The 72,089-nt window shown below is 48.3% G+C and overlaps 1 long non-coding RNA gene across 1 annotated transcript; it reads right to left on the bottom strand.

The window, feature by feature from the left end:
- Positions 1 to 7,397: 7,397 nt before the first annotated feature.
- LOC140391447 (uncharacterized) lies at positions 7,398 to 47,524 on the bottom strand. Its single transcript, XR_011935074.1, has 2 exons — positions 47,425 to 47,524; positions 7,398 to 9,023 (listed from the first exon to the last, which is right to left on the bottom strand). It is a non-coding gene; the product is annotated as an uncharacterized lncRNA (long non-coding RNA).
- Between the last annotated feature and the right edge of the window lie 24,565 nt (positions 47,525 to 72,089).

A 72,089-nucleotide genomic window follows, 5' to 3' on the forward strand; every position in this document is an offset into this window, starting at 1 on the left:
GTGGCGCTGATGTACTGAGTCCGCAGCCGCCATGCCGGGTTCCCGACAAATAACAGCATGAGAGACCCACGCAGGCAGGAACCCGGCCGGTCAGGGCGGAACATAGCGGGGGGAGGGTCTCAGGCAACATCCTGAGGCTGTCGATACGGCGTGCGGGGTACTCCTAGAGTACGTCGCTTGGGAGGGGGCAGAGCATTACGAATGCAGCACCGCCCCCGATTTCAGCATGAATGTTGATACTCCGGCCAATTGCCGAATGCGATTTCGGCATCGGCAACCGGAGAATCCCACCCATTGAGTTGTGAATAGCCATGTCAGAAATTGTTTACCAGAGATCAGTGGGGCTATACAAATGATAACTTCTGAAGGCAAGGAAATTGAGAGAGGTAGACAGCAGAATCCACAGAGGGGAATATCAAAGAGATTGATCAGTATAAGCGCGAGCACCCTCATTAGGGCAGGAGGCTAATTCTCCATCCAACAGCTAGACCAGCAGTTTCAGCTGTAATCCAAGCCATGGAGGTCTGTTCCATCTAACATTTAGAACCAGGAAGGGTTTCAGATACTGTCCTCTAAAAGACGTAGTGTTGTGCCTTCGCTGAGCCAGGAGGAGACATTTTCCTAGCCTTGGTCACCTAAGTGGTATTGTGTGGTAATTATTAACTGGATTTGTCCAGGGAACATGGGTATATTTTGGGAACAAGCGAGTAACTTCAAATAACACAGTGTGTGTTTAGTTATTCATATACTTAAGTGTCATAGCATAGTCTTTTGTTGTGTGTCTTTTTTACTTTAATAAATATTCGTTATTCATTGTTTACACAATGACTGGACTGGTTCCTCACTGGGTTCTACATTGTTCCTCACATTATTCCAAACATATATACACCACTTAGAACCAGTGTTTCAAGTTATCCTGTGGGGTTTTGAGACACTCTCGCTGGTAACATCAATGGGGTTCTTAACATTTTAGAGGGGATGCCAAAAGAGTTTATATGAATGGTTCCAGGAATGGCAGATACAAGGAGAGATTAGAGAAGCTAGGGTTGTTCTTCTTTGAGATGGGGAGGTTGAGAGGAGATTTGATAGCGGGGTTCAACATTATGTGTCTGCATGGGTCTCACCCCCAAAACCCAAAGATGTGCAAGGTAGGTGGATTGGCCATGTTAAATTGCCCCTTAATTGGAAAAGAAAATGGATACTCTAAATTTAAAAAAAAGGGTAGAGAACCACAAGGTGGTTTAAGGTGAAAGGCAATAGAAACAACAGTGACATGAGGAAAAACTCGTACAGTGAGTGGATTGAATCTGGAATGCACCACCTGAGAGTATGGCTGAGGTAGATTCAATCATGGCTTTCGTGAGGGGGTTGGACAATTATCTGAAGAGAATGAAATGCCGTGTGGCGGGGAAAGAGCAGGCAAGTGGGATGAGCTGAACTGCTCTTGTGAAGGGCTGGCATGGACACAATGTGCTGAATGGTCTCCTCTGTGCTGTAGCCAGTCTATGATTCCATGATCATTTCTCTTTTGACCTCCCACCATTGCACACTTTTTCATTTGGATTAATGCATCAAGTTTGCTCTCTCAAGGTCGTCGGCATCAATAACTTCGATTTTTCCAATAATTTTGAATTCTGACAGCAGTGAAAACAGGCATTTGTGGTGAATATGGGAGAAGAAAACTCTTTATCATCTGTCAAATGCTCACCTCCTTCTGTTGAAAGAAGATCTTTGTTTAACAAAATGCTGATGTGATCCAACACATTAGTATTCCTGCTAAACAACCAGCACGACCGTGCAAGTATTAAACAAATTTAAACAAGAGCTGTCCAAAATGAGCCACACACTATTGTGCCGAGGATTGAGTGAATTCCAGATAATTAACATACTTGAGATACGTCCTGACACAAATCCAAGTGAACATCTGTTTTCCATTCTCATGGTAGAGATTAAAAAAATTAAAGATGTGCTCCTCTGACAACCTGAAAGATACGCAGCTTTTTTCTGCTTTCTGAACATTCACGGTTGCCATGCCTTAATCATAGCATGCACGGTTTAAACAGAGTGAAGCAGTCTGCAATTCCAACTTCCTTCTGCCTTGACAATGCTCCTCCACAAATCCTCTGGGAGCTGAAACAAATCTCATCTGGCAAAGCAAGCAAATTGGATTGATAGAGAAATCGAGAACTTAGCACTCCATAAATCGCTTTGTACTCCCTGGTATCCCCAAATCCTGAGTGTGCTCCAAACTTCATGATGTGCTGTCGCTCGAGTATGGAATCTAACCCAATAAGCCGGTCCAACTGGGACATTAAAATTAGCACAGGCAGCAAAATCTAACTGCATTCAACATTGCTCAATAAACTATCAGCCATGACTTTACCATAATAAAATGTTACAGAAGAACAGTTGACATTGGCTATGAATTGACCAATAGCAGACCTTCTGGCTGGAGGTTTCCAGCCCTTCGTGCCGGCAACTTCTTGCGCTCTCTCCTGGAAAATCCCGGCAGAGTTTTGACGAGACGTTTGAGTGGCACGGGGAAGTAGATAATAATAATAATCTTTATCATTGTCGCAAGTAGGCTTACATTAACACTGCAATGAAGTTACTGTGAAAATCAAGAGGTTTATGAAGAGAACCCCAGACTCAGCAATGTGCTGGCTGAAGGTTTGGTAGTGATGGAGCAGAGGTTGGGAGGAATATTGAGTAAACCAGAATCAGAGAGCCAAGGATGCACACCTATGATTTCAAATAAAGACAGAGTGTCGGACTCAGCAGATCTGGCAGCGTCTGTGGAGAGAGAAACAGTTGAAATGGAAACATGTTGGGTTTTATGCTGTTGGAAAAGGAAAAGTTAATAGAACAAAAGGGAAGTTCTAGGATAGAGTCGAGGGTGGGAGAAATTAAATAACAAAGATATCATCGTACAAAAGGCAAAGGGAGTGGTAATGGTTGTAGTATAGAAACAAAGCATTAGTCCACAGTAGGTGTGAATAGCAGAATAAAGATCAGGGGCTGGATTCTCTGCTCTCCGATGCCGAAATTGGGGAGACCTGATAGAGGTCTACAAAATTATGAGGGGCATAGACAGAGTGGATAGTCAGAGGCTTTTCCCAGGGTAGAGGGGTCAATTACTAGGGGGCATAGGTTTAAGGTGAGAGGGGCAAGGTTTAGAGTAGATGTACGAGGCAAGTTTTTTATGCAGAGGGTAGTGGGTGCCTGGAACTCGCTACCGGAGGAGGTGGTGGAAGCAGGGACGATAGTGACATTTAAGGGACATCTTGACAAATACATGAATAGGATGGGAATAGAGGGATACGGACCCAGGAAGTGTAGAAGATTGTAGTTTAGTCGGGCAGCATGGTCGGCACGGGCTTGGAGGGCCGAAGGGCCTGTTCCTGTGCTGTACATTTCTTTGTTCTTTGTTCTTTGAAATCGCGTTCGGTGACGGGGCGGAAAATCTGTTTTGACGCTAATATCGGGAGCGGCGCTGGTTTTCTGATTCTCCGCCCCCCTGAAAACAGCGTACTCTTGCGCCGATTATCCATGGCCTCAGGCCATTGACTGAGGCCCGCGATGCTCCGTCCCCGACCGGCTGAGTGCCCGACGGCGTGGGTTATATGACTCAGTCTGGGGCCGCCACAGTCGGGGGAGTGCCGATCAGTGGGCAAGGGGGGCTTCATTCGGGGCTGCAGGCACTGTGGGTGGGCAGTCCGGGGCGCGTGAGCGGCCGAAGTGGGGCACTACTTTTGTGGTCTGGGTCCACGGGCTGAGTCCGCCATGAAGCATGGCGGAACCGGACGTGCTCAGGGCCGTATCGCCAGCTAGAGCTGCGAGCTCTACACTGCCTCCCTGCTCGCCCCCAGCAAAATGGTGAATCAGTGGCCATTTTGTGGCAGTTTTCCTGGCATAAAAGACCACTGTTTTCACGCGGGAGTGGGGACTTAGTCTCCAAAATGGAGAATCCAGCCCTAGCTCTGTCAGAAACCAAAATCATGAAAACAAGACACAGACTGGCAGCTAGCAGGACAAACACCAAAATGGAGGACAGAGTTTATGATCTGAAGTTGTTGAACTCAGTGTCACGTTCAGAAGGCTGGCAAGTGTTTATTTGGAAGGTGGGGTGCTGTTCCTCAAGCTTCACTGGAAAACTGCAGCAGGCCGAGGGCTGAAATGTGAGTGTGGGAGCAAGATGGTGAATTAAAAGTGAAAGAAACTGGGCGTTCAGGGTCATTCTTGCGGACTGAGTGCAGACATTCCACAAAGCGTTAGTCAGTTTGCGTTTGGTCTGCCCAGTGAAGAGAATACCGCAACTAAATTGAACGACATACAAGTAAATGGCTGCTTCATCGGGAAGGTGTATTTGTGGCCTTTGCCAGTGGGAGGAGGTAAAAGGGCAGGTGTTACATCTGTGATTGCATGAGGAGGTACTATGGGATGGGGATGAGGTGTTTGACGTAATACTGGAGGACACTAGGATGTCGTTGAGTGAACAGTCTCTTTGGAACACTGACAGAAAAGGGAAGGGGAAGATGTGTCTGCTGGTGGTATCATGCTCGGGGTGGGGTAAATAGCAGGGGATGATCCATTGAATTTGGAGGCTGGTTGGGTAGAAAGTGAGGACAAGGGGAACCCTATTGTGGTTTTGGAAGGGACGGAAAAGGGTGAGGGCAGAAGTGTGGGAAATGGATCAGTCATGGACGACGTTCCTGCCAAACATGTTCAGGGGGTGTCTTTGGTTGAGGAAAAAAGAAGACAGGTCAGGAGCACCATTGTGGAATATGGCATCAGCAGATTAGACGGACAGAGACAGAGAAACTGGGAGAATGGTGTGTTTATAACCATCTATGTATGATTGACAGCTTACGACCACATCAAAAGCAGTTAAGTGTTTTCTGCTGAGAAAAAGAGGAAGTGAAAGCACTTATCTCCTAGATGTTTATAAACATTACGGTCAGGTTCAAAACAGGCTACTTGAGATCAATTCAAGCATGAAGGGAAATGAAAATAAACAATCTAGACATCTGCCTGTATAGGAGCTGCCAATTACAGTCTAGTAAAAGCTATGGCAGTAAATGCAAAAACTAAGCAGAAACTGCGTAAAACAGATCGAGGTAATTTGTAGAATTCTATTGTAGCTGTTCAAAACAGAAGTGGTGATTATATATCTAAATTGTTCGCTTTCAAAGTTACTGGGAGCAATAATAATTGCAATAAGCAATGAGATTATGTTGAAATTACAAAGCCAATGGTCAGATGTGCAACATAGTATTGGAGTCATTAAATGCATCATGACTAGCTCATAAATCAATACACCCAAACACTAGGCATATGATACTGTAATCAGTAAAGGAATGGAGTGTCCTGTTTAAAATCAATGGACCTTAACAGCAGATCTATTGACATCACTGAAATCCACAAAGCATTATCACACAGAAACATGGGGCAAATTCTCCCCCAACGGCGGGATGTCCGCCGACTGGCGCCAAAAACGGTGCTAATCAGACGGGCATCGCACCGGCCCAAAGGTGCGGAATGCTCCCCACTGCGCAGGCGCGGGAAACTGTCGGCGGTTGCTGACGCTCCCGCGCATGTGCCGCATTTCCCCGCCAGCTGGCGGAAATGGCGTTTGTTGCCCCGCCAGCTGGCGGAAATGGCGTTTGGTGCCCCACCAGCTGGCGAGGAAATGCGGCACATGCGCGGGAGCGTCAGCGACCGCCGACAGTTTCCCGCGCCTGCGCAGTGGGGAGAGTCTCTTCCGCCTCCGCCATGGTGGAGGCCGTGGCGGAGGCGGAAGGGAAAGAGTGCCCCCACGGAACAGGCCCGCCCGCGGATCGGTGGGCCCCGATCACAGGCCAGGCCACCGTGGGGGCACCCCCCCCGGGGTCAGATCGCCCCGCGCCCCCCCAGGACCCCGGAACCCGCCCAGGCCGCCTGGTCCCGCCGGTAAATACCAGCTTTGATTTAGGCCGGCGGGACAGGCAATTTCTGGGCGGGACTTCGGCCCATCCGGGCCGGAGAATTGAGCGAGGGGTCCCGCCAACCGGCGCGGCCCGATTCCCGCCCCCGCCCAATCTCCGGTACCGGAGACTTCGGCGGGGGCGGGATTCATGGCGGCCAACGGCCATTCTCCGACCCGCTGGGGGGTCGGAGAATGACGCCCCACGATTTTTATGGGTTTAGAATTGTGTATTTGGAGAAGATATGAAACTGTCACGTTCCATGTCAAGTTACTTGTGATGTCATCTGTTATTCTCATTATGTACACTTACTTTTTAAATGCATTGAAATAGTCACAAAAAATATGTCTGGAAATCAGCTTCAGTTTACAAAGACCAGATAAGCATTTTAAAATACCTCAAAGTCGAAGTGGGTTTGAAAGAGACAACGGTGATTTAGCCCAGCTACAATTACTTAAATGAACAAGCAGATTAATTATTTTTTCCAAATTGTTTTTCTGGGAAATTTGCAATATTGACAACCGCTGGGCATTAATCCTCCATTAGACAATCTTCCCAGACTCCAGAGAGGTTATCTTATTGTGAATTTATATGCAACAAAGAGCTCCAGCAAGGATAATCCGAGATTTAGGGCACGATGCAACCACCGCCAATCCCGTCGCGCCGGGTAAATAGCGGGAGAGGCCAAAATCAAGATTTGTGCTGGACGTGAACCATTTTTAAATTCACTCGGCCCACTCCCGATGGTGAGTTCTCTGGATCTCGCCCCAAAACGGTGAGAAGGCCATTAAGCCTAATTTGCATTAATTCAATCTCATTAGTGAATGCAGCTTCTCCCCAGCGAGAAGTCATGCAAACATCATTTAGTACTCCTTAACAAAAACTGGAAGCCAGTCTAATGGCTACCGAATGGAAGTGAGAAGGTGAGTTATCTTTCCATTTTCCGGCTTACAGCTCAAGGCACTGGATCATGATACTGGCCGTGATCTCGTCATTGCAGCCAGCATTAAACACCCTGCCAAATCACCCAAAATGACACAAACCTTTTGGGTGAATCGCGCTCTTAGTGACATAATCGCAGCAAAGATGATATCGGGATGGGGGGTAAATAAAGAGCCTTGGTCAATAACTCTTTTGATAGCTGATCAGAAATGGACTCCATATCAATTTCTGCCTCCACTCCAAAGCAACACGACACAATGTCTAGGTTAATATTTAAAAATAAATCATAGCACAGATGTTCCTAACAAATTTCACGATACCATTAGAAGTAGTCGCCAATATACTAATGGATGGTATGAGCATCAGAGACACCAAAACAGAGCCCTGTAGAAGTCTGCTAGATGTTGCTTTTTTGTCTAGAGCCTCTTGCATTACCAACACAGTAAGGAAGCAGGCAGTTTCCATGAATAAAGATTGAAACAAACCACATAATAAAAATAATGTTGTAATTTATTTTTATTTTGCCCATATAATTTTAAGAAAAGCAGCTGATTTTGAAAAACATGAAGAAAAGTAAAATCACACTCCCCATAAAAGTGATTCCATCGTAACATTCAAGCCTGGGAACTGTGTGATTGTCAATGTGGATTGTGGAATTTGTATCATGTCTTATTCCTGATTCCATGTGCTAACCAATTTAAAATGTGTATCTGGTCAGGGGTTGTTGATGGCTACTGGTGCAATATTTTTGTGTGAATGGGAACTCTTAGACCACCTCACGGCCTTAAATTGGGTAGTGGCTACTATTCCGAATCATGCCACAGCAAGTAGACATAGATGAGATTGTCATAAAACATCCAAATGACTCAATTATTGTCTTTCAGAAAAGAAAGCTTGCCACCAGCTCTACCTTGATCTGATTTGCATGTGAATCCAATTCCAAACTATATAGCGAATTATAAACTCCCTCCTTGCATTAAATGCTGATTTGTGCAGTCCACATCTGAGAATAAGTATAATAAACATAACGACAAGGTATTTCATATCGCGGGGAACTACAATTTTGGATTTTCAAATCCAGTCTGTTCTTACATTTATATGAAGTTTGGAAAAAACAGGTCAGTGTGCTAAATTTTAAAATCTGAAAGGTTTTGGCAATGACCATCCAATTCTTCATTTCCATGGATTCCAATCCACACAAAAAATGGCAATAATCCTTCAGAAAATATCTCTGACATGACAACTGCACTTGTCTTTGGGTTGTGCTATACCCGGTCAACTAATTCTTGATGATCAGTAACTGACTTCATTAGTCAGTGTGTAGAAGACTGTGTGCCAAAGAAACAAATCCGCGTGTTTCCCAACCGGAAACCCTGGATGAACAGGGATATCCACTGCTGGTTGAAGTCTCAGTCTGAGGCGTTCAAGTCAGGTGACCCTGACATGTACAAGAAAGCCAAATATGATCTAAAGAAATCCATCAAAGATGCCAAAGGACAGTACCGGACCAAGCTCGTGTCCCTGGCCAGCCACACGGACCCCCAGCGACTATGGCAAGGTCTGCAAGGCATAACGGGCTACAAGATGGAGGCATGTAAAATCACCGGCTCCAATGCACCTGTCCCTGATGAGCTCCAACGCATTCTATGCGCGCTTTGAACAAGAGGTCAGGGAGAGCAAGCCCTCCACCCCAGAAGCCTCGGATTAACTTGTATCTGAGATCACCATTGCAGACGTCAGAGCAGACTTCTCGAAGGTCAACCCTCGGAATGCCACTGGCCCAGATGGGTACCCGATGGGCACTCAGGTCTTGTGCGGATCAGCTGGCGGGGGTATTCGCAGACATCTTCAACCTCTCTTTACAACAATCCGAGGTCCCTATCTGCTTCAAGACGACGACCATCATCCCTGTACCAAAAAAAACGCCAAGCAGTGTGCCGTAATAACTATCGCCCAGTGGCTCTGACATCGATCATCATGAAGTGCTTCGAAAGGTTAGTCATGGCACGAATCAACTCCAGCCTCCCGGATTGCCTTGATCCACTACAGTTCGTCTACCGCTGCAACGGGTCCACAGCAGATGCCATCTCCATGGCCCTGCACTCTACCCTGGAACACCTAGATAACAAAGACACCTATGTCAGACTCCTATTTATCGACTACAGCTCAGCCTTCAACACCATCATTCCTACGAAACTCATCTCCAAACTCCGTGGCCTTGGCCTCGTCTCCTCCCTCTGCGACTGGATCCTGAACTTTCTAACCCACAGGCCACAATCAGTAAGGATAGGCAACAACACCTCCTCCACAATCATCCTCAACACCGGTGCCCCACAAGGCTATGTCCTCAGCCCCCGACTATACTCCTTATACACCAATGACTGTGTGGCCAAATTCCCCTCCAACTCGATTTTCAAGTGAGTCGGATTTCAAACAATGACGAGACAGAGTACAGGAATGAGATAGAGAATCTGGTGAACTGGTGCGACGACAATAATCTCTCCCTCAATGTCAACAAAATGAAGGAGATTGTCACCGACTTCAGGATGCGTAGTGAAGCATAGTCCCCTGTCTACATCAATGGGAACGAAGTAAAAAGGGTCAAGAGCTTCAGGTTTTTAGGTGAGCAGATCACCAACAACCTGTCCTGGTCCCCCATGCCGACACTATAGTTAAGAAAGCCCACCAACGACTCTACTTTCTCAGAAGACTAAGGAAATTTGGCATATCAGCTATGACCCTCACCAACTTCTACAGATGCACCATAGAAAGCATTCTTTCTGGTTGTATCACAGCTTGATATGGATCCTGCTCTGCCCAAGACCGCAGGAAACTACAAAAGGTCGTGAATGTAGCCCAATCCATCATGCAAACCAGCCTCCCATCCATTGACTCTGTCTACAGTTCCCGCTGCTTCAGAAAGACAGCCAGCATAATTAAGGGCCCCACGCACCCCAGACATATTCTCTTTCACCTTCTTCCATCAGGAAAAAGATACCAAAGTTTGAGGTCACGTACCAACCGACTCAAGAACAGCTTCTTCCTCACTGCCATCAGACTTTTAAATGGACCTACCTCGTATTAAGTTGATCTTTTCTCTACACCTTGCTTTAACTGTAACATTATATTCTGCAGTCTCTCCTTCCTTCCCTATGTACGGTGTGCATAGTTTGTACAGCATGCAAGAAACAATACTTTTCATTGCATACTAATGTGACAATAATAAATCAAAATTTAAAAAAATACCGTATTTTCTTACTTGAACATCTCACCTGACTTTTAACCAAAACCTTGGGCTGGATTCTCCGCCCCGCCGTGCTACATTTCTGTTTCACTCCGCCGGCTGATCAATGGGGTTTCCCATTGTTGGGCAGCCCCACGCGTCGGGAATCCCCCGGGCTGCCGGCAAAATGGAGCATTCTGCCGTCGGGAATCCCACCCCTTGTTTTCCCTTTCAAGTGGATGTAAAAAATCTCAGGGAACTGTTTCAAAGAAGGAGTTCTCCCTGATGTTCTAACCAACATCTATCCTTCAACCTTCATAATCCAAACAGATTACTCGGGCATGATCACATCGCTATTGGTGAAATTTTGCTGCGTGCAAATTAGCTACTTTGTTCCCTACATTAAAACTGTGATGACATTTCAGGAGTACTTCATTGGGTGTGCAGTGACTGGAAGGTTCTGAGGTCATGGAAGTCATTTTTTAAATGCAAGTTCTTTCTTTTACGAAGAGGTAGGTTTCAAGGATGGTTTTAAAGGAAGTGGGAGAGACGGAAAGGGTTAGGAGAAGAAGTCCAAAGCTTAGGGTCTAGTTGGTTGGATGTGCTGCTTATTACGATCCAGGACCAAACCCCGACAATTGCTAGAATACCAGTCAGAATATTTTAGTTTAATTTTGTAAGACTGTGAGGAAAGAATACTTTGCTTCAGGAGCGATTTCACACAAAATAGGGCTCTGATATATTAAAACAAACTTTATTACTAACATAGCATTACTAACTTTACCTTCAAAAAGACAAATAGATATAATTACCATTTATACAATGCTTAACAATATGATGAAACAATCCTAACTGCTATCTTTATTTCCACTCAAACAAAACCCATATCAGGTCACAAACCACTACTAAATACAATTAGCAGATTCCGGAATATTTGCTGTAAGGAGATGTCTTCGATAAACCACTTTGCGAAAGTGACATCCTTAAGGATCCAGCTTGCAGATTCTTACCTGCCTCAAACTACAGTTTACACTGCCAGCTTAACACTGCTCCTGTCCTGTACAAAGACAAGCCTTTAACTCACTGTCTTGAGAACAGCTGCTTGACTGAAAATAGTTCAGTCAAATCTTTGACTGAACTATTTTCCCAGAAACTGCTAGTCTGTCCACAGGCAGATCTAAACTGAACTGTATTGAGATCAGCTTCTTGGCTGTTTACATCCTAACATATAAAACTAAACTTCTTCAAACTACAAACTCAACAGAGACTGTTTCCGCCCCTGGATCCTCCCATTAACTGCATAATGTTACTAAAACTAAAGGTAATGGCCGGAATTCTCCGTCCGGTTAAGACAGCAAGACTATCCAATCTCCCTGCAGTGAATGGAGTTTTGGCTGAGCGCCAAATTCTCCGTTCTCGCTGGTAGCGGTGGCGGACATACTCAGATCACAGAATCCCGGCCAATGTCTCTAATTATCTACCCACAGAAAACCCTCTCAATATAAACACAATTTCATTCTCCCAACTTCAACAAACAATATCCACAGCTGGTTTAGCACAGGGCTAAAGAGCTGGCTTTTAAAGCAGACCAAGGCAGGCCAGCAGCACGGTTCAATTCCCGTACCAGCCTCCCGAACAGGCACCGGAATGTGGTGACTAGGGGCTTTTCACAGTAACTTCATTTGAAGCCTACTTGTGACAATAAGCGATTTTCATTTCATTTCATTTTCATTTCAGCTGGAAAGAATTATGATCTTCCTTTTATGATGCTTTAATTGCACCTCAGTCTTCAAAAAATGTCTGCTGCCTTTTAAACCTGGATTTTTAAAAACATGGCTGCAGCAGTCACTCACTAATCCAGGATCTTAAGCCTTACTGCGCCAAACACATATAATACAATGTATCTGAAATTCCTACATTCATCACAGGCTGCCATTGGTTAGTCGAAGAGAGTGGGACATGTAAAAGAGACCACAGTTGATAGGGTGTAGAGCTGGAGGTGATTACAGGGATAGGGAGAGGCGAAGCTATGGAGGAATTTGAATAACAGGATGCTAACTGAGGCATTGGTAGATTGGAGACCAAAGGAGACCAGTGAATACAAGGATAAAAGGCGAGTCGGTACTGATTAAAATGCAGTCTGTCAACACCGAGGGATTGGAGGAGTTCAGAGAGATATAGACCTCGGCATGTGCATGTGAAATCTGATGTCATGTCTTTGGATATAATAAAATAAGCATTATATGTTACAGAACCACAAGTGTAATTGATATAGTCCATCGCTGATTATGTGCTAGCTTTATCCAGAATTCCAAAGGTTAATGCTATTATTTCTGTAGATAAAAGCTTTTTCATGTCTCACATGTGTTGGGGCCAACTACAGATTGCTTCAGAAAAATATTTTCCTTCACTGATGTAAGTTTACTGAGACTGTCAAATGTACATTCTTGACCACAATTTATTAAGCATTAGAACGTCTTAAGTGCTTTGGTTTTTGCTTTTAGAACTTGGTCACAAATATCAGTTAAAATTAAAAATTAAAAATTAAATGTGATTGTCAGATCCAAAACACTAAGTCAATAGTTCAATGTGTAAATGATTTTCTGTCTTTTTTTCTTCCCTTTTAGAATAGACATGGGGCTGGATTCTCTCATCCCGCGGCAGAGTGTCCACGCCGTTGTAAACACCGTTGCGTTTAACGATAGCGTGAACAGGCCGCTCCCAGGACTCATTCTGGCCCCTACAGGGGGCCAGCACGGCACTGGAGCAATTTACGCCGCTCCAGCTGCCGATCCCAGCGCGAACTGGGCACATGCGCAGTGGCGCCGGCATTAATGTGTGCATGCACAGTGTCCTCCTTCAATGCGCCAGCCCCGACGCAACATGCGCAGGACTACAGGGGCCGGCGCGTAGGAAATGAATCACCCAGCCAGAGAGGCCGGCTCGCCGATCGGTGGGCTCCGATCGTGGGCCATGTCGCATTGGAGGCCCCACCCGGGGTCGGAGTCCCCCTCCCCCCCCCCCTCCCCACAGGCCGCCAGCGAACCCTTCCACGCTGAGTTCCCGCCAGCGGAGAGCAGGTCTGGATGGCGCCGGCAGGACTCAGCGTTTCCACGACGGCCGCTCGGCCCGAGAATCGGCGGGCCGGCCGCGTAGTGCGGCCCGCGACCGGCGCCGCTCCAACCACACCAGCGGGAGTATCACGTGCTGGCGTCGGGGCGGCGTGGCCCGGCCCAGGGCTGGGAGAATCCCGCCCGAGGAGTCCACTTCAGGACAAGAAAAAGTTAAAGACTCACCTTATTGGTACTAGATGGTTTCAACTAATACTGTGAAGAAATCAAACTTTATTTATTTTCTTTCAGTCTATATTGAAAGATAACTTTTTGGTGTACCGAAGGCTTTAACATGACAGGTTGAAGGCCTGTCTCATGCCTGTTTCAATACATCAACTATTAAGAAACTCATATGGGATCTTTCATTTCAATGTTTGAATTCACTTGAAGATGCTACTGGATTCTAATCGTACTGTGTGATTCAACTATAGGTTTGAATAATCTGCAGCTGTACACTCATGTACAATAGACTGGGATTTACATCTGCTGAATGACCTGACATCTAGTGTGCAAAATTGCTTCGAGGTTCTGCTGGTATCCCATCGTAATTCCTTCAGCAGACTGGCATAAACAGAGAGGTTGGTAGAGATATGATTACAACAGGTTTCCGTTGTTCCCGAGTAAAAATAAAAAATGTGATTTATTTCCTTACACTGAGGCCGAAAAGGACGAGATTGAGATTGGGTCCAAGCAACGCCTATCCAGTGGCAGCTGGGCACTAAATCCTTTGACAGTATGTGGTAGGCACGTGATGGAGACATGCCTGTGTGCCCCCAAAACAACAGCAGCTCTTAGCCAAGCTGTTCCAATACAGCTATAACACTGGTATTGACACAGTAATGTGCATTTATAGAGTGCCTGAAAAATAATTAAATGTTGCAAGTGTCGTGTTGGGTGTTCTGATGCACAAATGATCCAACACGGCTGTAGATGGTACAACTCTGTTTTATTGTCAAAACAACGATAATAACTAACTGCTGGCTTGGGTACGTGCTTCACCAGCTAACCTGTGGACCCAGCCCTATCACTATCTTAGTGAGGCACTCAGCACATGGTCTATGTCTGAGTGGCACTCTGTGCTCTGAGCTATCTCCTGGTAGAATGAGCAGGAACTGTGGTGTTCCCTGTTTTATAGTGCGTGTGCTCTCACTGGTGATTGGCTGCGATGTTACGTGTGTGCTGGTTGGTCCAACTGCCTGTCGATCAGTGTGTGTGTGATTGCACCATGATATGCTGATGTGGATATCATGACAGCAAGGTGTTTCACATGAGCATAAAAAACAGAACATGAGACTGTGCCATATTGAGAAATATTAGAGTCGTTGATAGAAAATTTGTCAAAGAGGTAGCGGGCGCGATTCTGCAGAGTTGAGTTAAAGTCTGCTGAGCAGCAGGAAAGATCTTGCTATTCAACGGAATTTTGTTGCTTTTTCTGACCTCGACGAGGAACTCCCCATTGAGGCCACTCTTGAAGTCATTCTCGCAGGTCAGTATTCCATTTGCAAAGGCAGCCCCGATCCTTCGACCCCCCAAAGCCCCCACCGCGGACACCGGAGCCCCCCACATCACCCAACTTACCTCTTCCGGGGACTTCGAGCCCCCCCCCCCCCCACCTCTTATGGGCAAGGCTTCTCCGAGCCCGATACCTGACATTTGCAACCTGGCAAATGGGCACCTTGGCCCTGCCAGCCTGGTCATGCCACTTCCAGCCTGGGTGCCACCTGGGCATCCTGGAAATGCCAGGGTGGCACTGCCAGGGTTCCCAGGTGGCAGTTCCAAGCTGCCCAGGTGCAAGGAAGAGTGCCAGGGTACCACTCTACCCAGTGCCCGACCACATGGGAACCTGAACTCTTCATCAAGTCCCCCAAATGTGCCATCATGACTGGTTCACAACTTCGTGAACCAGTAACAAATGGCGCCCGGTTAATAATAATAATCTTTATTGTCGGGCAGCACGGTAGCATAGTGGTTAGCACTATGACTTCACAGCACCAGGGTCTCAGGTTCGATTCCCGGCTTGGGTCACTGTCTGTGCGGAGTCTGCACGTTCTCCCTGTGTCTGTGTGGGTTTCCTCCGGGTGCTCCGGTTTCCTCCCACAAGTCCCGAAAGACGTGCTGTTAGGTAATTTGGACATTCTGAATTCTCCCTCTGTGAACCCGAACAGGCACCGGAATGTGGCGACGAGGGGCTTTTCACAGTAACTTCATTCCAGTGTTAATTTGAGCCTACTTGTGACAATAAAGATTATTAAATTAGTCGCCACATTCAGGTGCCTTGTGGGAGGAAACCGGAGCACCAGGAGGAAACCCATGCAGACGCGGGGAGAACGTGCAGACTCCGCACAGACAGTGACCCAAGTCGGGAATCGAACCTGGGACTCTGATGCTGCGAAGCAACAGTGCTAACCACTGTGCTACCATGACGTCCCAAGTTGAGAAGGTGGGCCTTCATGGATAACTTCAGCCAGTACGGGTTGAGGCCTTGCTGACGAGGCCTGTAAATCCCGGGCCCCGGCTGAATCCAGCTAATGCATATTTAAATGAGCCTAATGACTCATTTAAATATGCATGCCTGGATCTTGCCCAGTGAGAGTGAGATCCAGATTGTGACACCTCGCGAGATTCTGTTGCATCTCGCAAGACATTTTGCGCATCGTGGATTTCGCAAGAGGCTACTTGCATGATTCAACGACCTCGTCCCGACACTAAGTCGGGCACGATGAGGCCACCGAATCACGCCCAGTAAGGGTTAAGGTCATGGAGGCTTTGAATACAAGGATGAGAATTTTAAAATGGAGCTGCTGTTTTATCTGTGAGCACAGGGGTGATATCCGAGCAGAACACTGTGTGAGTTAGGACAAGGGCAGCAGAGTTTTGGATGACCTCAAGTTTTCAGAGGGAAGAATGTGGGAGGCTGGCCAGATGTATGATAGAATAGTCATGTCGCAAGGTGGGCGGTGGTGTCATAATGATTCTGTCACGACCCGAGTAATCCAGAGGCTCAGTCTAATGCTCTGGGGACAGTGGTTCAAGTCGCACCACGGCAGCTGGTGCAATTTAAAATCAGTTGATATATCTGGAACTAAAAAGTCTCACGGCAGCTACAAAACCATTGTTGATTGTTGTAAAAACCCATCTGGTTCACTAATGCCTTATCTGATCGGGTCTGACCTGCACGTGACACCAGATCGACAGCAATGCGGTTGACTCGTAAATGCCCTCTGAAATGGCTGAGCAAGTCACTCAGTTGTATCCAACCACTACAAAGTCTAACAGGAATGAAAGTGGATGGACCTTGGAGTACATCGATCAAAAGACTGGGAATGGCAACAGCACAAGCCGCTCTGTCGACCCTGCAAAGTTCTCCTTCCAAACTTCCGGGGGCCTGTGCCAAAAATTGGGAGAGCTGTCTCAGACTAGTCAAACAAAAACCTGACATGTTTATACTCATGGAATCATACCTGACTGACAATATCGCATCCCTGGGTATATCCGGTCCCACCGACAGAACAGACTGACCAGGCATTGTAGCACCGTGGTATGCAGTCAGTAGAGAGTTTCCCTGGGAATTCCCAACATCAACTCTAGACCCTATAAAGTTTCATGGCATCAGGTCAAACTTAGCAAGGAAATCTCCTGCTAATTACCACCTACCATTTCCATCCCCAGTTGATGAATCAGTACTCCTCTATGTTGAACATTACTTGGAGGAAACACTGAGGGTGGCTCGGATATAGAATGCATTTTGGGTCTTGGGGACTTCAATATCCACCACCAACAGTAGTTCGGTAGCACCACTACTGACTGAGCTGGCTAAATCTTGAAGGTCTTAGCTGCCAGACTGAATCTTGGCAGGTGATAAGAGAACTAACATGAGGGAAAAACCTATTTGTCCTCATCCTCACCAATACCTGTCACAGATGCATTCGTGTTGTTAGGAGTGACCGCCATACAGTCATTGTGGAGACATAGTTCCACCTTCACATTGAGGGTACCTTCTATCTTGTTGTGCTGCACTGCCACTGTGCTAAATGGGGTTGGTTTCAAACAGACATAGCAACACAAAACTGGGAACTCCCGATGCACTGTGGGTCATCAGCAGCAACAGAATGTACTCAACCACAAACTGTAGCCTTAGGAGCCCAGCATATCCCCCACTCTGCATCACCATCAAGACGGAGATCAACCCTGGTTCAATGAAGAGTGCAGGAGGGCATTCCAGGTGCAGCGTCAGGCACACCTAAAGATTAGGGGCCGGATTCTCCGCCGGCGGGATGCTCCGTTTTGCCAGCAGCCCGGGGGTTTCCCGGCAGCATGGGGCTGCACCACAATGGGAAACCCCATTGACCAGCCGGTGAAACGAAGCATTCCACTGGCGTGCGGAACCAGAAATCTGGGGCGCCGGGATGGAGAATTCAGCCCTAGCTTTCAACCTGGTGAAGCTGCAATACATAACTGCTTGCGTGTCAAACAGCGGAAGGAGCAGGTGATAGACAGATCTAAGCGATCCCAAAACCGATGGATCAGATCTAAGCTCTGCAGTCCTGCCACATCCAGCCGTGAATAGTGATGGACAATTTAACAACAAACTGGAGGAGGAGGCTCCACAACCATCCCCATCCTCATTGATGGGGAGAATGAGAAAACTCCACACGTACAGTGACACGGGGACAGGATAGAACCCGGGTCCTCAGCGCCATGAGGCTGTGGTGCTAACCACTGGGCCACCGTGCCACCCCTACTTATGTCTCTCAGAATTTTGTACCCCTCAATCAGGTCGCCCTCAGCCTCTCTCCTCTCAGGAAAACAACCCCAGCCCACCCAGCCTCTCTTCTTGGCTGAAAAGGTCCATCCCAGGAAACATCCTGGTGAATCTCCTCTGCACCCTCTCGAGTGCAATCACTTCCTTCCTATAGTGTGGCGACCAGAACTGTACACAGTACTCTAGATGTGGCCTAACAAGTTTTTATACAGCTCCATCATAACCTCCCTGCTCTTATATTCTATGCCTCGGCTAATAAAGGCAAGTATCCAAAACCCCGTCTGAACCACGAAAATTGGCTTTGTGGTAAATGACCTGTCCTGCTGCCTTCAGGGATCTTTGGACATGCACACCAAGGTCCCTCTGATCCTCTGTACTTCTTAGTGGCCTACTGTTTATTGTATATTCCCTTGTCATGTTAGTTCTCCCAAAATGCATTACTTCACACTTTAAGAAAATAAATTTATGTGGCCAATCATTTTTTTTTCCAATTAACATTTAGCGTGGCCAATCCACCTAACCGGCACATCTTTGGGTTGTGGGGGTGAAACCCACGCAGACACGGGGAGAATGTGCAAACTCCACACGGACAGTGACCCAGGGCCGTGATTCGAACCCGGGTCCTCAGCGGTGTAGTCCGAGTGCTAACCACTGCACCACGTGCCACCCTTACTTCACACTTTTGAGGGTTAAATTCAATTTGTCACTCTTCTACCCATCTGACCAGCCCAACTATATTGTTTTGTAATTGATGGCTTTCCTTCTTGTCATTTACCACAAAGCCAATTTTCATGTCACCTGCGAACTTACTGATTATAACCCGCCCCCATCAAATTCACATCCAGATCATTAATGTCCACTACAAACAGCAGCGGACCCAGTGGAAATCCCTCTGATACGCCACTGGACACAGGCTTCTAGTCATAAAGACATCTTTAGACCATCACCCTCTGCCCCCTGCTACCAAGGCAATTTGTGTACCCAATTTTTCAAATTGCCTTGGATCCCATTGGTTCTTACCTTCTTGACCAGTTTCCCATGCGAGATCTTGCCAAAAGCTTTACTGAAGCCCATGGAGACTACATCAACTGTACTGCCCTTATCTACACACCTAGTCACCTCCTTGAAAAATGTAATCAAATTTGTTAGATATGATCTCCCCTGACAGAACCATGTTGACTATCCTTGATTAATTTTTGCCTCTTTAAGCGGAGATCAATTCTGTCCCTCAGAATTTTTTCCAATAATTTCCCTACCACTGGCCTTTAATTACTTGGTTTTTCCTTACTTCCCTTCTTGAATAATGATACCATATTAGCTGTCCTCCAGTCCTCTGGCACCTCTCCAGTGGCCAGAGAGTATTTGAAAATTAGCATCAGAGCCCCTGCAAACTCCACGTTTGCCTCATACAGCAATCTAAGACATATCTCATCTGGGCCTAGGGGATTTAGCCACTTTTAAGTCCATTAAACTGCTAATACCTCCTCCCTCTCAATGCTAATCTGTTCAATTATATCACAGCCCCTCTCCTTGCTTTCTATAGCTACACCATCCTTCTCCATAGTGAACACAGATGCAAAATATTAATTCAATACCTGGGCTACTTTTTTGGGCTCCACAGAAAGGTTGCCACTTTGGTCCCTAATGGGCCTTACTCTTTCCTGGTTACCCTCTTCCCCTTAATTGGCTTATTAAACACCTTGGGATGTTTCTTTATTTTGCCCATCATTGTTTCCTCATGGCCCCTCTTCACTCTCCTGATTTATTTTTTAAGTACCCCCTACAATTTCTATACTCCTCTAGGACCTCCACTGTTTTGAGCCTCCTGAATCTGCCATAAGTCTCCTTTTTTCCTCATCCAATCCTGTGTATCCCTTGACATCCAGGGTTCTCGGGAACCTTTGGCCCCACCCTTTACCTTTATGGAACTTTTTGGCTTTGTACTCTCCCCATTTCCTTTTTGAATGACTCCCAGTACTCTAATCTGGATTTTCCGACAAGTTGCTGTTGACAATTCACTTTAGCCAGATCCTGTCTTCTCTTATTAAAATTGGCTTTCCCCCAATTCAGAAACTTCATTGCGGTCCATTTTTGTTCTTTTCCATAACTATCAGAAAACTTTCTGCGTTATGGTCACTATCACCAAAATGCTCCCCAATGATAACTTCTACCACCTGCCCGGCATCATTCCCTAAAATTAGGTCAAGTACTACCCTCTCTCTTGTTGGACTTTCTACATGCTGGCTCAAAAATCTCTCCTGGGTGCACTTTAAGAATTACGGCCCATTAAGCCTTTCACACTTTGCCTCTCCCAATTTTTATTGGGGAAGTTGAAATCCCCGACTAATATTGCCCTATTATTTTTACATTTCTCTGGGATTTGCCTACATCATGCCCCTAGCTGAGCTGTTCCAGTACAGCTACAAGATTGGCATCTACCTGGCAATGTGGGATATATCCTGTACACTCAAGCAGGACCAGTCCAACTCAGTCAATTATCACGCCAGCAGTTGACCCTTGATCGTCAGCAAACTGATGATAGGCATTTTCAACAATGCCATTAAGAGGCACCTACTCAGCAATAACCTGATCATTGACACTTAGTCCCTGTTCTGCCAGGGCTTCTTATCATTACAGCCTTGGTCCAAACAAGGACAAAGGAGCTGAACTGCAGAACTGAGGTGAGAGTGACTGCCCTTGGCGAGAAGTCAGCATTTGACTGAGTGTCACATTAAGGAATACAAGCAAAACTGAATTCAATGACAATCAGGGGATAAAACTCTACACAGGTTGGAGTCATACCCAGCACAAAGGAAGATGGTTGTGGTTGTTGGAGGTCAATTTCTCAGTTCCAGGACATCACTGCAGGAATTTCTCAGAGTAGTGTCCTAGACCCAACCATCTTCAGCTGTTTCAGCAGTAACCGTCCCTCCATCATAAGGTCAGAAGTGGGGATGTTCACTGATGATTGCACAATGTTCAGCACCATTTGTGACTCCTCAGAAACTGAAGCAATACATCTCCATATGCAACAAGATCTGGACAATATTTATGCTTGGACTGATAAGTGGCAAATGAGTTTTGTGCCACACAAGTGCCAGTCAATGACCATCTCGAAGAAATGGGAATCTGACCATCTCTCCTTGACATTCAATGTCATTACAATTACTGAGTCCTCTACTCGCAACATCTAGGGGGTTACCATTGACCAGAAACTGAGCTGGACTAGCCACACAAAAACTATGGCAACAAGAGCCGGCCAAGGCTGGGACCTTTGCGGCGAGTAACTCACTTTCTGACTCATTAAAGCCTGTCCATCATCTACAAGTCAGGAGTGTGATGGAATCTCCACTTGTCTGGATGAGTGCAGCTACAACAACCCTCAAGAGACTACACACAATCCTGGACAAAGCAGCCTGCTTGATTGGTATCCCATCTAGTACTTTAAACATTTACTCCATCCACCCTTGGTGCTCAGTGGCAACACTGTACCATCTACAAGGTACCTTCGACAGTACCATCAAACCGACGACCGCAACCATCTAGGACAAGGGCAGCAGATGCATGGGAACACCACCACCTGCAAGTTCCCCTCCAAGCCACACACCATCCTGACTTGGAATTCTATTGACATTCTTTCACTGTTGCTGGGTCAAAATCCTGGAACTACCTTGCTGACAGCACTGTGAGTCTATCTACCCCAGATGGACTGCAGCAATTCAAGAAGGCAGCTCACCATCACCTTCTCAAGAGCAATTCGGGACGAGCAGGAAATACTGGCCTCGCTAGCGGTGCCCAATCCCATGAACAAACAGAAAAAAAAAGGCATGAATGCAAATGAGGTTCCCTCTCACTGACATCATAAACTCTGGTGTGGTCAAAGCTGGTGTAACCTCAGAAAATATGGATAATTGATTTCACCCTAGTGGTACTACAAAATAACAGGCAAACTGAAGTGCAGATTCGACCTCTTTTCTGGGAGTCTCTTGAGGGTATATTTGTGGTTATAACCACTAAATATAGTGTAGATAGTTTCTTTACAAAGGATATTTTGGGAAGACTGTAACCTTTTTGTGAAGCAGAAGTATAGTTAATAGCAAATGTTTGCTTCAATTAGCCAATGCATTGCTCACGATAACATTGTGAATTTCGTGTTCATGATCCATGTTTTTGAGTAAAACCTCTGATTTAGGAATTAATTGTTAAATGCAAGCTAAATGGAAACATTTGATTGTGAAATTGATGTTGAAAATCCTGGACTGAATGCTAATTAAACACGTTTGTGTTAATTGCATTTAAAAGGTAACTTATGTTATTGTAAGGTCAAAGCTAGGGGTTTAAAACATAAACAATAGATGACCCATCCGTAAATTAGTAATGGAGCCAAAAGATTCAACCTCACTTCAATAAATGATATAAATTGTTTATGTAGTGCCCAGGTGACAATAAGTTGAAAGTCAATTGTAAACTAAAGAGTTCCTTAACACACCAGTAATTCTGAGAGAGAGGTTTATAAAACTCCATTAGAGATGTAGATTATTCATATTAGTATAGAATCAGAGAGTTGTGTTGAAGGTAAATATAATTAGTTTGCAGGTTTGTTTGAATCAGCACAAAGCACACCATATTGTCATTTAGAAGGTTATTTCGCTTAATTTACCTGTGTGCTTCTCAGAGAATCTATTGGTCAGTTTTGGTCTTGTTGTGGAAGAAAAACACAATATAAGTTTGGCAGGCTTGCCCCTTAAGCAGGGAAAATACTAACTTTATCATTCAATGCACGGGATGCAGATGGAAGAGTTGAGTTTGCAGGCCTAGAATTCATGTGAGGCAAAACAGGGCTGGAAGATTTACCTAGCTTGAAGCTGGAGAAAGAAATCTACGGCGACCATTACAATGAAAGGCAACAAGCACTCAGCTTGGAACAGACAAAGAGAAAGCATTTGCCAGGAGATGGGAGTCAGATCTACACAAGTTGTGGGAGCAGAGAGGGCCATAAGGAACCAAGGGTGTTCCTGCTGTTTAAGTCCCTAAGGAAGAAGGCAGTGAAGTTCATACTTTTTGAGAGTTTTGAGATCAAAAAGGAAAGTATAAAGAAAGTGCTTAGTGTAAAGATAATAGAAGGATCCCCATAAATATTGTACCTTGGTCAATAGTTAGAACACGGAAGAGGAAGAGAATTTAAAGTGAATTCTGGAGTGCTCTAGGTTGGTGATTGAACCTTCGAATTTCTTGTAAAGTATAAGGGCACGCTTCAGGAGAAGTAAAGTAGAACTGAATTTCTGGCATGTTTCGTGTTCTTTTAATTCCTTTTTTGATATGCAGTATCATTTGTTTGGTTTGAAAGGTGAAATCTTTGGCATAGTTCAGTTAATCACTGGGTGTTTAAATGTTTCTTTAAACATTAATGGGATTGTGACAATAATCTGTTTTACCTTTCATAGCTTGTACAGTAAACAAACAATTGCTGCAAAGGAGAACATATATGATCTAGGAAAGCAGAATTACAGTGGGATAATGTCATATGGAGAAATTCATTATCATAGTTCAAGCTTGAAGAATCTTTGGTACTAGTCCAGTCTAAGGAATGGGAACTCCTAACTTAAAGAGCCTTTGTCCATATTTTATTTTCCCTAAAAACTGGATGGAGGGTACACCTCTTACAAGGCAACTATTAAACCCTGGGAAACATCAACAGGAAGAAAAGTATGCCAATCAAACTAGATGGCTTTTCTGATCCCATTAGTTCGGTCCTGGGAAGGTTAGGTTAGGTTAAAATTACTTCACCTGCATCGCTGGCATGAGAATGCCTTTGGTTATTTCTGTGGGAATTCCTCCATTATCTTGGAGGGGACGCCTGAATCCCTGAGGAACTTCAGGGCCATTTCATTATTTGAATAGCTACAGTACCTAAATTCATCACATCAGGTAGAATCAGAAATGATCTCTTAAATATGGCGGGGCATTCTGGGAGACAGGCTGCACGTTTGAATTAGATATCTTGATTGAAAACCAATTAAGAAGGTACTTACTACTGAAAAAGGGTGCCACATTGGAATAAATTCCAAGACAATGAGTTTAAAGGAACCCATGCAAGAACCATTACCCTTAAGGGAGAAAATTGGCAAAAGTAGATGCAAACACAAACAGCTGCCAATTTTAAATTCCTTTTCATCTTTCTGTTCCTGAAAGAGATGACTCATTCAAAATCTAGTTCCATGAGTGTTTCATTGTGGATGAATGTTAGTAGTGAACATCAACAGGCTATTTGGCAGAAGGCAACTTAGGTTAGCTCAGTATGTTCTCATTAGCAGCCAGATGTGTGACTTGTCCAGCATCAGTCACTTGACATAAATCAGAAACATAAATCTGACTATTTCTTACCCCTTCCATTGCTATAAGGGTTAAAACTGCAAATGGAAGATGGGATTAAACAGATTAGGTTGGAGTTTCAAGGCACATATGATTTGGGAGGAACCTTTCTACTCACCAGGACTCCAGGTTAGTTGGAATGCAGGTTGTGTTTTGAGACAACTCTAGACTAAATCAGAAGCCAAGTGTTTTGTTAAAATACAGCCAAAAGACCAGCTGAGGTGGGATTGGCCATTAATATGCTAGCAAGAGGTTGGCATTGTCAACAAGTAAAGTAAAGCATAGCAGGCAAATATGGCAGAAAAATGCCATAGTAATAATGACATGGACTAAATCAGGCAGCGAAGTGCAACAAGAAGTGTGACACTCAGAGGAGCTATGTGCTAGAGGCAAGACTTTGAATATGTGATAGATAAATAAACAGATGCATATATTTATCTTACTGTTATTAGAATCATGCCTTCATTTGTCAGTACACCTTATTAAAATTAAGTCAGTTATAACATCAATGATAATAATCGGGAAGCATAAATCATTCAGCATGATATCAGTTAGCAGGCAAATGCTGGCATTCTATTTTTGTGTATATTGGATAACTTATTTGGGCTGCATTAGAGTGTTTGAGTTAGAATTTGGTGAATGAGGGAGTTTGGTGAAGAGGGGAGGTGGTGCTTCTTTCATTTTTTACCTTTCCTCAGCAAGAAGAGAAGCAGCCTAGGTAAGTCGGATTTGTTGAGTATTTCTACTATCCTTTTAAAGGCAAAGTAAAAGTAAATGGGGTATGTCATTTAAGGGGGCGTCATGGCAGGGAAGCTCAGCCACATGGGATGCCCCTCCTGAGAGATGTGGGAAGTCAGGCACCTTTCCAGTATCTAGTATGACCATATGTGCAGGAATGGTATCCAGCTGTAGCTCCACAAATCTGAATTTCAGAGCTGGAGTCACAGTGGAGCATCCGCACGGCTGAGTTCTTTGTGGATAGCATATACAGTGAGGTAGACACACTGCAGGGAAAAAATGCACTGGTAAAAAATATTGGGTGACAGCCAGACAGAAGAAAAGCACTAGGCAGGTAATGTAGGAGTCCCCTGGGTCAGGTAATGTAGGAGTCCACTGGGTCTATCTCCCTCACTAACAGATTTTCTGTTTTGGATGCTTTGGGGAGATGGTTTCTCTGGGGAATGCAGCAAGATTGGTTTGGATTGGATTTGTTTATTGTCAAGTGTACCAAGGTACAGTGAAAAGTATTTTTCTGCGAGCAGCTCAACAGATCATTAAGTACATGAAAAGAAAAGGAAATAAAAGAAAATACATAATAGGGCAACACAAGGTACACAATGTAACTACATAAGCACTAGCATCGGATGAAGCATACAGGGGTGTAGTGTTAATCAGGTCAGTCCATAAGAGGGTCATTTAGGAGTCTGGTGACAATGGGGAAGAAGCTGTTTTTGAGTCTGTTCGTGCGTGTTCTCAGACTTCTGTATCTCCTGCCCGATGGAAGAAGTTGGAAGAGTGAGTAAGCCGGATGGGAGGGGTCTTTGATTATGCTGCCCACTTTCCCCAGGCAGCGGGAGGTGTCGATGGAGTCAATGGATGGGAGGCAGGTTCTTGTCATGGACTGGGCTGTGCTCACGACTCTCTGAAGTTTCTTGCGGTCTTGGGCCGAGCAGTTGCCATACCAGGCTGTGATACAGCCAGATAGGATGCTTTGTATGGTGCATCTGTAAAAGTTGGTAAGAGTTAATGTGGACATGCCAAATTTCCTTATTTCCTGAGGAAGTATAGGCGCTGTTGTGCTTTCTTGGTGGTAGCGTCTACATGGGTGGACCAGGACAGATTTTTGGAGATGTGTACCCCTAGGAATTTGAAACTGCTAACCATCTCCACCTCGTTGATGCTGACAGGGGTATGTACAGTACTTTGCTTCCTGAAGTCAATGTCCAGCTCTTTAGTTTTGCTGGAATTGAGGGAGAGATTGTTGTCGCTGCACCACTCCAGTAGGTTCTCTATCTCCCTCCTGTATTCTGACTCATCGTTATTCGAGATCCGCCCACTATGGTCGTATCGTCGGCAAACTTGTAGGTGTAGTTGGAACCAAATTTTGCCACGCAGTCGTGTGTGTATAGTGAGTGGAGTAGGGGGCTAAGTACGCAGCCTTGCAGGGCCCCGGTATTGAGGACTATTATGGAGGAGGTGTTGTTGTTCATTCTTACTGATTGTGGTCTGTAGGTCAGAAAGTTGAGGATCCAGTTGCAGAGTGAGGAACCAAGTCCTAGGTTTTGGAGCTTTGATATGAGCTTGGCTGGGATTATGGTGTTGAAAGCGGAGCTGTAATCAATAAATAGGAGTCTGATGTAGGAGTCCTTGTTGTCGAGATGCCCTGGGATGAGTGTAGGGCTAGGAAAATGGTGTCTGCTGTGGGCCGGTTGCGGCGGTATGCGAATTGCAGTGGATCAAGGCGTTCTGGGAGTATGGCGGTGATGCGCTTCATGACCAACCTCTCGAAGCACTTCATTACGACTGAAGTCAGGGCCACCGGACTGTAGTCATTGAGGCACGTTGCCTGGTCCTTCTTTAACCGGTATGATGGTGGTCTTCTTGAAGCAGGTGGGGACCTTGGAGTGGAGTAGGGACAGGTTAAAGATGTCCACGAACACATCTGCCAGCTGGTCTGTGCAGGCTCTGAGTACACGACCAGGGATCCCGCCTGGGCCCGTCACCTTCCGAGGGTTCACTTTCAGGAAGGCCGATCTGACTTCGGAAGCTGTGATGGTGGGTTGGGTGAGTTATGGGCTGCTGGAACACTCGACAGCGGATTGTTGGTTTCCTGCTCGAACCGAGCATAGAATGCAATGAGTACATCAGGGAGGGGTGCGCTGCTGCCGGAGATACTGCTAGGCTTCGCTTTGTAGCACGTTATGTTGTTTAGGCCTTGCCACAACCGCCGAGAGTCTGTCTGTGACTCTAGCTTGGTTTCATATTCACTCTTGGCATCTCGGATGAAGAGCCAAGTTAAGCCAAGCAAGAATCAGTATCGGGGGCTCAGCTATTTATAATCCATATTAATAGCTTAGGTGAAGATTAGAGTGTGTTGTATCAAAGTTTGCTGATGATACAAAGCCCAGTGGGAAAGTATACTTTGAGGAAGACATAAAAGACCTGATTTTAACTCATTGAAAATGCATTCAGTTAGAGTTAAAATTGGAAAAATATCTGTGTCGGACTATGGATAGGTGAAGTGAGCGGAAACGGCAAATAGAGTATATTGTGGTGTCAGGATATCAGACCAGACCCCAACTTTCATTAGGATACCGGACGGGAAACCCCAAACAATTTTCTATCTGAAAAACTGTGAGGAAACAATAGTTCACCCGAGGAGTGATGACTCGAACCAATAGATATCTTTTCTGTTGAAACAAACTTTAATTTAAACACAAAATTAAGCACATTAACATCAAAGAAATATCTTTGTAGTTATCAATTAAACTGTTCTGAAAAAAAACTTTAACTTACTAGCTACACCTGCCACTATATTCCAATTGAAGAACCCAATACAGTTCAAATACCACTAAAAAATAAAGTTAGCCATCAGGGTTACTTACTTATCTATGCAGATCTTTAGGGAGAGAGACCCTTTTAAGAACAACCTAAAAATCCTTCTGTCATCCTATGGCATACCGCTGGTCAACTTAAAATCTTCTGGCAGACTGAAAAACTACAGACTGACCTGGCTCCTCCCATTAATTACACCAACTGTATCCCACTAAGTTGTCCCATGACCTGCTTAGCTAGGACTAACCACCACTCTCTCATAAATTATCCACACTCCAAGGAAGCGCCTTTATATTAAAACAATGTTCCATTAGCCATCTCTCTGTAAAAATGTAAATGGTTAAAATAAATGATTATCTCACCTTTTTGCCACCCTTTTTTCTCCCAACTTTAGTAAAAACACTGTCTGTATGTACTTTATGTAAACCAGTGTTTTTAATAACATTATTGCCACAAATATGAAACATATATACATTTCTACATCCAACACCATGGGAAATATGAAGTTAATTCACCATGGAAGGATGCTGCCCTCCTAACCAGGTAAGTGAAATCTGGGGCACGAGGGATAATCAGGTAGACCACAGTGAGACTGAGGTGTGTGAGGAGATTGTCTGGTTAGTGAGAGCAGGCAGCGCCGTTGACAGAGCAGGGATTTACTGCTGTAGGCCAAAGACTCACCTCCTGCAGGTAAAATGCCTGTTTCAGCAAGAAGAGGCCCTTAATTGGCTCTGTAAGTGCCACAGTTAGCCTCTGGGCAGGAGGGCTAACAGTGGATCAAACTGGATGGATAACCCAACATCAACCTCAGTCCTGTCGACCCTGCAAAGCCTTCCTTACCAACATCAGGGGGATTTGTGCTAACATTGGGAGAGCTGTCCCACAGACTAGTCAAGCAACAGCCTACCATTGTCATACTCATCGAATCCCAGACACCACTGTCACAATCCCACTGACAGGACACACCTTGCAGAAGTTGCAGCACATATACAAGAAGGAAGGAGTTGACCTAGGAGTTCTCAACATCAAGTGTAGATCCCATGGAGCCTCACCAGGCTGGAGCTGACACGTGGCAAGTAACATTTATGCTGCTGTAAGGATCCTCCTGTTAATCGCTGCCTGTCCCTTGTTTTTCCTTTTAATTTCTGTTATTCTTCTATTTATATTTTTGTACCTGGACAATTAATGGCACTTTTGCCTTTAAGATGGACTTCACCTTTAATTTAAAAAAGGAATCTCCAACCTGATGTGCTGTTTGGTCTGACATCATGGATAACATCTCTTGATGGACTGGGCTGGCGGCCAATGGGCTGCTTCAGATTTCTGGGATTTAGCTGATAATCTATGCTGATTGGTGCTGGCCATTCTGGAATGTTCCTTCCTCTCTGAGACTGTGTTTCCAGGTTTTAGTTTTGTTTTGAACTCAGAGCTGTAGGAGGCTCTTTAAGTTTCTCTCTCCCTAAAAGGGTAAATCTCTCTTAGAAACCCAATTGGAGACTGTTTTCTCCTCAGTAATATTGGAAAATGAAAAATGAAATGAAAATGGAGGACATTCTGGTGAGTAAAACTCAGGCTAAGACAACTCTCAGTGATTTTGATTTGATTTGATTTATTGTCACATGTACCGAAGTATAGTGAAAAAAAAGTCTGCGGCCAAGGGAATGTACACAGTACATGCATAGTAGACAAAAAAAGAAGGAAGACAAAGAAAATCTTAAGGACATCCAGACAAGCCACCAGCAGAAAGCAGGGCAAGTTGTTTAAAACCCATTTAAAAACTCTTGTGTGGGGAACTCTGTTCTTATCTATGAATGACTGTTTGCCATTCTGGTGGAGTTGGAAACAAATAGCAATTACACAGGCCTGAGGCTGGTCTTTTTAGTGACGGGCCAGGGCAATAAAAGTTGAAGTGACTCCCCCAGAGCAAACTCTACAGCTTGGGAAATCTGACTGAACGGTCCTGCCAGATGATTCTTGTTGGCAATCTAACTGGTGGTTGCAGTCACTACCCGTCCTGCGAGGACAGTCTGCTGCTGCAACAACTTCAACATCCGAAGCAAGGACACTCATCTTCAATTTCATATTAATCCGGTTGCTATTTTTACCCCTCCCTCTCCCTCTTTGTGCGTTTGGGTAGAGGGTAGGATGGTAAAAGGGGGGAGTAGTAGATTATCTGGCCGTTATTCTATTATAATTATTACATCTCTTATCTCTATTTTTGTTATAAATAAAGAGTTGTTGTGTTTCACTTACAATTCTGGTGCCTGTAAGTCATTGGAGCAGTCACGAGCCAAAGATCTCCAAAACGTTAGATGAATTATTAGTTAATTTGCTTGTGTTGGGACTCTGGGGTCTGTGGGGCTGGAATAGACTGTGCATAGGCCCAGGGTGTCATAACGCTACACGAGTGCCAGGCGATGAAATCTCTGACAGGAAAGTATATAACCATTTCCCCTTGACATTCAATGACATTACCATCACTGAATCTCCCACCATCAACATCGTGGGGGCTACCATCGACCGGAAACTGAACCGGACGAGCCTTATAAATACAGGGACTACAAAACATGGCCAGAAGTTGAGAATTCTGTGGCGGATAACTCACCTGCTGACTCCCTACAGCCGTCCACCATCTACAAGGCACAAGTAAGAAGTGTGATGCAATACTTTGCACTTGCCAAGCCAAGTGCAGCTCCAACAGCATTCGGGAAGCTCAACAAAAAATAAAAAAGCAACCTGCTTGATTGGTACCCTATCTGCCCCCTTCAACACCCATTCCCTCCACCACCTGATGCACAATCATAAGTATATACATTCTACAATATGCACTGCAGTACCTCACCAAGGCTTAGTCGATAGCACCTTCCAAAGCTGTGATGTTTGCACAATGTTTAACAATATTCATGACTCCTCAGGTGCTCAAGCAGTTCATGCCCTTGGGATTTGTTTTGGGACTGAATCTTTAATTTTAGGTCAAATGGAAAATTAAAGGGGTCATGTGACCTGCTCTAACGTCGGCTTAACAACATGATGTGGAGATGCCGGCGGTGGACTGGGGTGAGCACAGTAAGAAGTCTTACAACACCAGGTTAAAGTCCAACAGGTTTGTTCCGATGTCACTAGCTTTCGGAGCGCTGCTCCTTCCTCAGGTGAATATATATGTCTATATATATATGTTTCTGGAACATACCTCTTCATTCAGGGTAGCTTGGTTGTTATGGGAACAGGAGGGCTCAAGTCGAAATCCTGGAATGAAGAGCTTTTCTTGTACCTATCATGGGGTCCTGACCACAAATCCGACTGGAAAAGCCAGATACATGTTGTAACCTGGATTAAACCCGATTAAATTCATCACGAGAAACATTCAGCCTCCATTTTTCCTTCAGTGTACCAAACAAGAATGTTCAGACTTGCAACATTTCCAATGATCTTCTTGAAAAACGTGAGTAATCATGACTTTGGGGACCTTAATAAATCTAAGTGTACACTACATCCTTAGCAATCATCTTTTCTTGTTTGTGCAAATGAGGAGTGGATGTTTGTGGCGATCACAATTTGGATGTTTTGAAAATAAACTTTTAAAAAATTAAAACTTGTAAGACAGCCTGTTTTGTGTCCATTCTTAAAAATCATAGCACTCCAGAAAGTTGATCACGCTTTCTCTAAAATATCTCTTGTTGTGGTCAGTTGAGAGGTGGGAAAATGGGGAAAATTATCCAACATATTTTCCATGTCCATAACACAGTGCATATCATTCTAACTGCTGACAGTGTAATTAAACTTTTCATGTCACTTTTGTTCTTCTTACCAATCACGTGACATCAGTGTCCTCTGGCACTTGACATGTCCATCAATGGGAACAGTTTTCCCTTATCTGCTCCGTGAACCCTCACACCAATTAATGACTACTTTAGGCCCAGTTCCCACTCTGCCGCAAATCTTCAGGAAATGGAAGGAGTTTGCAAACGTTGTGAAACTCTACAGGTAAGCTTGCTTCTGCCAATGGGCGGGAAATGATGTGTACCTCCTTCACAGGTCCCTTACATAGAAAACATAGAAAATACAGCACAGAATAGGCCCTTCGGCCCACGATGTTGTGCCGAACCTTTGTCCTAGATTAATCATAGATTATCATTGAATTTACAGTGCAGAAGGAGGCCATTCGGCCCCCTGAGTCTGCACCGGCTCTTGGAAAGAGCACCCCACCCAAACTCAACACCTCCACCCAACACCAAGGGCAATTTTGGACACTAAGGTCAATTTATCATGGCCAATCCACCTACCCTGCACATCTTTGGACTGTGGGAGGAAACCGGAGCACCCGGAGGAAACCCACGCAGACACGGGGAGGACGTGCAGACTCCGCACAGACAGTGACCCAAGCCGGAATCGAACCTGGGACCCTGGAGCTGTGAAGCAATTGTGCTATCCACAATGCTACCGTGCTGCCCTTAAGAACAAATAAATCTACACTATATCATTTTACCGTAATCCATGTACCTATCCAATAGCTGCTTGAAGGTCCCTAATGTTTCCGACTCAACTACTTCCACAGGCAGTGCATTCCATGCCCCCAATACTCTCTGGGTAAAGAACCTACCTCTGATATCCCTCCTATATCTTCCACCTTTCACCTTAAATTTATGTCCCCTTGTAATGGTTTGTTCCACCTGGGGAAAAAGTCTCTGACTGTCTACTCTATCTTTTCCCCCGATCATCTTATAAACCTCTATCAAGTCGCCCCTCATCCTTCTCCGTTCCAATGAGAAAAGGCCTAGCACCATCAACCTTTCCTCGTCCCTTGTTCCAATAGGTGCTCCTTCACCCCCCCCCCCCCCCCCCCCAGCCTCCTCCCCTCTGGCTTGTGTACCCCCCCCCCCTCTAGTCCCCCCCCCCCCTTTCCCTGCAGAGGGTTTTCTTCCTGATCTACTTGTCTCACCAAGAATCCCCAGTTACATGTGTTCCAGCACCTGACTTGTCTTCTTCAGGTACTAAATGCAGTCCGAGCACTGGCCTCTGCTCCTGGTGGCACTGGTGGGACTGGAGAGCTGCTGGCCGATCAGATTAGTCAGCAGCTTTTGGATCAGTGATTCCTCTCCTGATGGGTGTGTAATTCCTGTCTCAAGCTAATTAATGTTCCTCAACATGTTCAATGGCTGCGAGGCTGCCCGTTGGAGAAGGGATGAGCTTAATGGCAACTTTTTCAGCAACAGGATGGGGCACCCTGGGCGGGATTCTCTAACCCCGGGCTGGGTGGGTCGGACAATCACCGGGGGGGGCGTGATACATGCGACGCCGCCCCGACGCCGGTGCTGGCGTGGTTGGCGCGGCACCCGTCAGGGGCCGCTCTACGTGGCCCTCCGGTGATTCTCCGCGCGGGATGGGCCGAGTGGCCACCGAGATAGGCCGCGTCCCGCCGGCGGTGTTCACATGTGGTCCTACCCGGCGGGACCTCGGCATCCATCCTGCGGGGGGTGGCCTAGTGGGGAGGTGGGGTGTCCGACCCCGCGGGGGGGAAGAGTGTCCGACCCCGGGGGGGGGGGGGGGGGGGGGGGACCTTCACCGTGGCCTGCCCCGCGATCGGGGCCTACCATTCGACGGGTCAGTATCTTCTGGTGGGGTCCTCTTTTACTCGGCACCAGGCCCCTACAGCTCTACGCCATGTTGCGTTGGGGCTGGCGTGGAGAAAGAAACTAGCGCGACATGCGTGAGTTCACGCCGGTTGCAGCGCGCATGTGCAGACCCGCGGTGCCCATTTGATGCCGATATCAGCAGCTGGAGCTGCGTGAATCGCTCCAGTGCCGTTCTGGCCCCCTGTAGGGTGCAGGATCGCTGCTCCTGGGGGACTGTTGACGCCGTCGTAAAACACAACGGCATTTACGACGGCGTCAACTCTTAGGATCAGAGAATCCCACCCCCAGATACCCATGTAATCTTGCCCCATAAATCTATGATTACATAAGATGTTAAGAGGTTGCTTCCCCTGACTGGAGCGTCTAGAACCAGGGGACATAGTCTCAGGATAAGGGGTATCTCATTTAGGACTGAAGTGGGGAGAAATGCCCTCACTCAGTGGATTATGAATCTTTGGAAGTTTCTATTCCTTCTGACTGGTTTCCCAGTCACTGAGTATATTCAAGTTTATGACTAATAAACCTTATTACTCTCAGGGAATCAAGGGGTCTAGGGAACAGGTGAGAATGTGGAATTGAGCTCACCACGATCGTATTGAATGCTGGAGGAGATTTAAGGGGCCGTCTAGCCTATTCCTACTCCTATTTCATATGCTCTTATGTTGTCATCTCTGCTGTAGACTTATAAGGCAGAATTTTGTTGAGCCTTCAGGAGTCTCGGTCACTGGGTAGAGCAGTGTTCTTCAAACTTTTTTTCCGGGGACCCATTTTTACCCACCTTCGGGTCCCAACCCGGCCGACCTTCGGGACCCAACCCGGTCGACCTTCGCGACCCACGCCGGCCGACCTTCGCAACCCACGCTGGCTGATCTTCGCGACCCACGCCGGCTGACCTGAGCGACCCACCATTTTCTGTTACCTTGTTTGCTGCTGATAAAAATGGAGGAAATGGTTTTGGGTCCCTTTGGCCCTCGTACACGCTCCTCCAATGGAACCTGTTGGATGAAGGTGAAGCCTTGCGGTGTCGGAAAGTATGGAGTCTCCATCTGTCCAAAGTTCTGCATTTTTTTCCGTAAAATTTTATTAAATAAACCCCCCCCGAACTTGTGAAGAAAGATAAGAAATAAAATGAATAAAATAAAATTTAAAAAAAATTAAATGAATAAAATAAATGAATAAAATGAATAAAAACCCTCCAAATTTGCAAAACAAAAAGCTGCGACCGTTAAAAAAAATAGCGGCCGCACTGCGCATGCACGCCCAATCCTCGGCTCCACGACACTCCCGACACCCGCCCGCAACCCACCCGCGGGTCGCACCCCCGAGTTTGAAGAACACTGGGCTAGAAAGCCGACAAGACCCCGTGTCACCTCTTTTCAGGAACTCCTGTACATCATGTGTCAATCAGACACTTGACAGGCCAGCAGTGGGGCTTTCCCCGGGAGCAAAGACCCCTGGTGGAAGACCATCGAATGGCCTTCCCACCAGAAAGTCAATCGGTGTGGAGGTAGGAAAGTGATGGGCTTCCCACCTGCCACCAAACTCACAGGAAAGGGCACAAGGTTTAGAACATAGAACATAGAACATTACAGCGCAGTACAGGCCCTTTGGCCCTCGATGTTGCGCCGACCTGTGAAACCACTCTAAAGCCCATCTACACTATTCCCTTATCGTCCATATGTCTATCCAATGACCATTTGAAAGCCCTTAGTGTTGGCGGGTCCACTACTGTTGCAGGCAGGGCATTCCACGCCCTTACTACTCTCTGAGTAAAGAACCTACCTCTGACATCTGTCCTATATCTATCTCCCCTCAATTTAAAGCTATGTCCCCTCATGCTAGACATCACCATCCGAGGAAGAAGGCTCTCACTGTCCATCCTATCCAATCCTCTGATCATCTTGTATGCCTCAATTAAGTCACCTCTTAACCTTCTTCTCTCTAACAAAAACAGCCTCAAGTCCCTCAGCCTTTCCATAGTTTTGCCCATTGTTTCTCTGCTCCTAGGTATTTCATGCCATATTATATCCTATGTTAGGGAACTTATTCTGCCACAGACCTGGGTGCATTTGCCAAAATATTTGATGAGTCAGAGTACAGGAGGGAGATAGAGAACCTGGTAGAGTGGTGTAACGACATCAATCTCGCCCTCAATGTCAGCAAAACGAAAGAGCTGGTCATTGACTTCAGGAACCAATGTATCGTACATACCACTGTCAGCATCAATAGTGTCATGGTGGAGATGATTGACAGCTTTGAATTCTTAGGTATACACATCACCAACAATCTGCCCTAACCAACCCACGTCAACACTATGACCAAGAAAGCACAATAGCGCCTATACTTCCTCAGGAAACGAAGGAAATTCGGCATGTCCACATTGATTCTTACCAATTTGTACAGATGCACCATAGAAAGCATCCTATCTGGCTGCATCACCGATGGTATGGCAACTGCTTGGCCCAAGACCGAAAGAAACTCCAGAGAGTCGTGAACACTGCCCAGTCCCATCATGCAAAACCGCCTCCCATCCACTGACTCTGCCTACAGCTCCTGCTGCCTGGGGAAAGCGGGCAGCATAATCCAAGACCCCTCCCACCCACATTATTCATTCTTCCAACGTCTTCCATCAGGCAGGAGATACAAAAATCTGAGAACAAGCACAAACTGATTCAAAAATGGCTTCTTCCCCGCTGTTACCAGACTCCAGAATGGCCCTCCTGTGGACTGATCTGATCTCTTCACACATCTTATCTACTGAGTGGTACTGCACTCCATATGTTTCACCCAATATCTCTGCCTATGTATTTACATTGTGTATTTATGTATGTATTTTGTTTTTTTCATGAATGGAATGATCTGTCTGGACTGTACGCAGAACAATACGTTTCACTGTACCTCAGTACACGTGACAATAAAACAAATCCAAATCCAAATATTTGTCTAACATCAGAAATATAATGAGTAAAAAAGAAAATTAGACTGAGGGATCATACAGCCCTAGGCTTTCTTTAGAACAAATATACCTCGGATTTGCAACAATGCCATTGTGTTCTTTCATAACGTGGTAAATAGTGGCAATCCAGGATGTACATTCTTCTAATATCACACTTCTAGGACATAGGTTGTTGGTCTCAGAAATTATCTAAGTACACACAAGGAAACCCTGTACTTCGTCGTAATGCCTGGCAGAGATAGGTATGTCAAAATGGAATCATCGTGATAAGTAATAGTTCGACTGAGGAACTCTACGCCTTGGACTGTGAACGTGACCGTGCAGTACCCCCGGATCGTTACGCGATGGGATCCGGAGGCCAGGGAGATACTTTGATTGGTAGGGTGTACCTTAAGGGAGCAGCGGCTTACCGTATTTGGATGTACAAAGCTCTCGGTGCTCCCGAAGTCCAGTAGGCAGGGGGTCACGTGGCGGGGGAGAAGATAGTGGCTCCCATTGCTTGCACATGGTCTGGGGAGGATAGCGGTGCCCATTGTCCGTGACCGGGGGGGGGGGGGGGGGGGGGCTGCCGCTGAGCGGGCCTGGTGCGGGTGAAGAAGATGGCGGTGCCCATTGCTCGCACATAGCCTGGGGAGGAAGGGTGGATAGTGGCGCCCATTGTCCGTGACAGGGGGGGGGGGGGGCGGGGGGGGGGGCGACCACTGCCGCTGAGCAGGACTGGCACGCCACTGCGTAGTGGCCCTTCTTCCCGCAGGCCTTACAAAGGGCAGCGCGGGCCGGGCAGCGTTGGCGGCGGTGTCTTTGTTGGCCGCAAAAATAGCATCGGGGCCCCCCGGAGATCACTGGCTGGTACGTAGCGCAGGCATATTGGGTGGGTAGTGCCCCCACTGGGGCAGCTGCCTGTGGGACCCATGAAGCATAGGAGGAGTGGGCCATGAGGTTGGGGGCGTAGGACTGTACATTGCGCAGGGCAACCGTCATGGAAAGCACTAGTGTTTTAGTCTCTGCGAGGTCGCGCGTGGCCCCTTCTAGGAGCCGCTGCCTGATAACATCGGACCCAATCCCAGTTACAAAAGCATCCCACATCAGGAGATCTGAGTGCTCCTTAGCTGTAACATCCTGGCAGTCACAGTCCCGAACTAGTGGGATCAGGGCCCTCCAGAAGTCCTCGATTGACTCACCAGGTAGTTGAGTACGCGTTGCGAGCGCGTGTCTGGCGAAGAGCGTGTTCGTCTTCTGCTCATAACTCTCTTTGAGTTGAGTCATAGCGTCAGCGTAATTGGGCGCATCCTGGACCAGCGGGAAGATTTTAGAGTTGAGTCTGGAGTACAAGATTTGAATCTTCTGAGCCTCTGGAACAAGGGTCGGCGCCGCGTTGATATACGCTTCAAAACAAGCAAGCCAGTGCTGAAAGTCCTTTCTGGCGTCGCTTGCGGGTGGATCCAGCTGCAGTCGATCTGGTTTAATCCGGAGGTCCATCTTCTGAATCAAATACTAATAAATTGAGGCACGGTCAATTTGGCTGGAGACGAAGTTGAATTCAAACTGAGGCTTTATTAGTCTCTGAAGTGTGGCCTCCTACAGCAGCTGACAAAATGGCTGCGAGTTGAAGGCCACGCATACTTATACCCGGCTCCTGGACGGAGCTAGCATGCAGGGGCCCAGGTGAACCTATAGTGCAGGTTCTACCGTACAACCCTTAATATAGGAACACAGTGGTTTACCACACATTGCTACTCTCTGCCTTCTATGACCTAGCCAGTTCTTTATCCACCTTGCCAGCTCACCTCTGATCCCGTGTGACTTCACCTTTTGTACTAATCTGCCATGAGGGACCTTGTCAAAGGCCTTACTGATGTCCATATAGACAACATCCACTGCCCTACCTGCATCAACCTTTGTGACCTCCTCGAAAACTCTATCAAGTTAGGGAGACACGACCTCCCCTTCACAAAACTGTGCTGCCTCTCGCTAATACATCCACTTGCTTCCAAATGGGAGTAGATCCTGTCTCGAAGAATTCTCTCCAGTAATTTCCCTGCCACTGACCGGCCCTGGATAGTTCCCTGGATTATCCTTGCTACCCTTCTTAACGAGGCTTTCATGAGGTAAAGATGGAGTACATTTATTAATTACTAAAGGCAAGAAAAAGATAAAACAAATGCATATAAATTCATAGAAGGGCGATTTGAATTCAAAATAAGTGTATGTAAAATAAACAGTCATTGACTTGTGAGGAGTAAATGTTGAGTCTGTTACAACTCAAAACTCCATTGGAGTTGACTTCAGTAGGTGAATAGACGGTTTTGAAGTGAAATTAGAGTTGACTTCAGCAGGCGAATAGTCGGTTTGGCAATTCCAGTGTTCTGTAATTTTGCATTGAAGCTTCCCCATTCTGTTTTCATCTGCAGTCTCTGTTGGCTTGACTGACTTCCACAGTCAGAGAGAGAGATATTTAGAAAAACCTGCAAAATTTGCAGGAGTTTTGTGAGCATGCTTGCTGGCTTTTACTTTGGTGCCAAACCTCCAGCATTTGTTCTCACAGAACACACACCAACAGGCATCCTGGGACAGCTGTCTGCTGGCTTTTAACCCATTCTTTGTATATTCCAAGTGGGAAGACAAATCCACAAAAATCAGTCTGGGCATTACACAGGGATCTCTTGATGAGGTGGCCATTATGTTCCTTTGTCTCTGCCAGAGATGGCAATTAGTTTCTGGATGCTTCTTGTCTGGTAACAGGGTGGGGTTCCGTTGTCTCAAGAGTCACCCTGCAGCATTTCAGCCAGTTACTTGTGTGTCCATTAAATGTAATTTTGTGTTATTTCCTTCCTTATTATGATACATCATAGATTTTAAAAGAGGTAGCTGGAAGATACATTTGCTTCTCCATTATATCCCATTCCAGAATAATTTGTTCTCAGACATTTAGCTTGTCCAATACTCTGCTGCCCTTCTCTGCCTGCCTGCCTTTCACCCCTGTTCTTGCTGTTAGAAATGATTCCAAATCTTTAAATTCTCATCTGTGTTGAATTCCTCCATGTCACCACCTCGACCTAATCATAGCTTCATTCAGCCTGAAATCGCATTGAACGACCAGCCAGAGAATACGAGTTCTGCTTTTGTGATGCTCCGCCCCCTCGCCGCGTCACGTATCAACAGCCTCAGCAATTTGCCTGAGGCCCACCTCCCGATGCCCCCCCCCTCGGACCGGCCGAGTTCCCAACGGCTTGGAACACGTGTGGTGTCACCCGTGGGGAACTCGGCGTGGCGGCTGCAGACTCAGTCCAGTGCCGCCACAGTCAGGGGAGGGACGATCTTTGGGCACATTATTTGGGGCTGGGGGCACTGTGGGGGTGGGGGTGGGGGTGGGGGTGGGTGGGGGGCTGGTGGTTTGGGGCACGCGAGCCGGCCGAAGGGAGGGACTATTTCGTGGGCCTGTTCCGCTGCAGGCTGCCGCTGTGTGTATGCGCGGTCACGGACCCGGTAATTCTCTGGGGCGTATTGGCAGTTAGAGCCGGGTGCTCGACGCTGCCTCCCTGCTATCCCCCAGTAAAACGGGGAACCGGTGGCTGTTTTGCGCCAGTTTTTTTGCCGTAAAAAGCCACCATTCCCATGCCGGCGTCGAGATGTATGTACCACAGAATCAGAGAATCCAGCCTCCCTATTCCTAAACTCTCCATTCCTCTGATTCTTATCTCTTGTGCATCTCCTCCTTTGTTCACCTCACTATTGGAATTTAGAGTGGGACTTGACTGCATTTTAATGAACTGCCACTTTTCCCAGAGTGACTACACTTCAAAGGAACTTTATTGGCTATAAAGCACTTTGGGAAAACCCAAAGTCATGGAAGGTGCCAGATAAATGCAGGTTTTTCCCTTAAAATCTTCTTCTTCCAAAGAAACGATGCAGTTAAATTGTCAGTAGCTGTTCATGAACTTATTCAAATGGTCATTGGATAGACATATGGACGATAAGGGAATAGTGTAGATGGGCTTCAGATTGGTTTCAGATTGTGAAGTGTTGGGTGCTCTGAGGTACAGACGAACCAACACGGTTGCGATTGGTACAACGCAGTTTTATTCCATTAAACTATTTATACATCAGACTTGGTACTCAGCATGTTGTGACTGTGTGAGTGTCTTGCTTTGAGGTCCTGGCCCTGTGCCGTCTCCAGATGGACTGCCTAGGAAGTGTTGTGTATCTTGTTTTATACTGTGTCTGCTCTTGTCTGTGATTGGCTGTCGCGTTATGTGTGCTAATTGGTCCGTTGCTCTGTCTATCATTATGTATGTGTTATGCTGTATGTTTGAATATCATGACATCCCCCCTTTTTTACAAGATTATGTGCCGACGTGGTTATCAATATAAATGTGTCCTGAGTGCAGGTAAATGTGTGTGTGTGCGTAATATTTACATCATGTACATGGGGCTTAACTATATACAAGGGGCGATGTCAGGTGTGACATGCTAACGAGGTTGTACCATAACAAAAAGAAGAACAACGTGGAAATTTGGAACGATCAAACAAATGCCTGTAACGATAAAACAGAGACATGTTATAAAACAGTGGTTGCAAAAGTTCAACGTGTGAACAGTCTCATAAGTCCAGTCTAGTAGGTGGGCGACGAATTCGGGTTGACCGCCTCAAGGGTGGGTCGAGAACCACCGGCTGAGGTGCGAGCCTCAGAAGGTGGCATGGTATACGGCAGCTCCATGAAGTCACTATCAGGAACCAGTGGAGGTCACGGCGTCTGTGTAGGTTCCCATTGCGAGCGTGGAAGTAAGCGAAGGGCTCGGCGATTGCGCCTACGCACGGATCCATCCGGCATGCGTACCAGGAACGAGCGGGGAGCCACGCGTCGGAGGACTTCGGCAGGTGCTGACCAGCCACCGTCTGGTAGGTGAATGCGGAGGTTGTCTCCAGGGGCCAGGGAGGTAAGATCAGTTGCCCGTGTGTCGTACGATCTCTTCTGGCGACCGCGCTGCAGTTGCATCCTATGCAGTACCGGAGCATGGTCTATTGTTGGTGCCAGAATGGGAGGCACAGTGGTTCTGAGGGCGCGACCCATCAGCAGCTGTGCTGGTGAGAGACCAGTGGCTAGTGGGGCCGAGCAATAGGCCAGCAGGGCGAGGCAGAAGTCCGACCCAGCAGCAGCAGCCTTGCAGAGGAGCCGCTTGGCAATGTGAACGCCCTTCTCCGCCTTTCCATTTGACTGGGGGTGTAGAGGGCTGGACGTCACGTGTGTGAAGCCATATGAAGCAGCAAAGGACGACCATTCCTGGCTGGCAAAACAGGGCCCATTGTCCGACATGACAGTCATCGGAATGCCGTGGCGAGCAAAGGTGTCTTTGCAGGCCCTGATGACAGCAGACGATGTCAAATCGTGCAGGCGTATGACTTCAGGGTAGTTTGAGAAGTAGTCAACTATGATGACATAGTCCCTGCCGAGCGCGTGAAACAGGTCGACACCCACCTTCTCCCAGGGGGACGTCACCAGCTCATGGGGCAGAAGCCTCTCAGGAGGTTGTGCCGGCTGAAACCTTTTGCAGGTTGTACAGTTGAGCACCATGTTGGCAATATCATCACTGATGCCCGGCCAGTATACCGCCCCTCGGGCCCTCCGTCTGCACTTCTCGACCCCCAAGTGGCCTTCGTGTAGTTGGTCGAGAACCAGCTGGCGAATGCTGTGCGGAATCACAATCCGGTCCCGCTTCAGAAGGACACCATCAATGATGGCTAGGTCGTCACGTACATTGTAGAACTGCGGGCACTGCCCTTTGAGCCATCCTCCCGTCATGTGGCGCATCACTCGCTGCAGAAGGGAGTCGGCCGCAGACTCTCGGCGGATACGGGCCAGACTGGAGTCGTCAGCCGGCAGATTTGCCGCTGTGAAAGCCACCTGTGTCTCGACCTGACATACGAATCCCTCTGCATCTGGCGGCGTGCTCACTGCTCTGGATAGGGCATCCGCCACGATGAGGTCCTTCCCTGGAGTGTAGACCATCTCGTTCAGGTCCTTGTTTATTATGCTGACCAGGGGGCGGTGGTCAGTTTCGACAGTGAACCGGGGAAGACAATATACGTAATCATGGAACTTGTCTAAACCGGTTAGCAAGCCCAGGCACTCTTTTACGATGTGCGCGTAGCGCTGCTCTGTGGGGGTCATGGCCCGCGATGCAACTGGGGCCCGCTGCAGGAGCATTGCTCCAATGCCTGATTGGCTGGCATCAGTTGAGATTTTGGTGGCACGAGACATGTCAAAAAGCGCCAACACTGGTGCCGTGGTGAGTTTGCGTTTGAGCTCCTCCCATTCCAGCTGGTGTGTGTGTTGCCACTGGAACTCTGTGGATTTTCTGACGAGGTGGCGCAGAGTCGTCGTGTGGGAGGCAAGGTTGGGAATGAACTTCCCCAGGAAGTTGACCATGCCAAGGAAGCGTAGGACAGCTTTCTTGTCGGCCGGCTGCGGCATGGCTGTGATGGCGCTCACCTTGTTTGCATCCGGACGGACCCCTGACCGGGAGACATGGTCCCCCAGGAACTTCAACTCGGTCTGGCCAAAGGAGCACTTGGCTTGGTTGAGGCGCAGGCCGTTTTCCCGTATGCGGGCAAAAACGCGTTGGAGAAGATATATGTGCTCCTGCGGTGTGGTGGACCAGATGATGATATCGTCCACATATACACGCACCCCTTCGATGCCTTCCATCATCTGCTCCATGATTCTATGGAAGACCTCAGATGCCGAGATGATGCCAAATGGCATCCGGTTGTAGCAGAACCTGCCAAAAGGGGCGTTGAAGGTGCATAGCTTTCGGCTGGACGGGTCCAGTTGGATCTGCCAAAACCCCTTAGAAGCGTCCAGTTTCGTGAATATCTTCGCCTGGGCCATTTCGCTGGTGATCTCCTCCCGTTTGGGTATGGGATAATGTTCCCTCATAATATTATTATTGAGGTCTTTGGGGTCAATACAGATACGGAGCTCACCGGAGGGCTCCTTGCCACACACCATGGAGCTGACACATGGCGTGGGCTCCGTGACCCTGGATAGGAACCCTTGGTCCTGGAGATCCTGCAGCTGCTGCTTGAGATGGTCTTTAAGTGGCGCAGGAACCCTGCGAGGTGCGTGAACGACCGGGATGGCGTCCGGTTTGAGGCGAATTCGGTAGGTGTATGGCAGTGTTCCCATGCCCTCGAATGCCTCCTGGTTGTGGGCGAGGAGCGATTGGAGCTGTGCGTTGAACTCTGCATCCGGGAAGTCAGACGTGCCGTCTGGAGAGAGAGAGAGTGGATTCGTTGCATAAGGTGGAGAGCCTTGCATGCCTGTGCGCCCAGCAGGGAGTCCTTCGATGAGCCGACTATCTCGAACGAGAATGTGGCCGTGTGTGTGTTGTGTGTCACCTGGATCTGGCAGGATCCCATGGCCGGGATAACGTTCCCGTTGTAGTCGACCATCTTGCACCGGGATGGCCGGATTGGTGGTCTGACCTTCATGGCGTAGAAGACTGACCATGCTATGAGGTTGGCGGAGGCGCCAGTGTCCAGTCGGAAAGTGATCGGCGATCGGTTGACCGTCAGGGTGGCACACCATTCATCGCCCGGATTGATGGTGTTGACCCGGTTCCCATCAATGACCGCAACCCGGAAGGCGTCTTGGTCATCTGTGTCATCGGTTTGGATGTTGTGATGTGGAGGCTGAATGGTCCGCACGTTCCTGCAAGGTTGTCGGAGATGTGGAAGATCAACAGGTTGAGCCGCTCAACAGTAGGCAGCGTAGTGGCCTATCTTGCCACAGCGTAGGCATTGTCAGGTTTTTGCAGGACATTGCCCTTTTAAATGTGCAGCTCCACAGTTGCCGCACGTCGTGACGTCATGGCGTTCGTTACGCCACTGCGCATGCGCAGTTCGGTCTTGCATCACGCGTGCCTGCGCAGCACGTCCCTCAGTGTTGCCGTAGGTTTTGGCGCGCACAAACGCGGGAGGCCTTGAAAAGTGCGCAAAACGGCCGCCCTCGTCCGGGCCGCGGGCCGGGAGAAACTCGATTGCCTGGACGCATTCAGCCTCGTGGGTGGCCTGGCTTGCCGATTCGGTCGCGTGGGACCCCCTCCGTGCCGATTCGGTCACCTGAAATTGGGCATAGCGGCTAGTCGCATTCTCATGCAGGACGCAGGCTTCAACTGCAGATGCTAAGGTCAGGCCTTTTATTTTTAGAAGCTGCTGGCATAGGCCACCGGAGGCAACGCCAAAAACGATCTGGTCCCGGATCATGGACTCTGAGGTGGTGTCCTAACCGTAGGACTGCGCGAGTATGCGGAGGTGCGTCAGGAATGACTGAAAGAGCTCATCCTTACCTTGCAGGCGCTGCTGAAAGACATACCTCTCAAAACTCTCGTTGACCTCAACGTTGAAGTGCTTGTCGAGCTTGAGGAGGACCGTGTCATACTTAGCTTTGTTCTCGCCTTCCGCGAACACCAAGGAGTTGTATACATCGATGGCGTGCTGACCTGCGTCAGTGAGGAGCATGGCAATCTTTGTTTTGTCCGAGGCGCCCTGTTTTTCATTGGCTTGCATGAAGAGTTCGAAGCGCTGCTTGAAGAGCGTCCAATTTGTGCCCAGGTTCCCAGCGACTTGCAACGGCTGCGGTTTGTTGCGGCTGTCCATGGCTCAGGATGGCAGATTTGCCGGTAGGTATCGATTCACTCCTGGTATCATGAAGTGTTGGGTGCTCTGAGGTACAGACGAACCAACACGGTTGCGATCGGTACAACGCAGTTTTATTCCATTAAACTATTTATACATCAGACTTGGTACTCAGCACGTTGTGACGGTGTGAGTGTCTTGCTTTGAGGTCCTGGCCCTGTGCTGTCTCCAGATGGACTGCCCAGGAAGTGTCGTGTTTCTTGTTTTATACTGTGTCTGCTCTTGTCTGTGATTGGCTGTCGTGTTATGTGTGCTAATTGGTCTGTTGCTCTGTCTATCATTATGTATGTGTTATGATGTATGTTTGAATATCATGACAGGCGCAACATTGAGGGCCCATGGGCCTACTGCGCTGTAATGTTCTATGTTCTATGCTGTTGCATGAAACCACATCATCCCCGCCCACAAACTGCACAGCCTTTCATGAATAATGTGCTCAAGAAGTATATATATGTTTGAACGTATGTTCGACTGAACCGTCCTGACATTCAAGGAACATACATTTGTGAGTGGCCACTCAAACCACATTATTTATCCTGTTCATCCTAGTATATTTTCCTCTATCGTAAAACAAAATCTAACCAACGCTACTGAGGTACTGCCAGCATTCCTGATTGTTTTTCTTCAGTTTACTTGAAAAAAAAGATGACATTTTGAGATTTCTATCCAAATAAAGAGGAAAATTTTATCCTTAGCAAAGCCAGTTGCCAGCAATAGCCACACCCTCTGAGGCTAAGGTTGTGCAAATGTTTTGATTTCTTTTTCACGTTCCCCAACATTAGATTTGATCAGTGCCCTCAAAACCTTTGTTGGCAATATGTTGAAATTATTTATATCTTATCACCGATTTGATTCGATGAATAGCTGAGCAAACGTTTGTTTCATGGAAGAAAGCTCGATTTGTACATTTTAGAAAGCGCACACATTAATGGTCCATAACTTCCAGATCCCCCAGTGCACATTTTGGGGGTAAATATGATGCACTGAGAATTCCTCACAGAAGTTCCCACGTAAGAGTTTATCTGGCAATTTCCCAGAAGTGTTAACTTCACCTGGACAATTGCACTAGGCTGAGAACCATCCGGCAGAAGCGATTTAAATCGGTAACTTCGAATGTTTCTGTCAATTTTACCCTGATAGTACTGTGAACGAACTAGAAGGAAAAAAAACTTCAAACTTCAGAGTAATTGTTAAACATCCAGACCCGTCTTGCACAGACATCCCACACAAACACGACCCCCCCCGCCCCCCCCTCGGGGAAACCACCACACCACCCCCACACTGCTGCTCCATTCCCTCCACTCCCCGGCTAAACCCCGCCTCATCCCAACGAGATCACCCCGGCCCGACGCAACCCACATTCCCGGTGTGACCTGGGTTGATGCCCCCCCCCCCCCCCCCCCACACTGACCCTCATCCCAGCCTGAACTCCCAACCCTGCTGCACCTGACGCTTCCACGCAGCCTGAAACCCCCTCCCCTTCGGCCCGACCTGTCATGTTCCCCCCACCCGTCCCCCATCCCCGGTCTGACCCATTCCATTACCACCCCTCCAGGACTGACCTCCCTCTCGGACTGACCTCCCTTCCAGACTGAGCCGTCTGAACTGAGTCCACTCCCGGACTGACCCCCTTCCCAGACTGAACCCCCTCCTTACCTCCCAGACTAATGCACCTTCCCAGACAGACCCCCCTTCCTCCTTCCTGGGCTGATCCCCTCCTGGGATAAACCTTTTTCCAGACTGACATCCCTCGCAGACTGCCCCCACACTCCCGGACTGAACGCCTTTCAGTACTGATCCGTCCATTTAGACTTAGCCCCATCCCAGACTAACAACTCCCCCCGCCCTCCTGAATTGTCCCCACTGCCTCCTTCCCAGACTGAAACCGCATCCCAGACTGAACTCCTTCCCGGACTGACCCCTCCTCTCAGACTTAGCCCCATCCCAGACTGACCCTCCCCACCCACCCACTTCTGGACTGATCCCACTTCCTCCATCCTAGACTGACCCCCTTCCCAGACTGAACCCCTCCCCCTATGGGATACGTCCCATTCCTCACCCCTGCCGTGCCTGGTTCCAGCCGGATCCTCAAATTCGACCCAACCTGTCCCATTCCCTAAACTTTATAACTTACCTCCTCCCTATAAATTGTCCCTTTAAACCTCCCCTTTGCAACAGCTACTGCCGTAAAAGGGGGAGTAACGTACCTCTCTGTGTCCCAGTTACTCCACGACAATGTTGCCGGTGTCCAGCTTCGCTGCTCCTGTCTGATCCAGCCTGAGTGAAGAAGGTTGGATGAGAAGGGGGCTTCAGAATCCCAGTGCAGGTAAATCTGGTGAGCGGTGCAATCCGCTGGAGATGGCCAATCTGCAGAGGTTATGGGCCAATGAGTTTGCACAGTGGATAGTTATTTAATGGCTATAATTCACCATTTACTTTCAACCTCTCTCCTGACTTGGGTGTTGTGAGCAAATGGCGATCATAGCAAATTCATAAACCAAGGACGGGATTTTCCGGCGCTTCCCGCCAGCGGGATCTTTTGGTTCCACTGAAATCGAGCGCCCGTGGCTTTTCCCCAGCAATGGGACGGGCGGGCCACGCAAGACACTGCAGACAGTGACGGGAGCGGAAGATCCCTCCAGCGGCCATGGCGAGCCACTGGAAAACATGCTGGGAAATCCTGCCCGAGTCTTCACCTTCATTGTTTGTGAAACAGCAGTTTAAGAGCTCTGTGCAAAATTACTCTGACATTATTTTTACACACTACATTAGAAGTTAAAACCTGAGAAAGAAAATGCGGACCATTTCTATGCAGACAGCAAGAACAACAGCTGCCATGCTCTTTTTTAACTTGATCTGCAATTACAGCTTTTCTTCAACTCAATTTCATGATTTTCCATGAGGGATGAGTAGGGAAAGGGCAGGATCAGGGAGATTAGAATATACTGCTTGGAGAACTTTATAGGCCCACAGTAGTGATTATCCCATTGGACAGAGCATTAAGCAAAAAGTAATTGACGCTTGTGCGGTAATGTAATAAAGATGGGATGTTTTAACCCTCAGAGAGACTGGACAAATGAAATTTGCCAATAGTGTGGAAGATGAGTTTGTCGTATGCTTTTGTGACAGTTTCTGAGAACAATACGTTGTGGAACATTACGGTATTATCATCATACAATTGAATTCCACATTGCAGCACGGTGGCGCAGTGGATTAGTTCTGTGGCCTCACGACGCTGAGGTCCCAGGTTCAATCCCGGCTCTGGATCACTGTCCATGTGGAGTTTGCACATTCTCCCTGTGTTTGCGTGGGTTTCGCCCCCACAACCCAAAAATGTGCAAGCTAGGTGGATTGGCGATGCTAAATTGCCCATTAATTGGGAAAATGAATTGGGTACTCTAAATTTATTAAAAAAAATGTCAGTGAGCAACAATCAGGTTGACTATCTATAAGTGGGTTTCAGTGTTTTTGGGGCAGCACGGTAGTCTTGTGGATAGCACAATTGCTTCACAGCTCCAGGGTCCCAGGTTCAAAAATTCAGAGAGAACAATCCATCTCTGGCTTACTGGGAATAGGAATGTTTTGGAAATCAGCAAAGGGTGACCAATAAAATTGATAAATTAGGAGAAAAATAGAATGTGGGTCAACTAGCTAGGAATATTAGAACATATTGTAAGAGTTTTTACAAGTAAGTGAATGAGTAGATAAGTAGCTGGGTAGGTGGGTAAATTGTTAGGAGGTAAGAAGGTGGATAATCAAGTAGGCAGGTGGGTCAGTAGATAGGTAGTAGATAAGTTGTGAGGTAGGTAAGGCAGTAGGTAGGTAGACTTCCGGTTGCGGCTATGCGGAGCTAATTCACACGTTTGGCAGCTCCCACCAGAAACGGACTTTTGGGCTATTTTTAGGGCCCCCAGCGGCATTTGTTCGACGGTTCCCAGTGTGGGAAGGTGACAGTAACATTTCCCCAGCACTGTATGGATTGGACCAGGAGTGGAGCGGTGAAAAAAGTAGTTTTGGAGCAGCGAAAAATGCGAGGGAGGAAAACCAAGATGGCGGCGGGTGGAGACCAGGCAGCGTGGGCGCAGTGGTCACAGGAACAGCAGGAGTTTCTCCAGCGCTGCTTCACGGAATTGAAGGCAGAGCTGTTGGAGCCGACGAAGGCTTCGATAGACAAGCTGCTCGAGACCCAGAAGGCCCAAGGGGCGGCGATCCGGGAAGTGCGGCAAAAGGCCTCGGAGAACGAGGACGAGATCTTGGGCCTGGCGGTGAAGGTAGAGGAGCATGAGGCGATGCATAAGAAATGGCAGGAGAGGTTCGAGGACATGGAGAACCGGTCGAGGAGGAAGAACCTGCGGATTCTGGGTCTCCCGGAGGGAGTGGAGGAGTCGGATGTTGGAGCATACGTGGTCACGATGCTGAACATGTTGATGGGAGCTGGAGGGGGCCCACCGAGTCCTGGCAAGGAGGCCGAAGCCCAACGAGCCGCCACGGGCGGCGCTGGTGCGGTTCCACCGCTTCGTGGACAGGGAGTGTGTCCTAAGGTGGGCAAAGAAGGAGCGGAGCAGCAGGTGGGAGAATGCAGAGGTCCGGATATACCAGGACTGGAGCGCGGAGGTGGCCAAGAAGAGGGCCGGGTACAGTCGGGCTAAGGCGGCTCTGCATCGGAAGGGGGTGAAATTTGGAATGTTGCAGCCGGCGCGACTAGGTCACTTTCAAGGACCGGCACCACTACTTTGAGACGCTGGAGGAGGCGTGGACCTTTATCCAGGCCGAAAAGTTGGACTCGGATTGAGGGTCAGATGTGAGGGGATGTCGAGAGGGGATTGATGTGATTGTTGTGTTTTGGGGGGATGTTCTGTTCTGTTTGGTACTGTTTTTTTTGGGTGCTGGGTGGGGTAGGGTGAAATGGTTCATCGTGGGGGTTTGGTGAGAATGTGGGCATCAGTGGTTGGAAGAGGGGGCCCCATTGGGGGGGAGGGGAGGGGGAGGCCCAAGGTGGGGGAGCTGGGATCGGGCCGCGAAAGGGAGCTGCGCCAGAGAGGGCGGGGCCGGCTTGGTGGAAAGCGCGGTCTTTTTCCCGCGCTAGGGAAGGAAGGGGTAGGGGTGGTGCTGGAGAGGAGCGCCCGCTGATGGATATGAGGGGGGGGGAGATTCTCACATTGGGGGGGTCGATGGAGTGGCGGGAGCGGCAGGGGTCAGCTGACTTACGGGAGTGCTATGGGGGAGCAACGCAACTAGGGTGGGACCTAGCCGGGTGGGAGGGGACTGGGTTGTTGCTACATTGGCCAAAGGTGAGCTGGAGCTTGGAGAGAGAGTCGGGGCGGGGGTCAGCCGCTGGGGGGAATGAAGAGTGCGGGAGGCGCGGGCACGTGGCTGGCCTAGAAAGGGAGATGGCTAAGCGGCAGGGGGTGCGGGGGGCGGGCAGCCCCCTGATCCGGCTGATAACTTGGAATGTGAGAGGCCTGAACGGGCCGATCAAGAGGGTCCATGTGTTCGCGCACCTGAAGGGACTGAAGGCAGATGTCATGCTCCAAGAGACACATTTGAGGGTGGCAGACCAGGTTAGGCTGAGAAAGGGGTGGGTAGGGCAGGTTTTTCATTCAGTGTTGGACGCAAAGAATCGAGGGGTGGCGATTTTGGTGGGGAAGCGGGTGTCATTTGAGGCGCTGAGCATCGCGGCAGACAATGGAGGTAGGTACGTGATGGTGAGTGGTAAGCTGCAGGGGGTGCGGGTGGTCTTGGTGAATGTGTATGCCCCGAATTGGGACGATGCCGGATTTATGCGGTGCATGTTGGCCCGGATTCCGGACCTGGAGAGGGAGCTTGATAATGGGGGGGGGAATACTTTAATACGGTATTGGATCCAGCATTGGACCGCCCTAGGTCCAGAACGGGTAAGAGGCCGGTGGCGGCCAAGGTGTTGAGGGGGTTTATGGACCAGATGGGAGGAGTGGACCCATGGAGGTCTGTTAGGCCGGGGGCCAGGGAATTCTCTTTCTTTTCCCACGTCCATAAAGCCTATTCCCGGATTGACTTCTTCGTTTTGAGCAGGGCGCTGATACCGAGGGTGGAGGACACGGAGTATTCGGCCATAGCCATCTCAGGCCATGCCCCACAGTGGAGCTCAAGCCAGGGGAGGAGAGGGACCAATGCCCGCTGTGGCGCCTGGAGATGGGTTTGCTGGCGGATGAGGAGGTGAGCGGGCGGATCCGGGGGTGCATTGAAAGATACCTAGAGGTTAACGATAATGGGGTGGATCCGCAGGTGGGGGTGGTCTGGGAGGCGCTGAAGGCGGTGATTAGGGGAGAGCTAATCTCCACTAGGGCCCACAAGGAGGGGAAGGAGAGGAGAGAGAGGGAGAGGTTGGTGGGGGAGATTTTAAGGGTCGATAAGAGGTATGCAGAGGTCCCTGAGGAGGGACTACTCAAGGAGCGACGATGCCTCCAGGCCGAGTTCGACCTGTTGACCACCAAGAAGGCGGAGGTGCAGTGGAGGAAGGCGCAAGGGGCGGTGTATGAATACAGGGAGAAGGCTAGCCTGATGTTGGCACACCAGCTTCGGAAGCGGGAGGCAGCGAGGGAGATTGGGAGAGTTAGGGATAAGGGGGAAAACGGTGCGGAGTGTGTTGGGAATAAATGGGGTATTTAGAGACTTCTATGAGGGGCTGTATAGGTCTGAGCCCCTGACGGAGGAGGGGGGTATGTGTCGTTTTCTGGACCGGCTGAGGTTCCCGAGGGCAGAGGAGGGGCAGGTGGCGGGGCTTGGGGCACCGGTAGGGCTGGAGGAGCTGACTGGGGAGTATGCAGGGGGGGAAGGCACCGGGCCAGGTGGGTTCCCGGTGGACTTTTACAGGAAGTATTTGGACCTATTGGGCCCACTACTAGTGAGGACTTTCAATGAGGTGAGGGAGGGGGGGGTCCTACCCCCGACAATGTCCAGGGCGCTGATCTCGCTGATCTTGAAGCGGGACAAGGACCCTTTACAATGTGGGTCGTATAGGCCAATCTCGCTCCTCAACGTGGATGCGAAGCTGTTAACGAAGGTGTTGGCTACCAGAATTGAGGACTGTGTCCCGGGGGTGATCCACGAGGACCAGACGGGTTTCGTGAAGGGAAGGCAGCTTTGAGAAAGAGGTCAGCGTCAGCGAGAGCGAGCCCTCCACCCCAGAAGCCGCGGATTAACTTGTATCTGAGATCACCACTGCAGACGTCAGAGCAGACTTCTCGAAGGTCAACCCATGGAAAGCCACTGGCCTGGATAGGGTACCAGGACGAGCACTCAGGTCTTGTGTGGATCAGCTGGCGGGGGTAATCGCAGACAGCTACAACCTCTCTTTACAACAATCTGAGGTCCCTATCTGCTTCAAGAAGACGACCATTATCCATGTCCCAAAAAAAAGTCAAGCAGCGTGCCTTAATGACTATCGTCCAGTGGCTCTAACATCCATCATCATGAAGTGCTTCGAAAGGTTAGTCACGAATCAACTCCAGCCTCTCGGATTGCCTTGATCCACGACAGTTCGTCTACCGCTGCAACAAGTCCACAGCAGACGCCATCTCCATGGCCCTGCACTCTACCCTGGAACACCTAGATAACAAAGACACCTATGTCAGACTCCTATTTATCGACTACAGCTCAGCCTTCAACACCATCATTCCTATGAAACTCATCTCCAAACTCCATGGCGTTGGCCTCGTCTCCTCCCTCTGCGACTGGATCCTGAACTTTCTAACCCACAGGCCACAATCAGTAAAGATAGGCAACAACACCTCCTCCACGATCATCCTCAACACCGGTGCCCCACAAGGCTGTGTCCTCAGCCCCCAACTATACTCCTTAACACCAATGACTGTGTGGCCAAATTCCCCTCCAACTCGATTTTCAAGTGAGTCGGATTTCAAACAATGACGAGACAGAGTACAGGAATGAGATAGAGAATCTGGTGAACTGGTGCGACGACAATAATCTCTCCCTCAATGTCAACAAAATGAAGGAGATTGTCACCGACTTCAGGATGCATAGTGAAGCATAGTCCCCTGTCTACATCAATGGGAACGAAGTAGAAAGGGTCAAGAGCTTCAAGTTTTTAGGTGTCCAGATCACCAACTACCTGTCCTGGTCCCCCCATGCCGACACTATAGTTAAGAAAGCCCACCAATGACTCTACTTTCTCAGAAGACGAAGGAAATTTGGCATATCAGCTACGACCCTCACCAACTTCTACAGATGCACCATAGAAAGCATTCTTTCTGGTTGTATCACAGCTTGGTATGGAGCCTGCTCTGCCCAAGACCGCAGGAAACTACAAAAGGTCGTGAATGTAGCCCAGTCCATTACGCTAACCAGCCTCCCATCCATCGACTCTATCTATAATTCCCGCTGCCTCAGAAAGGCAGCCAGCATAATTATGGACCCCACGCAACCCGGACATACTCTCTTCCACCTTCTTCCGTCAGGAAAAAGATACCAAAGTTTGAGGTCACGTACCAACCGACTCAAGAACAGCTTCTTCCTCACTGCCATCAGACTTTTGAATGGACCTATCTCGTATTAAGTTGATCTTTTCTCTACACCTTGCTATAACCGTAACATTATATTCTGCAGTCTCTCCTTCCTTCCCTATGTACGGTGTGCATAGTTTATATAGCATGCAAGAAACAATACTTTTCACTGTATACTAATACATGTGACAATAATAAATCAAATCAAATCAGAGTAGCTTTGGTACGCATTTCTTGGTAAAACAGGGCAAAATTCTCCCCAAACGGCACGATGTCCGCCGACTGGCGCCCAAAACAGCGCCAATCAGATGGGCATCGCGCCGCCCCAAAGGTGCGGAATGCTCCGCATCTTTGGGGGCCGAGCCCCAACATTGAGGGGCTAGGCCGGCGCCGGAGGGATTTCCGCCCCGCCAGCTGGCAGAAACGGCCTTTGTTGCCCCGCCAGCTGGCGCGGAAATGACATGTCGGGGCGGCGCATGCGCGGGAGCGTCAGCGGCCGCTGACAGTTTCCCGCGCATGCGCAGTGGGGAGAGTCTTTTCCGCCTCCGCCATGGTGGAGACTGTTGCAGAGGCGGAAGGGAAAGAGTGCCCCCACGGCACAGGCCCGGCCGCGGATCGGTGGGCCCCGATCGCGGGCCAGGCCACCGTGGGGGCACCCCCGGGGTAAGATCGTACCGCCCCCCCCCCCCACCAAGGACCCCGGAGCCCACCCGCGCCGCCTTGTCCCGCCGGTAAATAGGTATTTTAATTTACGCCGGCGGGACAGGCAATTTATCGGCGGGACTTCGGCCCATCCGGGCCGGAGAATCGAGCGGGGGGGGCCCGCCAACCGGCACGGCCCGATTCCTGCCCCCGCCGAATATCCGGTACCAGAGACTTCGGCAACCGGCGGGGGCGGGATTCACGGAGGCTAACGGCCATTCTCCGACCCGCTGGGGGGCCGGAGAATGACGCCCACAGTTTCTCAACACTTTCAAGCTGGTTCCCATGCTTGTTGGTCTTACGTACAATTAAACACAGTGAATAGCCAGTTTAAGAACATGTAGCATGTGAAGTCATCCAGCTCTCTTAAACATTTCACACATTTGGTAATCCCATTTTTGATCACTTTGAATTAGATTCCTAATAGTTTAATAAATGCTTGTTGTGCAATCTCAGCATCATCTAAATTAAAGAGAGGGGGATCAGGAGAGTTTTGTGTATGAAATATAATTCCATAGCATTGCACACTTGGGAGTTCAATTATACAAAAAAGAAGAAGAGTCACAAAAGTCAATGTTGACACCTTGGAGGCAGAAACAGGAACATTTTAATGGGGAATGAGGAAATGGCATAGACATTGAACAAATATTTTACTGCCTGTCTTCACACATTACTTACTAGACTTATAGAATAATCAAGCGGCTAATAAGAGTGTGAAATCTGAGGTAATTAATATCAGCAGAGAAAAAACATTAGAGAAATTAAAGGGGCTAAAACATGTCCCGTCCTCAGGACTTAATGGCATTCATGCTAAGCTTCTAAAAGAAGTAGCTGCAGAAATTCTAAAATAGTCCCACTGGGTTAGAAGTTTGCAAATGTAGCACCGCAATCAAGAAAAGAGAGCGCGTAGGAAATGTTAGCATGATCAGAGAGTCAATCTTATTTTTGAAGATATTGCAGGTGGGGTAGATAAAGGGGAGCCAGTAGATGTACTATGGGCACGATTCAACAAAAATATTTCTAAGTGTCATTTTGGGCATGTTTGGCGGGGTGTTCCTCAACGACCATGTAGGCAAAATTGCGGCCTGTATTCAACGGCACTTAATGCCAAAAATGAGCCCCCTCGAGCTTCTCGGCATTACTGGCTGTCTTACTGCCTGGTTTCCAGGACCTGTGCCTTAGCTTCTTGCTGTTAACAAGGGGGAACTGCTTTTAAATGCTCCCTCACCATTCATTCCCAATCAACACACAAGCATGGCAGCAAGCAGACCTGCTGCTCACTTTCAGCATGCCAACCTGGCCAGGCTTCTTGACATTGTGAATGAGAGGCGAGGCATCCTGTTCCCCTGAGGAGGTCAGAGGACCAGCAGCAGGGGCAGCAATGCCACCTGAGCGGCAGTGGCAGAGGCTACCAGTGCGGGCAGCATGACCAGGAGGACCACCGTCCAATGTCGGAAGAGGAACAATGACCTCCACTGAGCTGCAAGGGTAAGTTACCACCTCTCTCCTGGCATCAGTTCCTGCTGCCAACTCTCAAATTCCCAAACGCTGCCCCCCCAAAAAATCACTGGCTAGCACCTCACACCCTCCCCACAACTGGGGCGAAATTCTCCGGAAACGGCGCGATGTCTGCCGACTGGCGCCCCAAACGGCGCAAATCAGTCGGGCATCGCCCCGCCCCAAAGGTGTGGAATGCTCCGCATCTTTGGTGGCCGAGCCCCAACCTTAAGGGGCTAGGCCCGCGCCGGACGAAATTCCGCCCCGCCAGCTGGCGGAAAAGGCCTTTGGTGCCCCGCCAGCTGGCGCGGAAATGACATCTCCGGGCGGCGCATGCGCGAGAGCGTCAGCGGCCGCTGACGGCATTCCCGTGCATGCGCAGTGGAGGGAGTCTCTTCCGCCTCTGCCATGGTGGAGACAGTGGCGAAGGCGGAAGGGAAAGAGTGCCCCCACGGCACAGGCCCGCCCGCGGATCGGTGGGCCCCGATCGCGGGCCAGGCCACCGTGGGGGCACCCCCGGGGCCAGATCGCCCCGCGCCCCCCCAGGTCCCCGGAGCCTGCCCGCGCCGCCTTGTCCCGCCGGTAAGGTAGGTGGTTTAATCTACACCGGCGGGACAGGCATTTTAGCGGCGGGACTTCGGCCCATCCGGGCCGGAGAATCGCGGGGGTGGGCCGCCAACCGGCGCGGCGCGATTCCCGCCCCCGCCGAATATCCGGTGGTGGAGAATTCGGCAACCGGTGGGGGTGGGATTCACGCCAGCCCCCGGCGATTCTCCGACCTGGCTGGGGGTCGGAGAATCTCGCCCCTGATGTTCATTTTTAAAAATATAAATTTAGAGTACCCATTTCAATTTTTCCAATTAAGGGGCAATTTAGCGTGTTCAATCCACCCATCTTTGGGTTGTGGGGGCAAAACCCACGCAAACACGGGGAGAATGCGCAAACTCCACACGGACAGTGACCTAGAGCCGGGATCGAACCTGGGACCTCGGCGCCGTGAGACTGCAGTGCTACCACTGCGCCACCGTACTGTCCTCACATCTGATCTTCATGCTTGCTCCTCAGAACCCCCTGGCACCCAGCAACACAACCCCTTCATGCCCAGGTGGGGTGCCGACACGCCACCTGCTATAGACTCCCCCGATCTATCAAGTGTGCGGCTCACAATAACCTCACTTTGACCCCACAGGAGACGATAACCCATAATAAATGGGAAAGGGCCAAGATGGGGGGCAGGATGCCAGAGATCTGAGTGCTCAATCTCTACGAGGTACGGGCCCTAGAAATTGCGGGGTTGTCTGAAGAGAGTGCAGTCACCAACAGCGAGATTGATCTGCTCCACAGAGGTGAGGATCCACTGCCCCTTCGCCCAGATGACCTGTCTAGCTGAGTAGTCCATATCAGACAAAATGATCCTTCCCTCTCACTGACCACATGTCTTGCAGGATCTCCATCTGATGAGGCCGGGCCATCCGGAGTCCTTTCCCCCCTCATCAACCAAGAGACCACCTCAGAAGTGAACTATGAAGAGACCACGATTGAGGGGTCACAGCTATCACCCCTACTTTCCACTAGTGCAGACACACACACTTCGGTGGGCAACATTAATGGACTGGCCTCTGGGGCAAAGTCTGATGAGCACCACACAGCTGCTGATGCACAGCAGGTGGACACGGAACATCCAAGGGAGTCAGCAGACAGAGGTCTGCTGGATCCCAGGACTCAGCTGTGTTCCAGTCAGATGCCAGTCTCTGGCAAGGTTCTCCCAGAGCTGATGCAGATGGCAGGACACAGCCATGACATTCAGGAGGGGATGTCGGGTATATTCCAGGTACTGCATAGCCAATTGGAGGAGTCCTAAAGTCTTCAGGTGCAGGAAATGTTGCCAACAATGTGTGGCATGAGACCAACACTGCTTGGGTGGCCACTGCAGTGCAAAACCTGGGGCGTCCGCGTCTTGAGTAGTGGTGCCCAAGGCATGGTTCATTCTGTGACAACTATGGTTGAGGGCCTCGACATCATGTCCCAGTCAATGAAGGACATGTCCCAGAACCAGATGAAAATTACCAAGTTACTCCAGAGCATGACCCAGTCACTAAGGACCATCGCTGAGGGCATCAACTCCATGGTGTAGACAATGGAAAGCCACCAGGACTGGCAGAGTCAGATGACTCCGAGGCGTCTGGAGCTCACTCCCACAGCCCCTCCATCCCATGGAGTTCCCCAGGGCCCAACGGGCACCGTCAGGAAGGAGGAACCACTGGAGTCCAACCCGGAGTCTGCCATGAACAAGACGACGGGGTCTCCAGTTCTTTCGAAACTCCCTGCCCTGTCTCCGACACATCTCAAGGGCAGTGGGCAGAACAGGGTAGCATGGCAGCGTCAGTGACACCAGCAAATCAGCCAGGGTCCTCTGACTCCAGGCCCTCCAGAGGAAATACGCCAAGGGCATCAAAGGCCACAGGGTTCAAAAACAGCAGGCTGCCTCCACCCCTGATGTGCATCATGGCGACACACCTAGACATAGCAGTAGACCACGTAAGATCAAGAAGAGTGAGGAGCACCGAGTGGGCAGGGAGGGGTCATTATCTGTAACTATGGGGAATGCAACTGTTAAATGTTCACTATTAAATATTAAAATATGTTACAGCTGATACATGCGAAGCCTCTATCACGTTAAACTTCACAGCAGGCCTGCCTGAACCCCCATTCCCTGTTGCCCCCCGATCCCCCCTTAACGCGATCTTGCGAGACGTCGCGATGTGAATCCCGCCCATTGTGGCCAGACCACTCTAACATGCACTCCCACGATCTAGCCAAGGTGCCGGGATCTAACCCCCTCGCCTTGGAGATCTTGGGCGAGCGCTGTTCATTGCTGGTGCCCACAATCGGGGACCAGATGGAATGGCACTCATAGAACATAGAACATAGAACATAGAACAATACAGCGCAGTACAGGCCCTTCGGCCCACGATGTTGCACCGAAACAAAAGCCATCTAACCTACACTATGCCATTATCATCCATATGTTTATCCAATAAACTTTTAAATGCCCTCAATGTTGGCGAGTTCATTACTGTAGCAGGTAGGGCATTCCACGGCCTCACTACTCATTGCGTAAAGAACCTACCTCTGACCTCTGTCCTATATCTATTACCCCTCAGTTTAAAGCTATGTCCCCTCGTGCCAGCCATTTCCATCCGCGGGAGAAGGCTCTCACTGTCCACCCTATCCAACCCCCTGATCATTTTGTATGCCTCTATTAAGTCTCCTCTTAACCTTCTTCTCTCCAACGAAAACAACCTCAAGTCCATCAGCCTTTCCTCATAAGATTTTCCCTCCATACCAGGCAACATCCTGGTAAATCTCCTCTGCACCCGCTCCAAAGCCTCCACGTCCTTCCTATAATGCGGTGACCAGAACTGTACGCAATACTCCAAATGCGGCCGTACCAGAGTTTTGTACAGCTGCAACATGACCTCCTGACTCCGGAACTCAATCCCTCTACCAATAAAGGCCAACACTCCATAGGCCTTCTTCACAACCCTATCAACCTGGGTGGCAACTTTCAGGGATCTATGTACATGGACACCTAGATCCCTCTGCTCATCCACACTTTCAAGAACTTTACCATTAGCCAAATATTCCGCATTCCTGTTATTCCTTCCAAAGTGAATCACCTCACACTTCTCTACATTAAACTCCATTTGCCACCTCAGCCCAGCTCTGCAGCTTATCTATATCCCTCTGTAACCTGCTACATCCTTCCACACTATCGACAACACCACCGACTTTAGTATCGTCTGCAAATTTACTCACCCACCCTTCTGCGCCTTCCTCTAGGTCATTTATAAAAATGACAAACAGCAACGGCCCCAGTCCAGATCCTTGTGATACTCCACTTGTGACTGTACTCCATTCTGAACATTTCCCATCAACCACCACCCTCTGTCTTCTTTCAGCTAGCCAATTTATGATCCACATCTCTAAATCACCCTCAATCCCCAGCCTCCGTATTTTCTGCAATAGCCTACCGTGGGGAACCTTATCAAACGCTTTGCTGAAATCCATATACACCACATCAACTGCTCTACCCTCATCTACCTGTTCAGTCACCTTCTCAAAGAACTCAATAAGGTTTGTGAGGCATGACCTACCCTTCACAAAGCCATGCTGACTATCCCTGATCATATTATTCCTATCCAGATGATTATAAATCTTGTCTCTTATAATCCCCTCCAAGACTTTACCCACTACAGACGTGAGGCTCACCGGTCTATAGTTGCCGGGGTTGTCTCTGCTCCCCTTTTTGAACAAAGGGACCACATTTGCTGTTCTCCAGTCCTCTGGCACTATTCCTGTAGCCAATGGGGGTGTCCCAGGAGATTGGAAGCCCCCAGGTGCTTGTTCTCTGGGAAGGGTGGCACCTTGGCACTGCCGGTGCTGCCCGAGTGCCTTAGCACTGCCAGCTTGGCACCCTGGCAGTGCCAGCTGAGTACCAGACTGCTACGGTGCCCAGGTGGCACTGTCAGCTAGCTGGTAGGGGCACTGCCGTGGTGCCAGACTGGTACTGCCAAGGTGCCAAGCCTGCATTCTTCCTATGCTTTTCGGGCCTGGGGGCAAGGTGGTGGGGGGGTTGCGTGGGTGATTGAGGACCCCCTTACAGGTGATTTAGGGCTTTAGGGGGGTTTGGAGGTCATGACGGGAGGTCATGCACTGGGGAGTTCTGGGGAGTGGAGCTCCTCTGTTCAAAAAATGGGAGTAAGTGCAGCCTCATTGGGGTGTTCCCCGCTAAGGCCCCACATCTACCTGACTGGGAGTTAAATAGTGTGGTGTTTCTCAGCGCTGTGAAGGTTGGGAAACATCAGGCTAAACACACTCGCTACAGAACTCTGATCCCATCCGGGTAGACCATGCCTGGAAACTTTTCCATTAGATCGCACACAATATTAAATTGTGTGGCGTGCCGCAAACTGGACTGTGCACTCAGGTATGCCATAGCCCCTAGAAACATGTCTTCAGAGATTAAACCACTGCTTCTCTGGAACCTATTCACCTGTGAAGGTAAATGGGGCTTCGGGTGCATGCCTCATCATGCCTTTGCAAAAAACTAGTCTTCCCTTTCAGGTGAATGTACAAGGTCCCAAGGTATTATTCAACTCGAAGTTGCACAGTCTCCTGACCGATATCTATCCGTCAACTGACATCAGCACAGTAGCACAAGTGCCAGAGTCCCAGGTTCAATTCCCCGCTGGGTCACTGTCTGTGCGGAGTCTGCACGTTCTCCCCGTGTCTGCGTGGGTTTCCTCCGGGTGCTCCGGTTTCCTCCCACCGTCCAAAGACGTGCAGGTTAGGTAGATTGGCCATTCTAAATTACCCTTAGTATCCAAAACGTATAGGAGGGGTTATTGGGTTACGGGGATAGGGTGGAAGTGAGGGCTTAAGTGGGTCGGTGCAGACTCGATGGGCCGAGTGGCCTCCTTATGTTCTGTATCACTACTAGAGATTTTCTGGCCATTTCTATCATGCTGTTTCTAATAAACTTGCTTTATGTAAATTGTACGTCACATTTCCCTGCACCAGAAGAGTGACCACACTTCAACATTACTTCATTGGCTGTAATGTGCTTCCGAGTGTGCTGAGGTCATCCAAGGACCTATATAAATGCAAGTTCTCTCTTTCTTCATGGAAAATTCCTATTTCAGCTGTACGCATTAAAATAAAACAGTATGAATATCATTATTTGTGACAGTCCATGTAACCACATGCACATCATGTTATTTCAATTTATGTTAAAGCATCTCTGTTGAATAACTGGCTATATGCAATGATATGAAAAACAGGACCACTCCAGGCCAGTAACCATATAATTAAACTAATGCTAAGTGCTCTTGGCTGAAAGATCAGGGTGTGAGTTAATAAGATAGCAACTTGTCTAGACGTGTGGGAGAGGTTGTAGGGGATCCTAATGTCATAACCGCAAAAAGGTTTTAATATCTTGGAGCTAAAGTAACCAGACGAATGACGACTGAGAGGGAGGTTCAGATGTTTGCAGTTTCATACAGGTGAAAGATTATTGTTTCTTTGCACGGCACAGTGGGTGTTATATTAGATTTAGTATATCGCACTCCAAGAGAAATGAATAGCGATTTGGAAGTATTTGAACATTTTGGTTGCAGTGTTTATTTAACTCTGAGACTGCTGGTAGGTCCTTACATCCATGAATGGTGGTTTACAATCCCTGCACTGTGACCTTTTTAGTTTATCCAGATATTAGGAATAGTTTAATTACTTAAATCCAATTTCCTCAGCAGGTTTCTCCAGTGAATGGCTGAATCACAGAGAACAGGGTGATGTCAGGCTTTAGAATCATAGGATCATAGAAAAGTTACAGCACAGAAAGAGGACATTCGGCCCATCTTGTCCATGTCAGCCCGCGTACACCCAGGTGCCCTTTCTAATCCCACCTTCCTGCACCCGGTACATAGCCCTATAGCTTACAGCACTTAAGGTGCAGATCCAGGTACCTTTTAATAGAGTTTAGGGTCTTTGCCTCCACCACCAACTCGGGCAGTGAATTCCAGATTCCCACTACCCTCTGCGTAAAAACTTTTCTCCTCATGTCCCCTCTACACTTTCTGCTTCTTACCTTGAATCTATGTCCCCTGGTTCTAGAATTCTCCACCAAGGGAAACAATTTTATCCTGTCCACTCTTCAATTCCACCAGATGCCATGGTGGGATTTGAACTAGCATCCCCTGGGGATTTACCTGGGCCCCTGGATTACTAGCCCACTGACATTACCACTACGCCACAGTTTTAAGTGCACATGTAAATGCTGGTGAAGATAGAATCTGGCTTAGTTTGACAATGATGCTACTCCCCATGGTTGAAGAGTCTGCTAAAACTCTCTGTTCACACATAATTATCAGCCACTTGGCTAAAGTACCAGGGGCGGGATTCTCCGTCGGCCGATACCGAAATCGGGAAAGGCGATTGGGCGGAGAAATCGCCGAAAATGACACCGAAATCGCGGCGGGCGCCGGGGCCACGCTATATCGTGATTCTCCATTGTGTTCCATTGTGCACGTACAGTAAACGCTGATTGCATATCATTAGCGGGTCTGACCCGGTATTCTCCAGGGCCATCGCGATTGTCCATCTCCACCGGGGGGCATTCCCAATGGCAAGGTGCACTTGTGCTTTCAGAAATTGTGAAACAGGTGCTGTGGCCTCTGCGGGGGAGAGAGGGTGTACGGAATGTCTCCAACATCGCAACAGTGTGCTGATAACGCAACCGGTGCCACTTTATTGGCTGGGATGAGTGTGTGTGGGGAGTGAAGTGTGTATATGCAGCTGCAGCTTGTCAGCTTACTGAGTGTCAATAATGGACTTAGTGAATCCAGCACCATTTCTCATTGGAATCGATTGTGTTCCACGTGGCGCCGGTGCTAGACCCTCAACGGTCGCTGAATCGATCCAGGTGCGGCACCAGTTTTGCTGTCGTAGAAGTCCACGAATCCTGCCCCGGCATCATCACTTAGGGCTGAATTCTCTGATTTTGAGGCTATGTCCAAAGCAAGTGTCTAGTCTTACGACCAAAAGGTCGGCACGGCCCCCGCACCGTTGCCCTTCCTGATGGGGGGCTAGCAGTCACGCCACATAAAGCACTCGGCTTTACCTGCAGATATGGACGGAGAATTGCTGTAACCCCTCCGCGCCACTCCCGGACCAATCTCCATCAGTCACCACAGCCCCCACCGTAGCCTCCCCAGCCAGTGGAGCAGCTCCCCCCACCCCACCCCGACTGTGGTGGCGCTGGAGGGGTTACAGGGGGGCACTATCTGGCAGTCCGGAGCTGGTGAAAATTGTGAGCACGCGTGTCGCACGGGGTCGGGAAGTCGGCCCATCGAGGGCTTTAGGTGACGGCCTGAGGCCGTCCCAACGGCATGCGGCGTATTCAGAGATGACGCCATTTTTGAAGGGGTGGAGCCTCCAAAAATGCCTACAGAGATATAAAAAACGCATCCTAACCAGGTCACAAGTGAAACGTGGCATACCATTCAACCACTTAAATCTAAACATTAAGAATGATCCCTAATTTACCTGCATTATCCTCATGGGGACAACCACCTGGTACAGACTGTCCCTTTGTTGATAACACTGATATGGAGCTCAACAGTGAACAGTAGACTATGGGCAGCACTCCCGCTAACTACTCATATGCTGACTTGAACTGGAAATTTGAAATGATAAAAGTTTGTTAAAAAGTAATGAGTAATATAATCTTATAAAATAATCTTTAGGGATGCTACATTTTCGGATAGGAGTGTTGCTAACTGAACAAAGTTCCTCCTTAATGCTAAGGCATAATTTTAGATGAACAAACTTTAAGTCATGAAACTTGTAACAAAGACTATTTAGGAGAATTTGTTCAAAAGTTAAGTGATTTGTGCAATTTGGAATGGAAGGCTTATAAAGGTCAGAGTGGTGGATTTTCGAAGTTGTCAATTTCAAAGAAGGGTGTTAAGAATTATATTAAAAAGTACAAAGAGAGAAAAATAAGCACAGTTTAAATGCTAATTGAAGGTAACTAACCTGAGGATTATTGGGAGCAAGAACAAAATAGAAATAAAGTCAGTCAGTGACAACATGTGACATCAATTTATACTTCGCGGTATTGCAATATAGAGTTGAAGACTGGTTCAATCTTTTAAAGGTAAAGTTGGATAAAATATAATAGAAATCAGGATGCAGCAGATGCATCAAATTAATTCTTCGCATCTGACTTCATCAATGGTTCTGAATCCATTCCAGATACAATGAAATTGGCTCTGGATCCGTCATGTTCATAGAGATCAGTGAAACACATGTTATGAATCATGTCAAAACATTACATATCTATAGGGCATCTTGATTAGAGGGAGAACACACTGGAAAACTGGAAGAAATACGCAAGAGTCTGGCTACCATTTGCCGGAGCATCAAAATGATAGATGGTATGTGATGAGAGAAGAATACTTCATGGAATCCCAATACATAAGTGTCAAGAACCTTCCCAGTGGCCAAAAGAGGGTATTCATAAATTACAAGGGAAGAACAGCAAGGTGTCACAGTGGTTAGCACTGCTCCCTCACAGCGCCAGGGACCGGGTTCAATTCCCGCCTTGGGTCACTGTGTAGAGTTTGGACGTTCTCCCCATGTCGGTGTGGGTTTCCACCAGGTGCTCCAGTTTCAAAGAACAATAAACAATACAGCACAGGAACAGGCCCTTCAGCTCTCCAAGCCTGTACCGGTCATGATACCACCCTTGGCCAAAACCCTCAGCACTTCCTAATGCTGTATCCCTCTATACCTATCCTATCCATGTGGTTGTCAAGATGCCTTTTGAATGCTGTTAATGTATCTGCTTCCACAACCTCCCTTGGCAACGCATTCCAGGTACTCACCACCCTCTTGCCTAAAGAACCTGTCCAGAGGAACCTTGGAAACTAGAGCCTCATGCTTCCTTCTGAGCTAACGTACCCACTCCACATTCAACAACGGGTCTTCCACCAGCAGAGCTGTAAATGAAACTGTCTCAGAAGGAGACTGCGTCTCGTGTTTCCAAAGTTGCCAGGGTGGGTAGGGACCAGCCAAAGTAACCTGAAATAAGCCATGATTTGCACAGTTCTGCACCGAAATCTATGGTAGATGAAGCCATAAATGTTAAAAACTTCTGTAGTGTACCAAGTTGGACCCCAAGGTCTGCAACTTCCTTGGAGGGGCAACCAGTGGCAGGTTGCCACTTCCTACCAACTTAGCTGCGCTTAAATTGGAAAGCGCATGTGTCGCCCAGTCATCATGGTTCAGGCTGGCTGAGACTCAAGCAGCAAAGCAGATCCCTGGCACCAGCAGTGGTCTAAAAAGGGCAGAGCAAAGGATGACGCACCCTCTTTTTATGGCACGTGTTGGATAAACCAAGTGCATTTAAAAGTCTCATTAACAGCGAGAAGCTAAGATTCTAAGGTAAACAAATTTGATGTGGGGGTTCGAACATTGGATTGGCGGCAAGCGGCGTGGATCCAGACATGTTGGGGGTGGAATCCAGAAATCGGTGGATGCGACAAGGAGGGGAATGTTCAGTGTCCAGGAGTGAAGAATTTGGACATAAGGGGGTAGTAGGGAGTTAGACATCGCGGGTGGGGAATTCGGACATCAGGGGATGAACGGTTCAGGCATCAGGGGTTGGTGGGGAGTTGGACCTCAGTGGCTGGGGAATTGGACATCGGGGGGGGTGAGGGGTTCGCACATGGGGGGGTGGGGAGTTGGAGATCGTGGGTGGGAGTTGGATATTAGGGGTGGGGAGTTGGACATGGATGGTACCTGGGCAGGGTCAGGTTGAGAGGGGTTGGTAATCCGGGTTCGCGGGCTGGTGTGGGGTTGGGCCTGGTTGGGCTGGGCAGGTTTGCGGGTCGGGGTAGGGAATCCTGTATAAGTGAAAATGAAAATAGCTTATTGTCATAAGTAGGCTTCAATGAAGTTACTGTGAAAAGCCCCTAGTCGCCACACTCCGACGCCTGTTCGGGGAGGCTGTTACGGGAGGGGTTTGTGAGGGGTTTGGGGTGGGAAATCCATGGAGGTGGGATGCTTCGATGGGCTAGGTGTGAGTGTGTCCTGCAGAAGACTCGGTCGTTGTCTTGAAATAGTTATTTCTGAGTTGGAAGTGCTTTTTTTTCTTCTACAGAAAATATTGGAAAATATTTGTTTTTGTTTCATATTCCAGCATCCGCAGTAATTTGCTTTTATCTTTTTTTCTTCTAACTCTTTCAGCGTAATAAGAGGGTAAAACTGGCAGAACCGTCTGAAGTTAGTGACTTAAGTAGCTCTGTCAGATGGTTTCCAGCTCAATGCAATTGTCCAGCGGACGTTAGCTCTTCCGGATAATTGCCAGGTAAACCCTTACCTGAGAATATCTGAGAGGGATTCCCCAGGACATCTTTGGGGCACCGTCGAAGTCCGACACTGGGGAACCAAGATGTTATGGGCCCAGGAATTATTGTCTCTGAGACCAAACTCCTTTCATACTAAGTAGATATAGAGGGATGGATCGTTCGTACATACATGGACCACTTGAGAAGTAGAGAGCGCTCCAGCAGTTAGTGTTGCCATCAAGAAATGTTTTCAAACCCAAAAGTACCTGATCTGTTTTAGATGTAATTGCTGTCTATTTTAAAGCAAATAGTAACAGGCAAATAGTGCCTGTTCCTATATAGTGTGTAATTAGAATTCAAGATTAAGTACAAATGTAACGTGGTGATATACCTGTAGATAATATTACATGTACACAGCAGTGTGATCACCCGCCAGCAGGTGGCGTCAGGCATCAGCCAGGTGGCATCCGGCTACCAGGAGAAAGTTGTAAGGCGTACACGAGGACAGTCGCACATTAGGGTAGTTCTAGGAGAATCTAATGTAACTCTATGATAACGTGGTCTGTATAAGATTCTGATCGTTACCTTACCACGTGTACATTAATAAATTATCGTTCTGGCTAAGTCACTAGCAGTTCTGTAGAATCATTGCAAGACAAGATCACGGAACACAACAGTAATTATTTCTCAGATTTTGAAAGTGTTTTCTATTTACGTGCAAAAATGAATTTGTTAATCAGGACTGTAAAAAGGAGTTAAAGGGGGAGGGATGTGGTGATTGTCACTTTAAGACCAACCTGACTGAGTAAGGGTCCTGTGGTCGGAATAACCAATCAACTGCTAGGGCGGGGAATCTCTCTAAGGGGAGGAATTTTCCTGGTTGAAAAGAGTATACTATGAACCAGCTCAAAGCAAGCAGCTTATGAAACAATCTTGGAATCAAAGTTTGTTTGTTCAACTTAGGAAGCTTCTGGGAATACATCTTCGCATTCACAGAAAATCGTATGCTCGTCTAAAAATAGTTAACGGAAAGTAGTAGGAAATGGATAGTGCTCTGTTGGGATGGGTATGGTCAGATGAATTTTGAAAGAGACAGATATGGGTTCTCTTGCAGTTGCGTTTCATACATAATATGGAAGAATGTACTCCTGGGAAAGGTATAAAATTTGTTGATATCAAAATATTTATTCAGTTAACCAATAATGGGACAATAAAGACTGGTGCTGGAAATAATATGTGTAACTAGAGAGTGAGTGCTACTTTGTAATCGGTGAATGGCATCTATTGTTACTTTACAGTTTCTCATATTTTAACCACAACGATTTTCCAAAAGCACAGCCAGAGCAAATTGTAGATTAAATACTGTGAAAATAATGCGGATCAGCATTCTAGAAGAAATTTGTTCTCATGCACTGATTTTGGTCATGGACCCAAAACACTTTCATTGAACCACCTTGTATTGCATTGATTTACATTTTGAAACGAGTTAATCCAGTGACTGCTTTTGATTATTTGATGTGAATGGTTTAGCTGCTCATTAAATAAACTGACTAAACCTTTGGGGAGTTGTAACCTTTCTGGCGGAGAATCAAACCCCTTAAATCCAGTGGCATAGACAAACTCATCAAGGAAAGTTAACTATGGAATGCTTCACAAGTTTGCAAAATATCCTTGTGTAGGCTTAGCTAGGAAATTGTTGCCTCAAGCCCACTTAATGGGCGCGATTCTCCGCTCCCGCGCCAGTTGGGAGAATCGCATGGGTCGCCAACTTTTCCCGCGACGCCGGTCCGACGGCCTCCCGCGATTCTCCCAAGTGGCGAGAACGGCCCCGTCAAGTTCCGCGCGGCGCAGGCCGGAGAATCGCCCGAGACACCCAAAATGGCGATTCTCCGGCACCCCTGCTAATCTCAGGCCTGAATGAGCCGAGCGGCCAGCCCAAAACGGCGGTTTCCCCCCCCCCGCCCCCCCCGGCGGTGTCCACACCGGTCACTGCCGGCGGGAACAGCGCGGGAATGCTGGGGGGACGGCCTGCAGGGTGGGGGGGGGGGATCCTGCAACGGGGGAGGCCTCAAATGGGGTGTGGCCCGCGATCGGTGCCCACCGATCGTCGGGCCGTCCTCTCTGAAGGAGGACCTCCTTTCTTCCGCAATCCTGCAAGATCCGTCTGACATCTTCTTGCGGGGCGGACTCGGAGAGGGTGGCAACCACGCATGCGCGGGTTGGCGCCGGCCAATCCGCGCATGCGCAGGTGACGCCAGTTATGCGGCGCCGGCCGTGTCATGTATGCGGCGCCACCTTTACGCAGCGCCAAGGTCTGCCGCGTGTAAATGACGCGGCGCCGCTCCTAGCCCATTATCGGGCCCTGAATCGGTCGGGATAGGGGCCGTTTCGCGCCGTCGTGAACCTCAACGGCGTTCACGACGGCACAAACACTCTACCTCCATTTCGGAGAATCCCACCCAATGTTTTTGAACAAATTACCTCTGCTGAGATTTAAGTGCAATATAGAGGGAGTACTGCATTTCAAAAGTTGCTAGTCTTCAGATGAGATGTTGAACCAAGTCTTTAGTTAAGCTAGGTTTTACAGATCCCACAACACGATTCAAGGAGAAAAGAAGGTGGGATTTAACTGGAAAGAGTCCATGTCCGGTTGTGGGCCTGTTCAGCGGTGTTTTTCTTGCCAACCGCAGCTCCAATAAACACTCCGCTATTCAATAGCACTATGCCATTTTTATAGCCTGGGGGAGTTTCTCTCCGCTGAGGCAGCATTTAGAGTCATTTCTGAAAGGCTCTTTGCGATTGAGATGCCACTTTGGCTGGCTACTGCGATCTTACCCCCCCTTCCAGCCCCTCCCCATTTTCAAAACCCCTCCCCCCCCAACCTTGGGGAGGCCACCGGGAACACCCCATCTCCACTCCTCCACCTGGTAAGGCCCCACTGGGCTCGATCCCTAGAAATCTAACCTGACACCCGACCACACTGGCACAACTTCTCTGGCTGTGCCCCTGCCAGCTTAGCCAGGGGGCACTGCCAGGGTGCCTGGGTGGGAATGCCAGGGTAAAAAGGGAGTGCCAAGGTGCCACCTTGCCCTGTCTCTGACCAACTGTGGGTCTCTAATGGCCTGGGAGGCCCCCCAGGTGCCATTACGACTGGTCCAGGTTTGTGGAAACCAGTACTGAGCTGACCCTGGCGAAGTCTCCCAGGTTATGTCCTGGGCGTCGGGAGAATCCCGCAAACACATATTTAAATGAGTCTAAAAGCTCATTTAAATACGGTAATCTAGATCACGCCCAGTCAGGGCTCGATGCAGATCACAACGTCTCGCTGGACTCCGTTAAACCTTGCGCGGTGTTTCAAACGTCACAAATCACGCGAGAAGCCTCTCACGAGATTCAAGGGCCTCGTCCCGATATCGAGTTGGGTGCGATGATGGGGCTAAATCATGCCCAGGGAGATCTTTCAGTGCACTGGTGAGCAATTCCTTTGCTCTAAAACACCTAAAATTGAGTAATTGGTAATTTATCTCATTGTTGTTTATGGGATCTTACGTGTGAAATACAGTTTCTACACAACGATAATGGCTGTTCATCAAAGTCACTTGCTATCTGCAACTAATAGCTGGTGGTCCCCTGAGAGCATGATAGAAATGCAAGTTATTCCTTTTTTCTTCTCCCTTCATTCAGAGACAAGTTTCCCCTTGTTGCCGAGATTATTTAGGTTGGGGAATTAGTAAAGTTCGCATTTTGTTCATATATTCAGCCTCCTGCCTCCAGATTTCAATCGTCCTAATTATTAGTTATTGGTTAAATGCATAACTGTCATTAAACAGTTTTTAGTTTCCCAAGCAATATAAATAACTGACAAAAAAAGCTGCAAGATATACAATGTTGATTTTACAGACTGATGCTATGTTGCATGTTTGATCGTAATACTGAAAGATATAAATTGCTTTAATCATGAACTCAGAAATTGCTATTACATTTTTGCTTCTCGGAGGCTGTTATTATTTGGAATTCCTTTGGTTATTTATCACATCCTGCTTGATTACACGATGCAGGTTTGATGCTGACGGGCTGTTCATTTCCCAGTAACGGGGTTAATTAACGTATTTGCTCGCTGAACAAATTAAGTTGTGATATGTCACTAAGGTGCACCACCTCACAGCATCCATCAGGAAAGGCTGATTTTAATGTGTGCTCCAACCGTGAGCCATGGTCCCAGTCTCCTGATGGGTAGGTGAGGCAGCCGACGCTCCCCATGAGAAATGAAATGAAATGAAAATTGCTTATTGTCACAAATAGGCTTCAAATGAAGTTATTGTGAACAGCCCCTAGTCGCCACATTCCAGCGCCTGTTCGGGGAGGCTGGTATGGGAATTGAACGGTGCTGCTGGCCTGCCTTGGTCTGCTTTCAAAGCCAGCGATTTAGCCCTGTGCTAAACGAGCCCCAGCTAAACCAGCACAGACTCAGGAAATTCCCCATGACATCTCACCTCGGGGAAGGGAAATCAGACACAGGACATTTAGCAAATGTATTTCAATTATCAATGCTCCCCTGCATTACAATCCCTGAGAAGGCTTTGATATAGCTGTGTGTTTGTTTCTGGCTGAAGGTGAAATGGGAACAAAGATGGAACTTTACGATGGAAAAGGTGAGGGAGGAGAAAAATAAGGAGTGAAGGAAGCATGAATGTGAATCAGGATGTCTAAATATTTACAACTTCTTCTTACTTTAAAAAAAAACTTTTCACGCAGTGAGTATTTTGGATCTGGAATGCACTGCCTGGAAGTGTGGTGGAGGCAGGTTCAATCGAGGCATTCAAGAGGACATTAGATGATTGCTTGAATAGAAACAATGTGGAGGGGACGGGGAACAGGCTAATGAGGTAAGTTTTAAGGAGGGCCTTAAATATGAAGCGAGACAGATAGGGATAGTTAGGGATTCATGGAATAATAATAATCTTTATTAGTGTCACAAGTAGTCTTACATTAACACTGCAGTGAAGTTACTGTGAAAAACCCCTAGTCGCCACATTTCGGCGCCTGTTTGGGTACACTGAGGGAGAATTCGGAATGTTCAATTCACCTAACAAGCACGTCTTTCGGGACTTGTGGGAGGAAACTGGAGCACCCGAAGGAAACTCACGCAGACAGGGGGAGTACGTGCCGACTCCACACAGATAGTGACCCAAGCCGGGAATCGAACCTGGGACCCTGGCGCTGTGAAGCAACAGTGCTAACCACTTTGCTACCGTGCCA

Source organism: Scyliorhinus torazame, chromosome 15 (genome assembly GCF_047496885.1).
Source record: "Scyliorhinus torazame isolate Kashiwa2021f chromosome 15, sScyTor2.1, whole genome shotgun sequence".
In the NCBI taxonomy this organism is placed as follows: domain Eukaryota; kingdom Metazoa; phylum Chordata; class Chondrichthyes; order Carcharhiniformes; family Scyliorhinidae; genus Scyliorhinus; species Scyliorhinus torazame.